Here is a 72,089-nt window from a genome sequence, read left to right on the forward strand (position 1 = left end):
AACTATAGCAATCACCGTACCCGCTACTGTTGCAATATAACGCTCTAACAAAAACTACAGCAATATCACAATTGTGGTTCTCTGTAATACTGTTATATACCACATTCAGAATGGTTTATCCGTATATTTGCAAATATAGCATCACGATTAAGAAATTACTCACTTTTGAGTATTGTACTCATTCCTCTCTTCCTATGCTTTTTTTAGAAAATGCTCTAGATAATCTATTTTTGTATGGGAAATTTGTCTCTAGAACATTAAAATATTGTGACTTTGCCTCTAGGACATCGTTACGATCGATTTTGTCTGTTCGACATTATGATTTTATGGTTTTGTCTTCAAAATACATAGAGGAAAAAAACCATTATGCACTTAGCTTCATAACTCCTGAAATTTTTTGTACATGCATAGGTTATATTCATCATGAAATTTTGTTGAATGGATCTATTCCCCATGCATGCGATTTTTTTTAGATTTTTCACGGAAAATTTGCAAAATGAAACTAGGGGTATAATGGTTTTTTCCTTCCTCCATTGTCCTTGAGACAAAACCATAAATTCACAATTTCCTACAGTGAAAATCGAATGAAACAGTGTCCTGAAAGAAAGCCATACTTTTTTTTAGTGTCCTAAGACAAATTTTCTTTTTTATCTAGCAAATAAAGTTGGAGTTTGGACTTGAAAATGTGTATGGGTTCCTAACTTAACCTTACTTATCGATTAAAAAAATCAGAATTTATTAAAACTTCTAGATATTATTTTCTATAAAATTTTCAAATTTCCAAATCTTAGCCCATTTGCACCGTAGATGCACCCATACATCGTTATAATCATTGTTAGTTGTTCAGATGATTAGGTAAGCATCCCCGAAATTTGGGCCGCGAGAGGTTTACGTCAAAACTGCTATATGGGCCTCTGGTAGTGGTCCAGCCATAGGAAACTTGCTTTATGGGTCGAGTTCGGTCCATTTCTCCATTAGAGAAGGCCCTTCTCTACATTTTACTAATAAGAAAATGTTTAATTTACCGTCATTTTGTCATCTTGTGCTGTAGCCACTTGACACTCTGGACTACAGACCTGGTAACCTAGCCATGAACCAACTGGTTTTGGAGGTGGTTTTGCCACTATGGATCCGTTTGGTACAGCTTCAACTTTAAGATTTATATTGGATCTAGAATTTATATAATAAAATAAAGTGGTTTAAATTTTTATTTTTAGTCTAAAATATAGATCATATGGCTTAACTAAATACCCACAATTCACTCACCGTTCCAAATTCAAGATTTCTTGAAACTAAGTTTAACCAGCTAAAAAAATTGAATTTAGAGTTATACCAACTGAGGCCTATATGTCCTACGGCCTCCCAACCCAAAATGTGGGACCATCCACTACTCAACTCAATACTCTGAAATTTCAAAAAAAAAAATCAAAAGTAAAGCCCACAAACAATCAAACGAAGTTATCAATTTCTTATCATAACATCCGAGGATGCGACAGAGATCCTTTACACAATCTCTACTGCTTAAAAAGAACAAAAAGAATTCTTTTGTCTACCACAATCGGACGATCGGACGCAGCATCGCTGTTCGGGCTCGCTAGGACGAGGCATCACCGTCCGATCGCACATAGTGTCTATGTCGTTCATTCGTCCCTCATCTCTTGACTCATCTCGTTCGGCCCCTATCGCCCGACCTCCCATGCTACTCTCGCTTCCTAACTCTAGGACGTCGAGTGCGTGGGCGGGGTTCCGTCTCACGATTGGTGTCTGGCGACTGGGCGATTCCCAGGCGACTCAGAACCGAACCTTCTCGCCTTCTCTCTTAGTCATCGTTTCCTCTTTTGCTTCTCGTTTTCTACTGTCCACCAAGCTCACTGCTCTGCTCACTTTCTTCTACCTCTGCTCCCACTGAGCGTTGTTGGCTGGAGGCTACCCACTACCTCCCGTTGTCCTCGCTTCTTTCACGTTCGGCGCCCTTGCTTCCATGCCGTCTGCTTAAGGGCTTCTTCCAGCGGGCCTGAAAAAAAAAAAAAAAACAAAAACAAAAAAAAAGAGAGAAAAAAGAGGACGAAGAGCTAAGGAAACTAATCAGGTTTTCTAAGGGATTCAGGTACATCTGTTAAGTGTGGTAATCACTTTCTCTGTTCTTTCCCAATGGGGGACAAGTCACGAAAGGATAAGATGGCAGGCATTAGTAGTCTGCTGGGCAGCCTTTGTCTATCGGAAGCAGAACGAAAGGAAATTAGAGTGGGGAAGAAACCTGAAGGGAGCAATAAGGCGCCTTTATTCCAGGTGGTTGGAAAACTATATGCTTCCAAACCAGGATTCGCAGACGGGATCGCTCAAGCGCTAAATGGAGTTTGGTGCCCGGGAAAGGAATTAATATGCAAAGACCTCGGCGACAATATTTTCCTTTTCACCTTTTCAAGTGTCGCAGGAATGAGGCGTGCCCTTGAGGACGGGCCTTGGGATTTTCGCTCTGATCTTCTTGTGATCACCAAATATGAGGGATCTAAGCGGGTGGAGGAATACGACTTTACGTCGACACCGGTTTGGCTTCGAGTTAATGGTTTGCCACTGGGTATGATGAACAAGACCACGGGACAGTATATAGGAGATCATGTAGGGAAAACAATAGAGGTGGATGTGGATGGGAATGATATGGCAGCTGGACGTTTCCTCAGAATCAAGATACGGCTAGATATCCGAGTTCCCTTGCTACGAGGAGTTACGATGGTTGTCGAAGGAGAGGATGGGGAAGATAGCAGGAACATCTGGTGTTCCCTCGTGTATGAGTTCCTTCCAAACTTCTGTCATGGCTGCGGAATTCTCGGCCATATTGTTCGTGACTGTGAATTGGAAAATTGGAAAGATAAAGAAAAACACTACAGCAATGAACTGCGTGTTATTCCTCCTCGTCGGCGAGCATTTGGTAGTTTTAATGGCCGAAGTGTACCAAAACCGAGGAACAGTGAAGGACAAACAAACTGGAGCGAAGGGCGAAGACCTTTGGTTGTTAGGGAGGATTATGACAGGAGTAAGATTGCGAGTATTTGGGAAAGGAACGATTTTAGCAAGACTACTGAAGAGAGAGTACAAAGGAGTTCCTTGCAACTCAACATGGGAAATGAGTACACTGTTACTGCCAGGGCTCAGCCATGTGAGAGAGATGATAATGAAAGGACAAATGGTGAGGATGACTCAAAACATGGTTCAAAGCAGAAAACAGGGGCCGATTTATACGAAGAAGAGAAAGAAGAGGAGATACATCGTACAAATGAAGCTCAACAAGATCTGGAAGACCAAAAATGGGTACTAGAACACAAACATAATAGGGCAAATCTCAATATGGCGCGTGATAATGTGCAGATGCAACCAATGGAAATAGAAAAGAGTAGCCTGGAGGAGAATATTGACAGTACCTTGCTTCTGATGGCGCAAGACATATACCCAAAAGAAAACAGCACCTTGAATTTTGAAAAGGAAAATGTATCGGTTCGAACATACAAGAAAATGAAGAGAGTACCCGCTACATCCACTCCTCCTATACAGATGTCTCTGGTAAGCGGGAAGAGGAAAATGGGACCTCTACAGGGAATAGAGGTTGGTATTCAAAAAAAGAAGAAAATAGGGATGCAGGTGGAAACATGTATGAACAATGACGCACAACAGGCGGGATTGCAGGAGCAGTCCCGCCAAACTAAATGAGGCTCATCGCTTGGAACTGTCGGGGTTTGGGGAATGGCCCGGCAGTTCGAGGTCTTCTGGATGTCCGGAAGAAGGAGGCCCCGGATGTGCTATTCTTGTCTGAGACAAAAATGGATGAAAAGAGTGTTGCAAGGTTCAAGTGGCAAATGAATATGACAAATATGGTGGGATGGAATGTTAAAGGAAAGAGTGGCGGCTTGGCTCTTTTCTGGAGAAAGGAGATAAACCTTACAGTTAAAAATAAATCAAAATACCATATTGATGCTGAAATTGTTGATGATGATGGCTTCTTATGGCGATTCACTGGCATTTATGGAGAACCGAAAAATGATGAAAAGGATAAAACGTGGAGACTTTTGCGCCTTTTACATAATCACCATAAGCGCCCTTGGATATGTATGGGAGATTTTAATGAAATCCTTTTTGGTTTCGAAAAGGAAGGAGGACGGATGCGACCCCAGGTGTGTATGGATAAATTCAGATCAGCCCTAGAAGATTGTCAAATGGAGGATTTGGGTTTCGTTGGGGACATGTTCACATGGAGAAATCATCAACATAATGCGGATGGTTACATCAGAGAAAGGCTTGACCGGGCGGTGGCTAACAACGAGTGGAGATTGCGTTTCCCATTGTACCGGGTGATTCATGCTGATCCGAGACACTCTGACCACCGTCCTATTATTGTTGATTGTGGTGAATGGGAAGATCAGACAAGTAGATCGGCATCAAACAATCAAATGAAGTTTGAGGCGAGATGGCTTGAGGAGGATGGGTGTATGGAGATGGTACAAAATAGTTGGGAGGCTGCTTTTTGTGCAGGGGCGCAGGGGGTACGGGAAGCACAAAGCAGAGTGCTAGGAGAACTCCGAGAGTGGGATAAAAATGTAGTAGGAGAGCTTGAGAATAGGATTAAAAGAATAAAGAGAGAATTGGAGAAATGTAGAAGAGGCAGCATTACTCAACAACGTGTTAACCGGGAACATGTATTGCGGTATAAGTTGGAGCGCTTGCAGGATCAAAAATATCTTCACTGGAAGCAGCGAGCTCATACCGCTTGGCTAACAAAGGGTGACCGTAACACGGATTTCTTCCATGCGTATGCCTCGGAGAGGAGAAAAACAAACAAAATCAAAAAGTTAAGAATGGAGAATGGTGAAGTAGTGGAGGGGGAGGAGCAGCTTAGAACTTTTATCACTAACCATTACAAGAGTTTGTTTTCTACACATGCAGGGACAAGAGCAAATGAACTGTTACAGAAAGTTCAGAGGAAGGTGTCCCAGGAGATGAATGATTTCTTATTAAAAACCTTTCAAAGAGAAGAAGTAAAGGAAGCTTTGGACAGTATTGGTGATCTAAAAGCCCCTGGACCGGACGGCATGCCATCAATTTTCTACAAAAGGTTTTGGTCTTTAATTAGTAGCCGGGTCCAAGATGAGGTGTTGACAGTTCTCAATGGTGGTGCAATGCCAGCGGGATGGAATTCTACAACGGTGGTACTTATTCCTAAAACCAAAAATCCTGATCGAATAAAAGATCTGAGGCCGATCAGTTTATGCAATGTGCTTTACAAGCTCATATCAAAAGTTTTGGCAAACCGGCTGAAGGTTATCCTGCCTAATATTATATCCCCTTACCAGAGTGCCTTTGTTCCAGGTAGACTTATCACAGACAATGTGTTGATAGCTTATGAAATGACACATTATATGAGAAATAAAAGAAGAGGGGTTCAAGGTCTGGCTGCAGTTAAATTGGACATGAGTAAAGCATATGATCGTGTCGAATGGGCTTTCCTAGAAGGTATGATGACGAAATTGGGTTTCTCTGCAACATGGGTCCAGCTACTTATGAAATGCGTCACCACAGTATCATATCAAATCAAAGTAAATGCAGAATTTACAGAGGTAATCACACCTTCTCGAGGATTGAGGCAGGGGGACCCTTTATCACCATACCTTTTCATTATTTGTGCAGAAGGCCTATCTACACTTTTAGATGAAGCTGATGAGAATGGTAGCATTCGAGGGGTTGAGCTTTGTCAAGGTGCTCCAAGAATTAATCACCTATTCTTCGCTGATGACTCACTTATTTTTATGAAGGCCACAGGAGAGGTTGCAAATAAACTGCAACAAACACTACAACTGTATGAGGAGTCATCCGGTCAAATGCTAAATATGGATAAAACAGTAGTAATGTTCAGTAATAATACGCCACAGAGCCATAAGACCCAGGTGTTGAACTGTTTGGGAGTTTCATCTGATGTACAAAATGATCGGTATTTGGGACTTCCCATTTTCATCAGCCGTTCCAAGAAAAGAGCTTTTGAATACATTAAGCAGAAGATCTGGGGTCGAATTCAAGGGTGGAAAGAAAAACTCTTATCTAAAGCTGGGAAAGAGATCCTCATCAAAGCAGTAGCACAAGCTATCCCAACCTTTGCAATGTCATATTTTGATCTTACTAAAGGTTTCTGTGAACAAGTCAATTCTCTTATTGCTCGTTTCTGGTGGTGCCAACAAGAGGAGGATAGAAAGATTCATTGGGTGAGCTGGGAAAAAATGACACGGTCTAAAAAGAAGGGAGGCTTGGGCTTTAGGGATTTGCACATTTTTAATCAAGCTATGCTGGCCAAACAGTTCTGGCGCCTTTTAGTTCATCCAGAATCCCTGTGTGCAAAAATTTTAAAGGCTCGGTATTTCCCAAATGAATGTGTCCTCAATGCGGTTTCAAGGCCAGGAATATCTTACACTTGGCGTAGTATCCTAAAGGCAGCTTTTCTGGTTAAAAAAGGCTTGATATGGCGAGTTGGAAATGGGGACAGTATTGATATTTGGAATGATCCATGGTTACCGAGAGGAACAACTCGAAGACCAGCAACACATAGAGGCCAATGTATCCTTCAGCGTGTTTCTGAACTTATCAATCCAGACACCATGGAATGGGATACAGACCTTGTTAACTTGATTTTCTGCCAAGAAGATGCACAATGTATCTTATCGATTCCACTAAATTTTTTTTTTGAAGATATGCCGGCTTGGCACTTTGATCACAAGGGGATCTTCTCTGTCAAATCTGCATACAAATTGGGTGTGCAATTAAGGGATCAAAATCTGACCAGAGATGCTGCAAATTCAGAGAATGGAGAGCCCATGAACCAAATTTGGGAGAAAATCTGGAAACTCCCAATACCAAATAAGATTAAAGTTTTTCTCTGGCGGCTAAGCCATAATAGCCTACCCTTCCGTACTAGTTTGGCTCGTAGAGGGGTTGATAATGAAACAAGTTGCCCAGTTTGCTGTAGAATGGATGAAGATGGGGGTCACCTCTTCCTAAAATGTAAATGGGTCAAGGAAATTTGGAGAAGAGCAGATATGGAAGCTATTCGACTGAGATTGATTGAATGCATATCGGCAAAAGACATTTTTAGAACTTTATGGACTTTGGAACCAGAAAAACAGATCAAGACGTGTGTGCTGCTATGGGTATGGTGGTCCACAAGAAATAAAATTAATGCAGGGGAGAGTAGCAGGAATCCTGATGATGTCTTTCATCGATTATCACTATGGTCGAACCTTGAACAGCTGAAAAAAGAGTCCCACAACCGAACTGACAGAGTTCAGGCAAAATGGAAACCTCCTCCAAGTGAAATTCTGAAAGTGAACATAGACGGTTCTTTTTCTGACACCAACAAAGCTGCCGGATGGGGTTTTGTAATTCGTGATAACTCAGGAGAACTTCTTGCTGCAGGAGCTGGACAGGTTGCAAGGGCAAATAATGCTTTCCATGCAGAACTGGAAGCAGCTGTGGCTGCCCTTAGCCAGGCAAGACAATGGGGCATGACAAGGATCATTATTGAAACAGATGCTTCAAACTTGGTGGCTGCCTTATCTGGAAAATCGTATGATCTCTCCCCACTTGGAGTGTTAGTAATGGAAGCTCGTAATCTGCTGTCGATGCATTTCAATGAAGCTGGGGTCGTCCACTGTCCCAGAGAATGTAATACGGCCGCAGATGTATTAGCAAATTATGGTTCTAAACTTGTTAGGGAAGCTTCTCAACTTTGGCTTGAGAATTTCCCGGTTGTTGTAACAGCTTGCGTGGCCAGCGACTCAGCTGTGCCTTTGTGTTAATGGAAGCTGTTTCCAATCAAAAAAAAAAAAAAAAAAAAAAAAAAAAAAAAAACTCTAGGACGTCGCCCACTCAATTCCAGCCGCCGAGACGAGCTGAGGTGCAACAAAATCAGTCACCAGAGGCCCCTGCATCATCTTCTCCAAGTGCGCCCAACATCCGGCAGTCCCTTTGGCATCAACCAAGAGCTTGCCCAGGCGCTGGACTCCGCCAAATCCAACATCGGTGCACAAAATCTGGTGATTCTCCACCAAATCTTATGACCCTAGCTCAGTTTTCCCCACCATGCCGTCCACACAAGAGGTCCCCCAACCTCGCCAGATTGTACGGGATCCGCGCGAGATCCAGCACCTTTGTATGGCAAGATTTCCATGTGATTCGTCTGTCCCTCTCCCCTCGCCCCTCTGAGATTTCTATGGGATCCGTTGCCGCCTGGCCATTGATATATATGGCAAAGGTGTTATGCACTCGCGGGGAAAAAACACCAAGCAAGAAGCAGGGAGAGGGAGGTTCCATCTGAGGAGGGGAGAAGACACATGAAGGTGAGGGAGGTTCGTTCCGAGGAGAGAAGTTTCTACATCTGGCGCCGAGGAGGGGACGACAAGCAGGGTATGTCCACTGCTATGCCGCACCAAATTTTATTGTTTGTTTCCTTTGCAAAACGAGCGTTTTTGCTACTTTTTTTTCTTTGCGCTGAGGAGGGTACGTTCCCTTTCCCAACTTTTTTTTTTGCTTTGCAATGAGTTTCTTAAATATTTGATTTAGCCTCTTAGGTTGGAGCAACTTGAGTACAGAGAACATGTTTCTTGTGTTGTGCTAATTCAGTCTGTAAATTAGCTTTCTTTAGCCTTCTTTAAGCAATAAGCAAAGTTTCACCAAGATACAATTGTAACAGTCAATTTTAAATTCTGGATGCATGATTATTGAGTTCTGTAAAAGTGCCAACAATCTAAAGTTGAGAAGTCAGTGATGGTCCTTGACAACTCTAAAATTCTGTCACCTCTGTATTTAGTTTCCAATGTCATATTTAGTTACTATGATCTAAAATGACTGTCGTTTGTTTCATTTTTATGTTAAAATCAAAAGTTGGATTTCGCTCAAATATCAATTCATAAGAAAACTGGTCAAAATGTACCCGCCGAAATAAAGAAGCTTCAAAAAATAATGTTTGTTTGTGGTGGAGATTATAATGATTGGAACCTAGACTTTTGTAATCCATAGCAAAGAATGGGCAGTGTTATTCACACGAAATTATTCAGATTTGGTGCAACGAAAGTGTTATGTTAATAGTACAGCTGCACTGGTCTTCCTCTCATTCTGGCTTTAGGCCCTGATATGCAATTCTAATAAGGAACTCATCGGAACTGTTGTATATTAGCTACCATTTCTTGGGACAAATGACGGGGTCAACTTCTTGTTGCATTGTTTTATATTAGTGATCTCTCTTGGTTTGTTCTTGACATCCTTCTGTCCTTTCAAATTTTTGTTTTGTGCAGAATTGTGGAAAGGAGAAGAAGAAACAAATTAGCAAGGAGAGTAGGACATCAAAGCAACCATTGAACTCGATTGGTGAGCAAAATTTGCTTCATGCATTGTTATTGTATTTTACCATGGATATCCAATAAAAATATTTATTAAAAAAACTTACATGTATGAACTGAAATCACACATTTTATCAAGTGCACAATCAGTTTGTTGAAAATGAGCCAACAATAACGTGATAGCAAATGGCAATTATGTATGATAATGAAAAAGCACAAAACACAAATTAAAGAGGATGGAATCAGGTAATGTATCACCAACAAGACCTGTAGAATGAACAAAAGGGCTATGGAGCAAAACTGGAAAACGTGGGAGCAAGCAAACATAATTGGGCAAGTCTGCATTTACTGCATTGATCTGCTTATATTTGCATCACAACTTTCAGAGAAAGAGACTAGAGATCTCAATATGGGACACAGGAAGAAATTAAGAAGTGGATAAACTTGGCTTTAAAGATAGAATCTACTCTAAACTTTTATAATCAAATTTCGTTTAGACATAAAGAACTATATGGGTTATAAAAGAACAGCTAAAACTCTTGCTCCTTCTACTATCTAATATATGAAAGTAGTAGATATCTCATGGCTTACTATATCTGCTACTGCATAATTTTTGGGAATGACTACACTACATCCTAAGCATCTGAAGCTGTATCTCCTCGTATGAATATCTAATGTTTTGAGGCTCTGAGCTTTGCTAGCGTCAACTGCATGTTGAGGTGTGGCTTATAAAGTTTTGTGTTGGCCTAATAGTACCCCTCCTGTAAGTGTAGATGTATGTGCAAATATATGTTGACAAGTGGTCTGATCTGAACCTTGATATGGTTCAATGCCTTTCCTTGCCTTGATAGAAATGTTCAGAGTTAAATTAGTTTGTGCACAGTCTTGATATGAGTATTAAAAGCTATCCTTTCTTGAGTCTGTGCAAATTGCTAAATAGCTTTGAGTCTTGTTCAGTTTTATGTCTTCAGTTTGACCATATCCATGTGAAATGATCCTTTACATACCTTCAGTTTCTTTTTTCGCTTATGCTTTCTTGTGCTGAAGCTATCTTGTAACAATTTGTTTTGCCATTTTTAACAGTTCCTTTTGTTGTTCTTTCAGTTGGTGAAAACATTTGGTCATATATTTTATTTATTCACTAATCTGAAGAACTACCTGAGTGTTTAGAAAGTTGAGTTCCTTTTGCTGTTTTTTCAGTTGGTGAAAACATTTTGTCATCTATTTTATTTATTCACCAATCTGAAGCACTACCTGGGTGTTTAGAAAGTTAAGGTAAGTTGTTTGGCTAAAACCCTATTTCTGGTGAAATTAGTAGCGCAATTATTTTTATGGTGAAATCAGTGGTTAAATGTTTATGTCAGATTGATTCTTATCTTCTTCAGAAACTGCTCATTGGTACCCGAAACACATCCTAAACTTTACTGTTGTCAATACTTTACTTGCCAAATATTTCCGCATAATGTCTGTGCATCATTGAATTCTCACTTTTTATTGCACACTGCACAAAAAGAGGAAAAGAGGAAAACTGAAAGACAACTGGGCTTTCTGCTCTTATTCCACTTTTTCTGCATAAAGGTATTCTCATTAAGAAATTAATAGAAAAATATTTTAGACAAATGCTAATTGAACATTCCTACTCAAAAAATGCAGTTGTATGACGGTCGATGATCACTAGAGCTATGGATCTTCGTTTCGTTAACAGATTTCTTGAAATAGATGAACGTACCTACAAACCGTGGTTTGAGTGTGATGGCTACAAATGATATGGGTTTTTAGAAGACTACTATGGCCAAACAATATTCAGGCATGCTAATGTTTTACATGTTTCAGAACAAGAAATAATCAAGATGATTGCAAAACCTAGAAGTATTTGGATCCAAATCCTTAAGGTTTAGTTAAAAAGTGAAATGAATTTCATAAATTCCTAGAGCAATCTCCCTCATTCAAATAGTGCCCGGCAAGAGAGCTCTAATTAATATTGTCTTTGTTCTTTGCGTACTAATTACAGTTTGAAAGTTGCCAGTTTGTTATAGCTGATTTTCAGCTAAAACTATATGTGAGCTAGCATGTGATGATTGAAATGAAATTTTTACAGCTACTAGAATGTACTTACTGCTCGTGATATTCTGTGTATTTTCTAGAAGGATTTGGACATGTGCTCGCAGACTTATATTTGTTTGAATGATTGTTGCTAGGAAAACAACATATCCAAAACAACATATCCATTTGTCGCTCTATAATGTAGGAAGCTGAATGCTATTGTAATAAGAGAGATGTATTGGCAAATATATCCGAATTTGTTTCCCAGATATGAATATGGATATATCTAAATCCGTTTTGACATAAATGGATATAGGTAGGATAATATCCAATCCAAATACGTAGAAATAATTCTATGAAATATAAATTTGAGTAACATAAAGTTTTATTCTTTTATTTTATTCTCTTACTTAATTCTTTCAATCCTATCTATTATTGTATTGTTTGATACTGTAGCACATATATTGTAGAGATAAATATAGTCATTTAATCTCCCATCCAACAGTCTAAAATCATCGAAAGTCATGTTATTATATTAAAAACGGCTATTTGCTTTAAGGTAGAGGATGAATCCACTAAAAATAAAATTCTTTATGTTGAATTAATATTATGCTGATACCATCTAAATTTATTATTTAACAATTTATCTTTAAAGTTGTAGATATTCCTATACACCTGAATCCAATACGTATTTAGATGCGGATTCGTATTCTGATAATCTAATTCGTATTCGCATTCAATAATATTCAAATTTATATTCATATTTATATTAAAATATAAATAATAATATAAAAATCAATTATTCAATTCGTATGCGTTTCCAAATTAAGCGGACACGCGGGGCCCATAAGAAGAGCCCGTACAAGGTCTCCGGAGCACGCATTAACTGGTCATTCAGCCGGACCAATAACGATGCTAGGGCCTGCGATTGCTGCTGCTCGTTCACTCCAGGTCACGAGCAGAGTGCCGTCACGTCACTCCAGGTCCTCGATCTGCTTCTAGACGCGACCGTGCCGGCTGCCACAGCCGGAGGTACAACACCAGGTACATGTCCCTGTCTCATGAAAGTTTCTGTTGTGGCCCAGATGTATCGAGGAAAAAGTGAGGGACAGGTTAAAAAGGAAATATGTACACTTCTGACTAGGTACTGCTTTGGACCTTCGTTAATTTCAGCCGTCTGATCTTGGCAGTCAGGATCTAACTCAGATTCACCCGAGTTGGTTCAGTTGTAGTTTAGTGTTTGATAACACATTTACGATTCAGTAAATAATTTGGGTTACCGCGAAAGCCTATTTTGGGTCTATATGTTTCAGCTGGAGATTCTAAAAAGCAGGTTATAGAAGCTGGATTGTGAAAAACTAGATTGTAAAAAGCTGGATTATAAAAAGCTTTTAGATTGTAGATCTTAAAAACTTTGATGAACAGTTTAGTAAAATGGACTTTTATAATCTATCAAAAACTGAGAAAAATCAGCTTCTCAGATTCGCACAATCCAATTTCTCAGATTCGCACAATCCAATTAACAGATTTTAAAAAACTATAACTAAAAGCTATCTGTTTGTTTCAGCTTCGGATTGTAAAAGCTGAAAACCACAATCCGAAGCTGAATCGGATTTCTGTCTACGATTTGTTTTAAGGCTCACAAAGTTCTTGCTCACGGGTGTATTAATGAAGCAAACCCCAAAAGTTGGACTTGTCTAGCTTGAGTGTGCATATCTATCCAGAGTTATTTTGGTGCATAAAAACTATTATTATACCAATCTCTAAATCAGTCGCTGGTAAATAAAAATCTTACAACATATGTTATTATAGTCATACAACACGTGGGGTGACGAATAAACTCCACCAACCTAATAAAACATAGAACACTAAGCAACAATGCATAAACAATAAAGTCCACGATATCAGAGTACACAACAGAGACATCATGAGGGATATACCACTCCACAGGTAACTTGGGTGCGGACGTGACCGATCCTACTCGTCTACCTCACCGTGTGGCTCGGTGAAGTCTGTATCATCCTTTGAAAAAGTAAGGGTGGGTACAAAAGTACTCAGTAAGCCTCAGCGCTTGCCCTACGGTAGTGGTATAAATACATGCATATGGATAGACAAGGAATGAGCTATAAGGTTATCTTTGCAGAAAAGCTAATTTTACTCATGTAAGGTTCATTTTTTATAAGACAAATTTTATGAAAACATTATATTAGCATCATTATATGAAGAGGTGGGTTTTTGGCCATGATGGAAAGTCACCAGGGCCCAACACTACTACAGAAACCTCCTTTATTGTCAGCTTCAAAACCCCCTTCACTACCAGTTTTGGAGCCAGTAGTGGATAATGTGCAGTGATAGTCGGGGACTTATCACTGCTGGCTCCGTGGATCGGCAGTGAAAGGGGTTATCACTGTCTGCTGAAGGATTCGACCGGCGGTTATACCTTGGGTATCACTGCCGGGTGGTGGTTTCAACCGGTAGTGTTGTGTCTCCCCCTTCTACTCCAGCCCTATCCTCTCTCTCTGTCCTCGATCTCTCCGTCTCTCTCCCACTCAATACACACATACAATGAGACATATGTAATGTAAATCAATAATAAAGACACATTCATGAATACATAGTAATTCATGTCACACATATATACATAATAGTTCTCACAGGTCACCTCCCGAAAAGTCGATCGAGTTGAGCTAGTTCAGTATCCCTCTATCTCTCTTGCGATGAGGACCGCGTCTCCGCGCGGACGGCGAATGGCATCTATACATGCGGGGAAGGGGGGTTGGTGGTGGTGGTGGAGCGGAGAACCCGGTCACGCCTGATCAATCGCAGCGTCGCCTAAGCTTCAGGCTCGCCAGTGTGTCAAAGACAAAAGTCTGACTCATGAACGTTAGTATGGTTTGAGCATTCGACCTCCTCCGCAGCGCACTGACAGGCTACCCTCTCGTCCTCCTCCTCCTGGGTACGTTTACAGGAGGCTGCTTCTTGCTCCTCCGCAATGCACAACTGATGGCCCAGCCTCTCATCCTCCTCCTCTTGGGCGCATTGATGGGCCACTACTTCTTGCTCCTCCTTCGTATCATCGTTGGAAGGCCATTATATCGAAGAGTCGTCTAACGGTACTAATTCCGAAAAACACCTTCATTAATACATACGTCTTATATTAATACATAGTAATTAATGTCCTTCATTAAAATGGTGTCATTTGGCGATATGTAAGCCGTCTAACCCTCTGTTAGACTTCCTCCTTGTCGCATACTTTGTACTAGAAGATACGGTGTAATCTGAAGGTTTGTCACTAGTCGACGGCATCGGTTCATGAAACTCGTCATTTAGGTTGATAACATGTTCCATGAAGAACTCGACAATCTGTTCTTGAAGGACATTTATTTCTACAGGTTGTAACTCTTTTGTGTGTAGTTTGGAGCGCTGTGTTTGAAGAATCAAAAAAATTAGTCCTTGAACACGTGTAGAAATTGAAAAGAAGACATTGATATGTTATTTCATACCTCTTAAGATCATTGAACCTAACAGCGTCTCTGTCCGGGCGGAATCCATGCATGAAAGTTAGAACATAAAATATGCAGAGATTTTTGTTGGGTGGTTGCCTCATACACTTCAAGATGAAATGATTCGTCAGTGGAATGAATTGAACATTTTTATTCAGTAGAAAATGCAAGACATGATTATTCTGTGGGTACTGGAAAGTCGGTTTTTACATTATACTTCTTCCTGAATGGAAAGTGAATAACACTCTTTTTACGGTATCTGTGTACACCATGTATGTGAATATGAATATCAATTAAACTTATATGCAATCGTTGAGATAATAAAATGATTGAGTTTACCTGTTTAGCATGTCGATGAGATTTTGGTAAGTCATCTAAGCTCTCTTTTATAAGTTCAAGATAATAATCTTGTTCAAGTCTGGGTGGATGACAAGGTGGATGACAGGAATATTATGTCACCATAGCAAATTAGTACTAGAATCGAGTTGCCCATAAAAGCAGAATGCCCAGGCGCGCAAGTGCATGCCCATAGCTATAGGGTAAGAGTACGAATTTCTTTTATTGGTGGTGAAGTAGACACTTCAATATGTAGTTCTTAATGAAGTCTGGACTTTCCCTTACAGGCTTCTAGTTCACAAGCCCAGGATCCATGACCTACTTTATGATCAACTTGTTGTTTGAATGCACGGTTCTCCATTCTATGAAATAGAGAAGTTAGCCATGCAATTTCAAGGTACAAGATCATATAACATGATTATATGCATAAGTCACTTACAAAGTTCACGCTTTGACTATAGCCACGTCGAGGGCATGTTCCTTGTATAGTTCATACAAGTCCTTGAAATACATCCAGAAGGAGCCGTCCCTGTTGAGGAAATATTCTTCTGTGTATCTTATGGGGAACGCCTGTAAACCCTACCTGAATTGATCCAAGTACTACTGATGTAATCGGTGCATTTGAGTTATAATGTTTCTTTTCTATATCTTGTTTGACCAAAGGTTTGGTCAACTCAAATAGCCATGTAACATCCAACTTTGCAATATTTGCTCCCATAATAAGTTATGCTAGTTCTTCTACTGATAGTCCAGAAGTAGCTAGGAAGCCTCCAATGCTTGGAGCATCCTGAATGATTGGAGCTGATTTGCTCTTAGTCTGCTTCTTACTGATACGTTCATAGTCACTTGACAGTTTACTTGAAGCCACCCCCGTCTGTTTAGATTTAGCCATATTCATGAAAACATTTATGGTATCTTCAGGCACAACATGCTTCGGTGGAGGTGGTGAAGGATGGAAATGAGTCGTGACACTAGCATCCATAATCTTTTTGGTTTCCTCATCAGTCAGTGAATAGACATCCTTGGGTTCCGCTAACTTCTTAGATGCCATTGGCTTCTTAGATAATGTTGTCTGCTTGGATGTTTTAGAACCTGATCTTGTTTTTCGAGCTGATAGCTTGCTTGTTGATGGTGCTGACTTCTTGAGCGGTGGACTTCTTCGAGGTGATGGTTGAGGAGGTGGAATTCTTTTGAGAGATGGTTGAGGAGAGGGAGATCTTCGAGGCGACGGCGGCTTGGGGCGTAGTGGAGTGTAGAGATTCCCGGTAGCACCAATGTGCAGTTCACACGGTGTTCGTGTTGTGATGAGGTCCACAGGATAAGTGATGGGTTTAGCTCCTAGAACTCCCGTGGACGCACAGCTACTCTAATGAGCACCGGGGCTGGAGCGTGCAACATTAGGAGACGTTGTAGACCGTTCTTGATCGCTCATAATGGTGCCCCGTTCACGCATGAGGGCTTGTTGTACCGCTTGTGCTATCTTTTTGTCTGTATGTTCTCTCTCACGTTGTAGCGCTTGTTCAAGCATATGTATCATTCTAGCTTGTTCTGCCTCTCGCTCTGCTTAGTATCTCTTTCGACTCTTATAGCTGTCAACATCGTCTGGGAATCCATATTTTCAACCCATCACCCCAATGCCTCAAGTGTGACCACCGTGCTCCTTGTTTCCCAGGGTCAATGTGAGCTCATCCCTATCCCCGTCTGGCTTGAAAGAGCCTTATGAGGACTGCTCGTGAGCTTCCACAAGCTTTTTTGTTAGATTTTGCGTCACTTCCTGGTCTTTGAAGGTTGTAAAGCATAAGATTTCATCAGACGAGTAAGAAGTACCCTTCCCAAGAAAGAAGTGTGTCGATCGACCGCTCCAACCCTCCATCTCAGGCATGACACCTCTCTCTCGCAGTTGATCTAGCTGTTGTTACCACTGCTGTTCTTTCCTCACATACATCTCGCAGTTGGTATAACCAGGCATAAAGCCTCTTGGTATCATGTGGGAATGTATCTGCTGAGTGGTGGAGAACTTTTTCTTATTCTCGCAATCGACGCATGGAAAGTACATGTATTGAGACTATGTATTTCACTTGTGCGTTGCCGTTGCTACCAGGAAACCCTCCACGCTGTTCTTGTACTCTACGCTCACACAGCTCGCATCATACATCTATCTTTTATCCATCTACAATTATATCATTATTGTAAATCCAAATTCATAATATCTAGAAGATTTTACGTTCACTAACAAATAAATTACCTCGCCATCTCCTACCGGCAATTGGCCTGGGTTGGAGGAGCCGCCTTTTGTATGCTTCAGCGTCCGCTTCTGATAAGTATTTATTGGTGCCATCCCTAGAAATTTTCTTTATTATTCAAGCCTTATCTAGGACTTATTAAGGAAAAATAAAAAAATAAATACGCTCATACCTAAAATTTCTATATTGGAGGTTGCTAATTAAATAAAATATAAAAAATACAGTTGGATCTTGCTACATACCTAAATATCATGACTAATTTTATAATTCATTAAAAATAAAAAATAAATATGCTCATACCTAAGTTTCTGTATTATAGACTTCTAATTTATTCATATGGTTCATTAGATCAACTTTGAAGCTTTGCCTAGGTCTCTATAGGGATAAGATTAACTTTGGTTTTTTGGTAATATTTTGAGTTAAAATGCTAAATACAAGATTAACCTTGGGGATTTCAACTTACTTGAGTTCAAGAGGCTCCTGCTAGAAGCTTACTTGTTGTTGGGGAAAAATCCAGAGTTCACTTGTCCTAAAAATGAAGAAAGGGCAAATGAACAAATGGAGAGAAAAGAAGGGATTTTGTTTGGATAGCTAGAGAGAGCTCATCTAGACCTTCTTCTTGACCAAAATTGAGCTTGAGTGGTGGAGGAATCAATGTGGGAGAAGGGATGAAGTGACTATTGCCATAGGAGATTTTCTGAGGGAGAGAGTACTAAAATGACTCTGTTAGCTCGAGATAGAAGAAGGTGGGGAAGAGGATGATATCACTGTCGGCTTATAGAATCCGCCAGCAGTGATGTAGAGATATCACTGCCGGTCAGGAGATTAAGTTGGCAGTGATGAGGTGTGGGTGCATCACTACCTGCTCAATCCGTCAGGTGACAGTGATGACCTTATCACTACCAGTTCATAAGCCATGATGGCTGATTCTTCCCACATGGCTAATGAACCGGCAGTGATGCCCCATCAACGCTAGCCTATGAGGATCCGGAAGTGATGTGCCGGTATATAAGCCTATTTCTATAGTAGTGCAAGTTTTATTGTTGCAGGACACTTTGTCCGTGGCAACCCACGGCACACGATCAGACCTAACTTTCCCAAAAACAGGCACGCCTTACCCACTCACACAACAAGGAAACACACACATCCCATGCTAGTTGTTGTGACCGAACTGTAGTTCATCCATGATCGTTAACATGACTATTTGAATAGTTTAACCTCTGCAGAGTGGTACACTTTACCGACAAGTTGAGTTTGGCAACATACTACCGTTGTGGTAGTGCGGCTCAATAAAGCCATTACCCACCATAACATCATCTCACTAGCTGCCTACGGGAGCTAACCAAAGGTTCATGACCTTAAACTAGGTCTCCAACCAGGTCGCTAAGCCTGCACCGTCTACAACTGTTCCATGGCCTCCCGTTGCACACCTGCCTCCAGACAACAGTAGACTAGCTGGTGGGGTTTAGGATAAACCCTGTCCATATAAGGTCGAGTGATTGTACTGTAAAGACTAGGTAGGATGTCACATAAACTCGGTCCTTAAGTGAGCCAAGGCAAACATCTCTATACTGAGCCTACCACATAGGCATCACTCCTCACAAAACCTGCCACATATGCAGCACTTCAACTACCAAGGCGTTCCCGATGGAACCTTTATTTGCCCCAGCTCTAACCCGCTCAGTTGTTATCATTATCCGACAAGGTCTTTCCCATCCCACAACTCATACATCAAGCACAAAGCTTGACACATTTTGAAAAGCTAAACATGATTAACTATGGAATACCAGTAAAGATTATCATCCTAAGCAAGTGGCAAGGTAATTATCTAGGCATAAGTAAAGTAGCTGAGACAAATGTCCAAGGTTTGCGAAGAGGGTATACAAGTTGATCAAAGAAAGGCTGGCTAATCTACAATAGGTCATAACCAGATCAATAGTTTAAAATATGCCAACACGTAATACTTCATGCATTTAATCGGTGGAAAACGACTGTTACGGGTTGTGGTGATAAAAACTAGGTTTAGTATGATCAAGGGTGTTGGAATATGTGTCGAATATGTGTACATGGTAGGTTACAGATAGACTTAAGTTGTAATTGGGTGGAATTAGGATTAGAGTTGTAGTCGAACTCTAATTCCAGACCTTTAAATAGAAGGCACCACCGTTGTAACCATGGAAAGACAAGAAACAGTTGGGGAGGAGCGCCCGTAGTCATGCCCCGAGGATGTAGGAAACTTGGCCGAACCTCGTTAAAAATATCGTGTCTTGTATGTTGATCTTGTGCTTGGCTTGATGATCTTGATGATACTTCCGCTAAATTCCTAACAAGTGGTACCAGAGCCATGTTGAAAGATCAAGGGAAGGCACGAGGATATGTTCCACATTGCGCAAGGCTTGCACGGGTCCGGGGAAGGACGGCGCAAGGTGGAGCATGGTGGCGATCGACGACTCGATCGGTGGATTCGGACACTTCGAGCGTGGCGGCTTGAACCGTCCGATGGGCTACATCAACGGGGATCCATCCAGACATGGAGATCGGGTTGATGGCGGCTGGGGGCTGCTGTTCAATAGTGGTCGGTCAGACGTGACGGCCAGTTTCGATGGTGTGGCTGGAAGACGTTGCGGACAAGGAGCGGCTTCGACTCATGGTCTGATTGACGGACGGTCAATCTAGATCGGAGCGGCTGTTGTTTGCTCAAGGTGGAGCAGTGACAGCGGTGACGAAAGTGCACGGTGGACTTCAGAGGTTGTGAAGGCCTTCTGGTGGTGTCGCGCACGGAGTTTGGAAGCGCTTGGTGTTGGCCTTGTGGAATCGGTTTCGGTCTGCTGGGCGTGTAGGCTGAGGAGACCTGGCTCAGCACGGCAGAGGAGACCCTGGTGCACAGGACACACGCGGAGCGTGGAAGTGAGTCGCACTCGGTTCGGTCAGGAGGTGGCGATGGTCTCGGTCCTGCTGTTGGATGGCTGATCTGGGCGCACGGTCTTGCAGGTGAGGCTCATCTGATGGCAAGATGCGTGAGCCAAAGTGCAGCATGACATGATTGCTACTTGATTAAAAGAATCATGCATGCATGCATGTGCCATGCGAGGAGGCTGCATGCAAGATTGGTATTAAAAAAAGGCGTCAGGCTGCATGCGTGATTGGGCAAGTCATGCACACTATTTGGATTAAAAAATTCACATGCATGCATGATTGGGTGCATGGGAGACATGCACACTACTTGGATTAAAAAATTCACATGCATGCTTTGGAGGCGTCGGACGCATGTGGCACTGGCTCGGACGCGTGCAGCTGGCAGGCCACGTGCGGTTTGGAGATCTTGCTGGTCGTGTGCGTGCTTTGCTGCTTTAGGGCTCGGAATGTGGTTGTTGGCTGCTGTTCGTGATGGACACGGGACCAGTGGCCAAGTCGTGAGCCCGGGTGAAGCGTACGCGTACATGAGTTGGACTCGGACAGGACGTGATGGCGCACAGGTTCTCCGTGGTGTAGTAGGACTCAGCATTGACTCGGATTTTTTTGCTCTCGAGGGGCTATAAATACGAGCAGGCGCAGCAATAGATTGCAGAACGCAGAGGCAACCGAAGTAGAAGTCCATAGGATTGCGGGAAAATTGCAATTGTGTTGTTCGTGAACTGTTGCTTGTGACGGTTGACGGCGAACGGCAGGCAGCAATCGAGCGGGTCGGCTTCGTCGTGTGCAAGCGGCGTGGTAGTCGACGGGGCTTGAGAGCGGCAGATTGTGCACGGGCGGTTTACGAGGCGGGCGTACACGTGGTTCGGCGTGTGCGTGGTGGTGCGTCCACGCGGGGCGCAGGTACGAGCGTGCGGAGGCGCATTCAGCACACGTGAGGTACACGTGAGCGGGATTCGGCGGTCTGCGGCAACAAGCAGATGGCGTCGATGGCTTCCAAATTCTAGGTGATGAGATTTGACGGGACTGGCAACTTCGGGCTTTGGCAGACAAGAGTCAAGGACTTGCTGGCGCAGCAGGGGATCCTGAAGGCTCTTAGCGACAAGAAGCCAATCACGGTAGATGATGACAAGTGGGAAGAGATGCAAGCACAAGCGGCGGCGACAATAAGGTTGTGTCTCTCCGATCAGATCATGTACCATGTCATGGATGAAACATCACCTAAGAAGATTTGGGATAAATTAGATGATCAATTCATGTCCAAGACATTGACTCGGAAGCTATATCTGAAGCAAAAATTGTATGGGCTGAAGATGCAGGAGGGGTCAGATCTTGCTGAGCACGTAAACGTCTTTAATCAAGTTGTCGCTGATCTTATGAAGGTGGAGGTGACAATTGATGATGAAGACAAGGTGATTATTCTTCTGTGTTCCTTGCCAAGGTCTTATGAGCACTTGGTCACAATATTGACGTATGGTAAAGAGGCAGTCAAAGTGGATGATATTCTTGCGGCGTTGTTTGCTCATGAACAAAGGAGGAAGAACAATGCTGGTGAGAGTTCATCTGGAGATGCTTTTTTCATCAAAGGTGATCGAGGTAGGGAGACTAACAAGAAAAAGAAGAAGAAGGGGCCACAGTGCTATAAATGCAAGGATTGGGGACATGTAAGGAAAGATTGTCCAGAACTGAAGAAGGGCGTGGCAAATATTGTGGTTTCTAAGATGACTCGGATAGCGATGGTGATCTTCTCGTACTATCAAGTGAAAAGTCTTGTGGTGAAGCATGGCTGTTAGATTCGGCGAGTTCATATCATGCAACATCAAACAAGGAGTGGTTCTCTTCATACTCTGAAGGTGATTTTGGTCTTGCTCGCTTGGGAGATGACACGGGTTACCGTGTTATGGGAGTCGGCAATATCAAACTGAAGATGTATGATGGACAAGAAGTGCTACTTGAGGGTGTGCGGCATGTGCCGGGACTTACGAAGAATCTAATATCGCTTGGATTTCTGCATGGAGAAGGTTGGCTATATCAGGCGATGTCAGATAAGAAGACCTTGAATGTGATGCAGGATGGCAAGACTGTGATGATAGGTGAGAAGATGAGAGGTCATCAATACAAGTTGAAAGGTGAAGTCATGAAGGTGGGAGCTGCAAATTTTGCGGAATACGTTCCTAGCGGCGAGGCATCCTCGTCGGACTGTTCAGGATGAGCAGCAGAGATAGACGGCTCAAGTCTAGGTACACGGAGGTTCACACATGGCAGACTCAAGTTAGCGTGCATATTCATCAAGGTGGAGTTTGTTGGAATATGTGTCGAATATGTGTACATGGTAGGTTACAGATAGACTTGAGTTGTAATTGGGTGGAATTGGGATTAGAGTTGTAGTCGAACTCTAATTCCAGACCTTTAAATAGAAGGCACCACCGTTGTAACCATGGAAAGACAAGAAACAGTTGGGGAGGAGCGCCCGTAGTCATGCCCCGAGGATGTAGGCAACTTAGCCGAACCTCGTTAAAAATATCGTGTCTTGTATGTTGATCTTGTGCTTGGCTTGATGATCTTGATGATGCTTCCGCTAAATTCCTAACAAAGGGAAACAAATTGAGACTTGCCTTCTGAAGTCCTCGACTGGCGATGGCTCTTGCTAGTGGATCGACGGAGAGCGCCATCAGCGGAAGGAGTGAGGTAGCAGGGAGAGCGAGGGAGAAAGAAGGAACATAGCACCTTAAGTTCGAGTGAACTGCGACGGAGCGTGGCGGAGCTCGACGTAGGCTTTTATAGGTGAAGGAGGACGGACATCGCCAATGTAGAGATGGGGTGATAAGGACGGTGAGGTATGGCGTGGCTTAGGCGGTATGAATGTGGGCTGCTGTATTTACTCTCCGTAGTGGCTTCGTACGCGGTGCGCAAGTACGGTGAACAGGAGAGAGAGAAGGGCAGAGAGAGGAGACCGGTTGGCCTTACCCTGAGCGGTCATCGCTGGTGTAGCATACGGTGACCCGCAGAGCAGGTAGGGCAAAGGAGACCGGGCGGTGAGGGTTGCACATCGTGTGGCAGAGGGGCGACAGAGGTGTGGGCTTGGTGGTATGGCTGTCGCGAGAGCTCGGGAGCACACGCGCATTCGTGAGGAGGAAGAAGAGGAGAAAGATGTGGGTTGTGCTGGCGTGCGGTGCATGAGAGAAAGAAAAGGTAGAGTGGGTTTGGGGGGGGGAGCAACCTAAAAAGAGAGAAAGGAACCGGGCCGAAGAAAAGAAGAAGAGAGGGCCGAGCAGGAAGGAAGAGAAAGAAGATTGAGCTCAAGAAGGAGAAAAAGATTTTAGGCTTCCGGAATTTAATTTTGAAAATACATTTGAGATAGTTTTGAACTGAATTTTGAAATTTAGTTTTTAGCTAAAAATTGGGATGTTACACTATGCCAGAATTTGACATTCAAAGAATTTACAAGACCGTAACCCATTTTCTTTTGTGAGAAAGAGTACAGTCACCTAAAATTAAGCTGAACGCCTGAATTTTCTTTCGTAACCATCAAACAATTGTCGCAGCACATCAATTTAAATGGTTCAAAAATTCAATCAAAACACTATAAATTGCTTACAACGCTTCGTGCACAAGGAAATACAACGAAAAAAACATATGCTGCAACAGTTGCACAACACTACTCCATCCAGTTTCATATTTCCTGTCATTTTAGACACAATCTCATATACCAAGAAGTGATTAGTTAGGGTGGTAATTGACTATTGTGCCCATATTTAATAGCTCGGAGTGCTAAATCTAGTTAATAAGTACTTGCAGTCCAAGTGGTTTGCTCCCAATTCTCAAAGCTAGGACTAGGATCCCCTGATTCAAATCTTGGTACTCACGGGTTTTTTTACCAGCTTTTTTTTGTTGTGTTATGCCACACTCGCTCGCTCGCGCTTGTGATTTTTTCGCTAGTACTGCACACGTGTTAGAATACATCATGCAATCAACATCTCGCAGGCACGATGGAGAGCTCAAGCACAGCAACCTCTCGCAACAATCAATCAAGCCCACGTGTCACGCCCGCTGTAGCTCCAACGCATTGCTAATATGGCACCATTAAGAGTACATGGGTAAAGTCATTCAAAACTACCTGCAAAATAGTACAGCGACAGAAAATTTTAAATTATGTGCAAAACACTCTAGCGACATGAATTATGAAACTGGAGGGAGTACAAACATCTAACTTGAAATAAATGCAATGTGAACAAAAATTAATTCTTCGAACCCAGAAGCTGAGAGTGATCCCTACTGCCCACAACTCCATCTATCGCCCGCCAGTCCCTCTATTTCACATTGTTGCTGTCACCATCCTTTAGTGGTGAAAGGCATGTTTATTTTCGAAAGAATCTTCCTATAGTTTAATACGTTTCATTTTCCACTACATCAGCTGTTCTAACTTTTTATTCTTCTCCTGTGAGTCCTCTTCCAAATGTACTTTACCTCAATGGATTTTGACTTCTTTTTGCTTGCTGGACTGACTAGCTGTGGATAAAGACGTTGATGGCTATGGCAGAGAACGAAACTAGTTGAGTACAAATATATCTCCCCTATCATTGGTTGGAACAATGATAGGCACAGATCCTATACACATAGGTGGAAATATCAACTTTGTAGCACCTACTTTAATGATTGTCGTCTAGAGTATAGGGCGAGGAAGATAAGGAAATCCATCACATTTATCGAACTCAAGGGTTTGACGGTAATTGGTTAATTTATATCTATTACCTTTAATTCAAAAGTGAAGTATTAACCTAATAAGGATGGATTCAGTACTTTTAGGAAAAAGAAAATACGATCCTTACATAAGTTATGTATATGTTACTAAGATGTTCCTAAAAAAGGGGAAAAAAAACTCCACAAGTGAAATGACTGCCAGAGTTAGTACTTTTATAACTTGTCCAAATTGAAATCTAGATGTTTATACTTTTAAAGGACACTATTGCTTCCCATCTACCTACCAATCATTTTTGCTCCCCTCCCCCTAACATACAATTTAAGGTATACCCCTAACATACAATTTAAGGTATACCTTGTCCCCATATATCAATTATATCTTACCAAATATTTTACAATAATAGATATAAAAACTCAGGATGTCACACCAGTCAAATATTTGTAAGAAAACTTTGTCCAAAGACTCTGGCATTCACTAAGGATATCGGCACCCATGACAGTCTTATGACTAGAATCCAAGTGGCTAAGAGCTAACTTACTCCCAATTGCGACTCCATGTTAGTATCGTACCACAAATTTAATCCGAGCTCACAGACAAGTGATTTTGGATTTAGCGTTATTCATAATTTTGAATCAGAAATGAATGATCGGTTTTCACCGTTACCTGCATCTCTGCATCTCGGCGGCCCTGCAAAACTCCTGCAGTACCTATCACGCCGTGAGAACAGTAGTGGCACCGGGCCAATGTAGAACACCGGAAGTCATAAAGGGACCCTTTTTTCAGGTCTGCAGTTTCTTTCAGCAGCGCACCAATAGCAAAAGGTCACATGTGTAGTACATGCCTTGCATACCCGAAAAAGGGGAAACTTCTTTCCCCCTGCCACTTACCGTCTGTTGTCTATAATTCTAAAACCTTCTGAAAACTTGATGTAATTTGAAGAATTCAGTGGAACGCACAATAGTATTTTTTAAAAGAGGATGTCACAGTTGTACACAAAAGACCTTACATGATGCTCGTCCGAAAAAAGAATGAATGAAACAGACATGTCGTTTACACTTCAAAGCTCTCTCAATTTCAAGTGGACCTCGTTATCATCATCCGAACTGTATCATGTGTTTTCATAGCTTAAAATGCCATCACCGGCCTTGAGAAAAAAAAAAGATCAATATGCACATACAACACCTATCATACTGGACTGATCAAAATCGAACAATCTCATCGTGGTTCGATCACGGTGATGGAGACATCATTGATCGACTGAGGAGACGCCGTCGACTCAGTCTTCGTCGTGAGTAGCTGTGCCGACAACGGGATGCTCCTCAGCCTTGAGAACAACGGTGGCCGGGCTGGTTCAGGGAGATTCATGTGGTCGCTGATGAGCATGAGCAGGACGTTGGACATGGTGGGCCGGACGTTGGGGTTCTCCTGCACGCAGAGCAGGCCGACATGGTAGCACCGCCACGCCTCCTCCTTGGAGTAGGATCGCCCAAGCGACGGGTCCATGAATTCGGCTGCGTGGTCTTCAGTCCACAGCTTCCATGCCTGTGAAAAGTTGAGTTAAATTCAGATCACTGATGTTGGTGATGGAACACTGTGTAACCGAAGATGCTTCGAGTATTGTACATCTTGGATGAGAGACTGCTGGTGCTCCTCAAGGTACAATGCGCCGTTTCGCTGCCCGCTTAGGATCTCAAGCAGGAGGACTCCGAAGCTGAACACGTCTGACTTCACCGAGAAGACGCCCTCCAACGCGAACTCTGGCGCCATGTACCCGCTGCATTGCAACATTGAGATGAACATTGTGGCCAATTCTTCTTGTCCTTGCACACACATAACTTCCAGTCATTCCAATGGGGATTTTGGGAGGGGGGGGGGGGGGGCTTACTAGGTCCCGACGACACGGCCCGTGTTGATCCCGTCGGACTCGTCCTCGAAGATCTTGGCCATGCCGAAGTCGGAGATCTTGGGGCTCATCTTGTCGTCGAGGAGCACGTTGCTGGCCTTGAGGTCCCGGTGGAACACCTTGAGCAGCGAGTCCTCGTGGAGGTAGAGCATGCCGCGGGCGATGCCCAAGATGATGTTGTGCCGGGTGCTCCAGCCCAGCTGCGCGCTCTTGCTCGGATCTGCAAATATTTCCAGTAACCACCACCACCACCAAACAAAACAGTTCGGTAAATTGGATCAAATCTATCAATTCTCAGTAATCACTCGCAAAGCTAGCACAATTAAGGGTGTCGTTGCCCAGTGCGCATCGAGATAATTACTAGCTAGTACTAACACAGTACAGTCAATTAAACTCTAATTAGTTAGTCGATGAGTTCGTAACCAAACATGGAATTTATGAGCACAACTACCGTGAGAGCTACCTGCCCACGGCGTCAGAATGGAGGAGGAGCGGAGAGCTTGGTTACCAACCGAAGAGGAAGGCGTCGAGGCTGCGGTTGGGGAGGTACTCGTAGACGAGCAGCTTCTCGTCGCGCTCGGCGCACCAGCCCTGCAGGCGCACCAGGTTGCGGTGCTGCAGCTTGGCGATCAGCTCCACCTCGTTCCGGAACTCCGCCGCGCCCTGCCGCGACCGCGCAGACAGCCGCTTCACCGCGATCTCCGCGCCGCCGCTCAGCACGCCCTGCGACCGCCCAGGCACGGCATTAATTCCACAACGAAATCACAGATTCGCAAGAGTAGGCGGCGTGGTGGTTGTTGGTTTACTTACTCTATAGACCGGACCGAAGCCGCCCACGCCGAGCATGTTGGACTTGGAGAAGTTGTCGGTGGCGGCGAGGATGGAGGCGAGGTCCATGAGCGGCAGGTCCGAGCTGGACCGCGGCCACAGGCTCTCGATCAGGGACCTCCGGATGGCTGAATCCAGCCACCAAAATATAAACAACACGCAATACGCTCTTAGGCTCTTAGCACAAGCAAAGCAAGAAAGAAGACCAGGCAAGAAACACTTGGCGCCATTGAAAGCAGAGCAGAGGCAGAGCTCACCGTTGCGCTTCCGCCACCTCCAGCAGTAGACGCAGTAGAGCAGCGTGCAGAAGATGACCGTCACCAGCACGCCCACCATGATCCGCATCGCGTCCGGGCTCGAGCCGTGCCCCGCCGCGTCCGGGCTCGCCGGGGGCGTGTCCATCAGCCGGCGGTGGCCGGCCGCCGTGCTCCCCAGTCACAACCTTCTCGCGCGTGCTCGTGGATGAAACCACTGGGTTTCTGGGTGCGTGATCCTTGCAAGAAATCCGAGTTGACGGGGCAGGTCAGGAGAGAGGACGTGTGGAAAGGATTGAGAATGCGGAGGGGAGTGAGCCGATGATGGCTGCGTTGCGGTCTGTTATTAAAAAGCAGCGGCAGCAGCCAAGTGTTTCACCTGCCACGATGGCTTTTTATCCTGTCACCACCGGCAGTCGGCAGATACATTGGACCCAGCGATGACAGATGATGAGCGCTTGTACACTTAACCAGCCCGCTACCAATAGGAAAAAAAAAAAACATGACTGTGGTTTTCCCTTCTCTTTCCGACGGAGGCAGGGCAGAAAAATTCCCGTGAGTTTCTAGGACTTTAAATATTATTTGAAGCTTTTTCCTTTTCTCAAGATATTTGAATCCGTTATTAACAATTTTTAACAATAAACCCGTGAGAAGAAATATTCAAATCTGAATCTTTTGCCCGTACGGCCGTACCATCACCGCTGGCACTACAAGAAGTTGCTTTTGCTATGCTGCATGCCACAGCATGCCTCTTGCTTGCCACATCGCCACAACGACGTCTTCTTACGGGGCCAATAGAAATACGTGCCCAAGAGATCCAGTCTTAAAAAATTCCTGATGGTTTGGCTGGATGAGTAAATCATAAATCATTTTACCCAGCATGCTGGAGAGAAGAAATGACGTCAACCAAAAGCTCCCGTAGCGTAGGATCTCCATGACAATGGGCCACGATCTTATTTCTTCCGCGGGGACTCTCATTGAGGGCTTGTTTGGGAGCCCATTTCCATGCGCCGTTTTCCCTGGACGGAAGACCATGGAGCAAGCTCCCCTGGCCAAATAGCGGCTACATTTGGAAGCCCGCCACTCAAGGTTCGATAGTCTGATCCAGCTTATTTCTATAGGGAGAATATGCCACACCTTGATAGCTTGGGAACCTTTCCCCATCGCTCGCTCAGGACGCCGCCCCGGCTTCCTCCTTTGCCTCCCTCGGTCGCTACCCCGTGGTTCTCTCCTCACTCTAGCTCTGGTGAGTCTACTCTTCTTCCTCCCCTACGAGGATCAATCTCCTCCTCATCCCATGTTTTTCCTGTCTTTAGAGCTCCGCACCTAACAATCCTTCTTAAATCTAGGGGACACTACGAGGATCCGCACAGAGAGAACCAATGGCATAAGGATCCACACGGGGAGGACCAACGGCATGAGGATCCGCACGGGGAGGACCAACGATGCGAGGATCCACACGGGGAGGACCAACTACACAAGGATCGTTGGGGGCTGCAGCTGGGGGAGCTTCTTCCGAAGGTAACATGGTAGTTCATTTCTCTGAGTCCCTCATTGAACATGATATTGGTCTGTGAAGGATTTATTTCCGCTTGGTTGGTTGAATTAGAAGTATTTCAGAGGTAACTCGGTAGTTCAAGTGTTCCTTTTGATAGTAAAATAGATACTAGTGGATCTTTTAGGATTTTGCTGAAGATCTAAGCAAGATTCAAAGGATACTTGCACCTTATTTGTTACTTTGTTTAACATGCGTAATGGTACTCATAATTATAGTAGCTAACTTCCACTGCAACAAATGGCATGCTATGTTTGGAATTCTGCTTCTTGGTTGGTGTTTGATAGAATAAAAGATGAGTGAGTGATGATCAATTAGGCTTTACATCTTGAGTAACACACATATTATTGTATCTGCTAGGGGGCTATTTCGTTCACTTTGGATCCTTGACATTTTGTAGACAGTTTGAGCTATTTGTATGATGGTACTCTGAGCAAAGTTGTATTTTGAACTATAGTGATTTGTCCTGGTGTGTAGAATTTATTCAGGGCGTTGGGTATCTGCAAAACTTGAAGTTACACTGCGAGTCCTTATCCAAATCATTGTGAGGAAGAGAGAACCTATTGTTTGCGTGTTGTAAGTCGTAACCGGTAATAATTGCAGGTTTAAGCATCCAAGAGATTCAATTATCAAGCTAGAAACCTCTTGCAGTGGCAGGAATGTTTTAGCTAGTATAGTATCTATTTCTAGGTACCTTGTTAATTGAAAATTTGGAATATAGTGTTGGAACTTGGAAGTAATGTGCTGGCCTATGAAGCTGTGGTGTGATGATAGTTCTTGTTGTAGATGTTACCTAACTGTACTGTTACTTGACTTTTGATAAATTCGCTCGATGGAGCCTGCATAGCATCTTTGGTGCAAAGTTTTTCAATATTAATTGATATTGCAATGAGTTTGTCATTTTTTTATTCTTTCTTATTTTTTAGACTACTTTTGTTCCTTGGGATTTTCATCCCCTTAGTTCTCAAACAGCTACAGCGAAAAAAATTCGGACAGAAAAATCCCCCTAGAGAAATGACTTGCCCTCAAAAACCCAAAGATCTCCTTCCCTAGGATTCTCTTCCCCTTGCTTCCAAATATAGCCTGATTAGTGGACTGGGATGGAGAATTCTTATCCCTTCTTTAGGAACAATCTCGCCTATTCACTTCGATTGTCAATAAAAAAAGAGAGCCTAATCCACTACCACGGTACGCCAGCCTTAATTCCTTAACTACCATACCTAGCACAACTTAGTATTCGATAGCTACTGCCCCTCAATCTAAAGGAGCAGGATTTCACATTAAACTAAGACTCATCCTTCGATATTCAGGCATATTGAAAGAATATATTTATGGCGATACTGTAAATACAAAAAGAAATATGAATAGTCCAGATATCGAACGGCAAAACTCAATACCACATCCATATTTTGTAAAAGAATTCGAATGCAAATACGACTAGTGAGAAATTTAAATTGGTAAGACTCAAGGTGCATCCTTACCGGTCAGGAATTACAACTCCGGGCTTGCACCCATTAAAAGGTCTTCAATAAAAGCTCTGGAGAAGGGAATCTAGTGTTATTTTTTTTTAAATTAGATGGGAAAATCTATACCACATTCTCGTTTGGTCTGGCATGAATATCAGATAATACATATTATTCGTATCTGTTTTCCATTTGTACCCGTTGGAGATTCTTTTTTTCTTTGTCTTCTTGGAGATTGTATCATAATTTGAACTATTATGTTTTACCATAAAAAATCAAGAAAGTGTTATATGGAGTGGCCACATAATGTTTCCTTGATCAAGTCCCCTTAGAATTTTTACTGGTAAAATATACTTCCATAATTTATAGCAACACTTTTACCTAGGAAAGAAAAGCCCATTACCGTTTCTTTGAGAAATCATAAAAGAACCTAGCTGACATATGTCTGCAACCTCCCGGCTGCATGTCGGCCAATTACAACTTTTTTCAACTATCAACAATTTTCTTAAATGATGACATTGGAAAAAAAAATTAGTTGAGCAAAAGGTAAAGTAAACGTTTAAATATCGCTGCCACAGCGAAAGGTGAAGAGTACGTAAAGAAGAAAACTAAAATGGTAACAAGTCATGTACTCATGTCAAAATCGTAGAACTATATGTATTAGCCAGAAAGCAACATTTTCGATTTCTCCTTCTGGAATGTTAAGGGTACAATTACTATGTGGAAGATCGTGCTGGTGCAGTAGTAAATTTGTTTTGCATCAGGTCATCCATACTTTTCCATCCACCTCTAGGGATAAGCGTGGAGCTTATATGGATTATCCTAGTTTAATTTAATTAACTAACTAGTTATTTTAATCTAGTTATGAGCGTTGTGGATCCAGTTTAATTAAATCATGAGCATGAGGTTGCGCTCACTAGCTGACCACTTACCCACTTTTCCTCCATCATGAGCGTGAGGTGCAGCTTAAATATGCTGTTGATACTACTTACCCACTTTTCCAGTAGGCCAGTACAGCGAAAACTTGCCTGATTGGAATGTGAGAATTTTACATGAATTATGTACGAACTTCGTAAGGGACAGTTTGATTGTCGGGGAATAAGAAAAGTTCACCTTTGGAAGTAAAAGTCGTGCGTGACCTAATATGAATGTGCATCGAACAAAAGTACAGAAGAACCGAGCAATTGAAGAAGGGAAAGGAACACTAAATTACAACAGTGAGAGGAAAAGTGGGTAAAAGCAAGAAGAAGCAAGAAGAAAAAGAGAGGAGTGGGAGAGAAAGAGGAAGAACTCCTAATGATTTTTAGTTGTACTGTCACGAGCTATATATATTAGAATATATATATTTTATACATAAAGATAATTGTTTGCATAACATTATATGTTTGCTATATTTTATTAATGTATTACAATACAAATTAGTGCTCAACCTTGTGCTGTATCGGCAAAGCAGGAAAAAGCCGGAAATCACAAATGCGACAGTAACCACCCAAAAATCGTGGTTACCGTCCTTCTCGGTCCGGTCCGGTTTCAGAAACCGAACGGTAACTGAATTTGAATTCAAAAAATTCGAAAAAATAAAAAAAATAAAAAACAAAAAAAATCTTAAAAAAAAACTAGGCACAATTCTTAAGACCTTCTGTGAAATTTGTTTTAAAAAATAATGTCGTTTGCATCATATTCTATATGGAGGAAGTTTGAAAAAAATGAAAAAAATTGAAGCGTGCGGCTCAGTTATTAACTCATGTTAAGAAAAAGTGTAACATGCAAACACATATTTTTCTTGTGTAAAACATATTTTAAGAGAATTTTTAAAATTGATTTCACTTTATGTAGATTTTTATTAATTTCTCTATGATTTTTACAAAGTTCACAAGCATAAAGTGAATATGTTAAGAAACAGCACTGTGATTAACTTTTTCATGTCTACTATTATTTTTCCTACGTAAATCATAGTACAAATAAGCTGATGAAAGTGGCTTCACTAATTTTTGAGGTGTGATAGGTCAGTTATGAATTAATCTAGTCGTAACATATTTACACAATCATGCATGTTATAATAACTAATTCATGAGTTCATGTATTTTTAAAAAACATAGGATCATGTAAGAAGACTAACAAAATTAGTTTCATGATTTTGGATTAGCAAAGAGTAAACTATGCATTTAACTTGGTTTAACAAATACAATTTCTCACAGAAAATTGTGAACTTTTTTATGAGTATAAATACTTTTATCATGTAGATAATGTCACAAGGAAACCAACAAAATTTGTTTCACTTGATTTGCAGCTCAGATGAATTAGTTATTGATTTTAGAAGATTGAGATAATTTTTGGGGTTTTTTAACTTCACTGAAAATTGAGAAAACCGCTCGATAAATCGAGAAAACCGAGCGGTTACCGAAAATACGGAAAATTTAAAAAAATCGCTCGATAAATCACAAAAACCGCTCGGTAACCGGTCTAAACCGATCGGTTACTGAACGGCTAAAATCGTAATTTTTTTTTCAAATTTTAAATTTTGCCAAATAAATTTTCTTCAAATTTTTTAAATTTTTAACAAATAACCACGATTATCACGAATTTTCGGTAACCACTGAAACTCATAACCACACTCCAGTCGGTAACTTTAACTCTAATCAGGGGGCGCTCGCGTGCGCTCGCCCACAGCATGCTCTCTGGGAGTACTATTGCGGTACGTACCGTGTAGGACAGACATGTCTTCAGGTAATGGATCAGGTCAAAAGTAACATGTATGACTACTTTTTTTTTCCGAATGATATATGGCTACCTTTTGACACAAGCTATAGTAAAGGTCACTGGACTCTAAAGATGATTAAATGGATCAATCGAATCGGTCCGGTAGGGGTCCAACTCTGTACAGTTCAAAATCGGCACGGTCTGATTGGCCCATTTACTGTTACGGGTCGTGCCGTGCCGGCCCACGTGCCGAGCCGTCGGCTCACGGCACGGCCTAACTGTCACCGTGCCGTGCCGGGCCGGTCCACGGCACAGTCGGCACGATGGGCCCGGCCGGCACGATGGGCTCGTTCGGCACGGTGGAGGCACGACAAACCCGTTTGGCACGACGGGTCCGACCGGCACGGTGGAGGCACGACAGGCCAGGTCGGCACGACGGGCCTGGCCGGCACAGTGGAGGCACGTTGGGCCCGTCAGCATAAAAAATAGGAAAAAATCAAAAATAATCGTTAAAAAAATCTAAAAAAATAATAAAAAATATAGAAAATAAATACATAACATCTTTATTGATTTGTTGCCTCGTTAAAAACCTTTCTCCTAGAAGGAAAAAAGAGTACAACCTATGATTATGCTCCGAAAATTACATAATTTCATTAGAAACCCCAGAATTTTACTTGCAATTTTTAATATGCTTCCTCAAGTGTCCCGTTCTATTTGGAGATCTGGCACCTATTTCTATGCTGCATATATTACACTTAGCAAATCTTACCTGTTCCCCATTAATTTCTTTGAAGACCTTTTCAAAATGTTGCCACACCCATGACCATGCACGCGAGTTCTCGGCGTCTTGATCCATGAATTGAAATATGGAATTGGTTTCTTGATGTGAAGTGACTACTGGCTACTTGGCTAGTAAATAGGAAAAGAGAGATGGGTGGGTAGGGTGGGCAATGAGAATACATGGAGTTTGAGATGGAGTAGATGGTATTTATAGGTCACGATGAGAGGAGAGGTAGGTGGGGGTGAGGCCGCGGGGGGTATTTTAAAAAAATAAAAAAAACATGAATAAAATAAAAAAAACTTAGAAATAATAGGGGCACATGATTAATTCTAAAAATGAGCTTTATTGATAGGTTGCCTCATTAAAAATCTTTCTAGCAAAGGAAAAAAGAGTACAACCTAGCTCAAAAAGTTTGAAATTACACGTTCTCATCAGCATCTAGATACAAATTTTGGAATGATTCTTCAAGCTCAGTATTTTCTGCAGTGTGTTGCATTCGTGCTTCAGCTTGTTCCCAATCCTTTACTATGGTGAGTATTTCAACCATCTCACTTGACAGATTTGTTCTTCTCTCTTCGATTATCCTTCCTGTAAGACTGAAGGCAACCTCAGAAGAAACTGTAGATACAGGAACCGTTAACAAATCTCGCGCTAACAGTGAAAGCACTGGATAATTCGTCTTGTGCTCATGCCACCATTGCAGTATGTTGAAGTTTTCTTGTTCGTGGCTGATAATGTCACTGTCGATGAAGGTAGTTAGCTCCCCTCCGGATGTTGAAATTCCGGTGCCCATAGACGATCGTGACGAATATAACACCTAGCATACCTGACACTTACCCCATCTTCCTCTTTGTAGATCCTTTCAAAGTCTTGCCAAACTTCGGAAGTACCGGCTCTTGATCTTTTAGACCCACTGCTTGCTAATGTGTGCGCACTTGTAGAGCCTGACGATGGAACTGCTGCTGCATCACCTGGATCTGGATGTGAACCAACGGGAGGTTCACCGTCGGGTCCATCATCACCTGCAGCACTGGTATCAAAGGGGCCGTAGTCCCCTGTGAGTCCTTGGAGAAAAAAAATCATGATCTATGGATGTATCATGATCACCGGCATCCATGATCAATGTCGAATGACACTACAAAAATTGAAAATATTCAGAGTTAGAAATAATCAAGTAATAAAACTAATAATAAAATAAGACTCAACAACGATGCAAAAAAATCACCAAGATTTCTTCAACTTCAAGATAGCAAGTCAGCAGGATGACGATTTTGGAATTGCTCGGATTGTTTTGCAACAATTCAAACTAATTTTGTCAAATTATTGCTAATTCTCACGAACTTTGAGACAAGAATAAGAGAAGAAAACAAGAGAGAAAATGGTGTTGCTGGTGTGGAATGGAAGGGCAAGGTGATCCTCTATTTATAGGTGAAAATGGTGATTTTTGCAATTTTTTTCGAAGTTTTTGGAGCTCAAACGGTCACAAAACGACTATAAAATTCAAAAATATCGGGTTAACGGGTTAAACGGAACGGGCCGGGCCGTGCCGACCCGACCGTGCCGTGGGCTGCCGCGTGCCGAGTCGGCACGGTGGGTCGTGCCTCCTGGGCCACTCGTGCCTGAGCCGGGCCGTGATGGGCCGCCGCGTTCCCGGGCCGTGCCTCCTGGGCCACTCGTGCCTGAGCCGGGCCGTGCCGGGCCGTGCCCGTGCCGGCCGTGGGCCGGGCCGTGCCCATGTCGGCCCGACTCGGCCGGACCGTGCCGTGCCGGCCCGCCGTGCCGCGCGCTCGGCCCAGGCACGGCCCGTGGCCTCGTGCCTACAGTTCCGTGCCTCGGGCCAGCCCAGTAAGCACGGTCCATTTGGACATCTTTAGTGGACTCCAGCTAGATTACCTTGAGATCTGACCATTTTCCAGGTATGAACAACAAAATTAGCAGTTTTGAGATCTGACCATTTTCCAATACATTTCTGTAGTAAACTAGAACAATGACAAAAATTCAAAAGTAGACAACTTACTTAACTGTATTTATCGAAATAGATAATATGTTGTCATATTTGTAAATTTAGCATACGTATTCGGTATCTTATTTATCAAAAATTGTTGAATATATCACTGTTCACCATTTTTAGCACTAAAGTACCGAATATCAACTATATTCGACATCTCAGATACCGAATATATGTCATATTCAGCATGCGAGGTACCGAATATAACCAGCCAGGTCAACCCCCGTTTGCCATGAACAGTACCCACGTTTATTAAATTTAGTTTTCCCTCTCTTTCAAAATGGTGGTCCTCTGTTACTCCAAAAATTTTAAAACTTTTTTTACTTGTTTCATAATCCATGTGCAACCCATTTTAATTAGATTCACCCAAAAATCATTTGTATATTTTAAACTAAAATTCTCCAAAAAAAAAGCTACTTTTATAACATCTAACAATTGTTAGTGCCTCAAGTAAATTCCCAAAAATCTGGAAAAATTCACTAATATTCTTCTTATATGATGGAATAATTTCTAAAATTATTTCTAGCCCTAGGTTATATGATGAAAAAGTGAGTTCCTTTGTAATGCTCTATTTGTATGCATTTTTATCATTTCATGTGATATTCTTCTTTTAATTCAATTTGAATTTAAACAAAATTTAACTATCTCATTATTTTTATCCCATTGATATGCTAACATTTTAACTACATGTCTGAAGAATGGTGGGCGAGCTGGCGCGTCTCTTGAACGGTGCAAGCAATAGTTGCTTAAAGTATGATTATATTATATTTTAAACAGTAACATGGTTTTCCAAATACAATTTAACTACTATTTTTAGTATAATATATTCATAAAAATATAATCATATCAGTTACGAAAGCAAAATTAATGCCGCATCTATGCATAAGTTGTCGTGTTTCCATCTGAATATTTATAAATATAACAATATATAGTAAGTTTTAAATGTTTGACTACATACACATACGTCTAAAATGACACTGGAAGTAGTCAAAACAAACAGCTCTTCCTCCTTACGTAGTCTATAGAAATACCACAACTGTATTTCTTAGCCGCTTAGGCAAACATCAGGTGTGTAGTGACCACGACTATGAGCACCACCTCTGCAGCAATGTCCATGGAGACGCTCCAAATTCATGACCTCTTTGCACACCTCCTCCTCGTCCTTATTAACATTCTCCTCTTCAAGCAACTACTGCTTGCACCGTTCAAGAGACGCGCTAGCTCGCCCACCGTTCTTCAGAAATATAGTTAAAAGGTTAGCATGTCAACGGGATAAAATAATAAGATAGTTGAATTTTATTTGAATTCAAATTGAATTAAAAGAAGAATATCATATGAAATGATAAAAATGCATACAAATGGAGCATTACAAAAGAACTCACTTTTTCATCATATAACCTAGGGCTGAAAATAATTTTAGAAATTATTCCATCACATAAGAAGAATATTAGTGAATTTTCCCAGATTTTTGGGAATTTATTTGAGGCACTAACAATTGTTAGAAGTTATAAAAGTAGCTTTTTTGGAGAATTTTAGTTTAAATATACAAAGGATTTTTGGATGAATCTAATTAAAATGGGTTGCACATGGATTATGGAACATGTAAAAAAAGTTTTAAAAATTTTGGAGTAACAGAAGATCACCGTTTTGAAGGAGAGGAAAAACGAAATTTAATAAATGTGGGTACTGTTCATGGTGAACGGGAGTTGACAGGGCTGGTTGTATTCGGCACTTTAGTGCCGAATATGATATTGTTCATCATATTCGGTACTAAGGTGCCGAATACAGTTGATATTTAGTATTTTAGATACTGAAAATAATGAATAGTGTCATATTCGGTATATGAGGTGTCGAATATGTCACTGTTCACTATTTTCGGTAAATGAGGTATCGAATACGCATGTTAAATTTGTAAATACGAAAATATGTTATCTATTTTGGTAAATACGATCGAGTATGTTTTCTACTTTTAGATTTTTGCTCTAGTACAACAAATGTTTTTTATGGTCGGTTATAAAAATGTGATCACAGTTCGATAAAAAAACCAATTGTACTAACGGTTATCATAGTTGGTTCTTTCCTTAGACAGTTAGATATGACTATGAAGCTAAGAATCAATTATGATAAGATATTACTATCATCGATTTATAGCTAGAACTAACCGTGATACATCATAGTTGATTCATAGGTAGAATCGATTATAATTACAGTCCGTTCAAGATTCAAACTGACTGTAATGTACTATAGTCGATTTATGACTAGAATCGACTATAATAGTGCTTTATTACAGTTTGTTTCACTAATAAACCATTAGTAATAATATTTTTACAATTAATAATGGAGACGAAAGATGTTTTTACAATTAATAATCGGTATGCTTATGGCTTGAAAATAAAGAAAACATCTAATATCCATCATAAGGGTTTATGATACATAGTGAAATCATAATATCTGAAGTGGTTTGATGAGCATGTTATCCCAGGGCACAGGGTAGGACCTTATCCAAGTCCAAACAATAGCTAGACCGGTCAAAGTCCACATCGAACAAACTATTGCGATTGGTGTTCAATCATCTATGTGCGAAAGTGCAAGAGAAACGTGCTTGACACGATAAAGGATTAGCAGTACACCTCAGATTGGTGGATTTTTTTAATATTAATTTTTTACATATATTACAGAAATAGTACCAAAAATGAGAAAAATTCAAAAATAATATCTATTCACCCTATCGTATGGCGAATCTTGTTCTCGTCATACCGTATGGAGAAAATAGTGTTTTTGCCGTACGGTATAGCGAAAATTGCTAACGTGACGCTGGCGGCAACACGGGGTGCAGGACTGCAATTACGGACGGAAATATCGCCAAATGGGAGGACGAAAAATCCCACAGCGTGGACCCTCCCTCCTGCGTGGGTTCGTGAGCCCTATCTCATGCGTTAGAATGGCCGGATTTTTTTTCTTCTATTGACAAAATATTGTATCACTTTTTTATTTTGAGATTGAACTTATTTCTGAAACGAAATGGAAAGATGTTAAATAAATCGTAGAATCGCTTGTCGACAATAGGAGGTAGCTGATAGAGATTACATGGTAGGCTACAATAGTATTTGTAAAACATAAGTAGCATAGAACCCGGTACAGAGGTTACATAAGCTGATGAGCATTACATGTAACATGGGGTTTTTCATCGTAATGTGAATAGACCTTAACCATAAAGAGGTGTTGACAAGAAATATTGGCACGTACGGTACGCCTAAAGAATAACCTAATAGCGTGCCACTGCTAAACCAAACATACCTTAGGGAATAGAAATAGGCCGGGGTATAATAGATTCTCTCTACTGAGTGCACCTAAGATATTTGCCATTTCTTTGGCATCGGTTCCTGCCGCCTTAGCGCGATGGGCCCTTTCCCACTTCCTTTTCCTCTCTGTTTCGCTTGCTTGAGCCGCAACGTGCTCCTTCGTGGTATTCCTGATGCGCTCCTCCTCATGCTGTTTCATCCGTAGTTCATCCTAATGTCGCTCGTACTCTCGGCGTTGGTAAGCTTCCCTCCTCCACCGCATCTGCATATCCACTCATCGCTTTTGGTTCTCATTTTGCTCTATGTCGAGCCATTTCCTGAATTCGCAGAGAGGTGGAGGAGACTGGACAAAAGAAACAATAGGAGGGATTAGTAAGAGAGTGTATGAAACCATATGGAAAGATCCACATGAGTGATCTATGTCGCTATACCGGTGGGTACTCATATGGTCCATGTCGAGGCTTGTTGTACTTGTAGTTGGCACATATGAACAAGCGTAGACCGTAGGTGTAGGGTATGTCCTGGGACTCGCGAAGCCTACAAGGGTCGCCATAGAAGCATATCGGTGATTCGACCCCATGGAGGATGGAAATTCCCCAATGTTTCTTGGGTGGACTTGGTGGAGCTGAGGAAGAAATTTTAGTTGAGGGAGCTGAGGAATGAGTGGTCTACCCACGGATGATGGAGGTGTTATTTATAATGGATGGGGGCTGGTGCATGGATTGAGTGAAACGGCTTGGCTGGAGGGTGGAGCATAGGATGCCCTGTGAAACCTAGAAAAGTTGTGGCACTGATGCGTGGTAGAGATTCTCTTTGGTAGCTCTTGCTTGGTGTGATCATTTCATTTTGCAAAAGTTGGGCAAGTAGTTATTGTTGTCTCTACAAGCAAGGCAGGGAATCCAATGACATCATTGTCCTTAGAAATAACGTCTTGGTAGATTGGTAAATCCCTACTATTTTATTGAAGAAAGTAAAGTACATCAAATCAAGGGCCATCGTAAGCATTTGTTTCTTGTTTGTGGCTCCAATACCTAAGGAAATATGCACCTTCTCGTACCCTACTCGTAAACTGGCGAGCTCATCAATGTTGCAGTGTGCTGGGGTGACCCCACGTTGTCAACATTTCAGAATGACGTAACCTATCATTGCCACCTTTTTAGAGCAATGTAACCGCACGGTGCTGAATTCACAGAGTTGTTAAAGTAGTGCATCCAATGTATGCACTTTCTCCAAATTATATGCCTGCACTTGGTCCATACACCATAGGGACTTGTTGTATATAAACAGAACACAATCGATTCTCAACTCAAACATCTCGTGACCGCGACCCACATTGAGACAATGGCATATCCTCATCCTCTTGATGGCCCCATTGATCCACCACCTCCACACCCCCATTTAGATGTCCATGGTAGAGATTTCTACGGAAACTACAATGCTCTTCCTTGCTCGTTTTGGCTACCATGTAGACATGTAGATGATGTTGCTGTCCAGGTTTATGAGCATTTCGGTGACGCATGCCATCTCTTCTTCCGTTGTGCACATTTCAGAGTACGAAGAAATAATACTCACATTATTTCCTATTTTCTCAAAACCATTTACTTATCTCATTTTTTATTTTTTCTAGATGAATGATTGTGGGTTTCAGTACTGGATTGACCCGCTAATAGATTCACACATTCAAGAATACATCCGTCACCAGCACGTCTTTATCGAGGAACTACATGAACAATTGCGCCAAGAGAGATGCAGCAACGTCAAAAGACGTTATATCCCACCTCGCATGGCAGGTTGGAGGAACAACTGGGAGTAATTAGGATGTGTTCTGACCGAGGATTTGATTTCGTATTTGATCTGTACCGTGTTGTTTATAATTGAATAAATTGTATCCCCGTGCTGTGTTATCATCACATGGTTTATGCTAGAGCTGCAATTAATATTAGTCTCCTACCTGCATTGTTGTTTCAAGAATACATAAGACTTGGTACAAATATGCATCATGAAAGAAACATGTAAGTTACATATGCAATGATAAAATCCACCATACTAAGACAGTAGAATACGTTAGCAGAATAAGGTAGTAGCATCAAAGTAACTAAACTACTCCGTAAACTAGTAGTCTGAACTAATGAAATAGAAAGCTGAACAAATGACAATTATTAATCATAAAAGTAACACAAACTACTCCCGACCCCTACCTCGACCCCTTCCCTGCACCCCTTCCCTGCACCCTGCCTCTGGCATGCTTTCTCCTACATGCTGGCGCTGGAACGTCAGTCTCGTCCTCCTCCCGAGGATGCTTGTAGGCGGAATGTGTGTACCAATCTGGCACGTGGTGCTCACGGCTAGGCAACTAGGGCTCATAGATGCCTTCTATCTCCTGCTGCGTAATCTGAGTAGGAGGTGGTGCACCGTACAATTGTGATGAGGCCAACACTTCCGAGGCCCCTACATATTCAAAGATGGGGTTCTCGTTAGAGTGCGGCTATCGGTGGATGAACATCGCAAGCGGGGATCCCGAGGGACCCCCTTTGAGATTCAGCCAGGGGGCTGATTATGGATCTACCTCGTACGTGGGGTTAATGCGAATGTGTGGGATCTAGGTGGGACGGATGATCGTCGGCTAGTAGGAGTAAATGCACAAGGGATTTAGACAGGTTCGGGCCGCACGGAACGTAATACCCTACTCCTGTGTGTTTGGTGTGTTATTAATGCTCTTGGAATGCCTTTCTCTGGATATCTGTGTTACAAGGTTTTTTGGTCTATCTATCAAGTATTGAGCTCCGGTCTTCAAGTGCCGGTCTCTCTGAACTTGTGCGAAGGTGAGCTCTGATTAGCCTTAGCTTCTAACTTCCTAAACTTGCTAAAACCCGTCTTTCTACGAAGTGCTCCCCCCCTTTTATCCTATCAGGGGGAGGCTCGGCGTGCCCAAATGGGGGGCACAAGTTTCCGTAAGCCATAAATGGAAAGCAACCATTATGAGTCTACAGTTTGATGTTACACGGGTTGAAAATGTGCCCTTCGGTCGGTCCCGTCGGTCATTGCGCCCCAACTTTAGCAGGTGCAGGGGGGCCCCACCGGCCAGCCGCTGAATATCCCCACATGCCCGTCCGGTCAGAGTGGGTCTGACATGGTCTGATGTGGCAGGGCGATAGGTGATACGCCTCGAGCCCATCGATGATATCCTCAAGCCGTCTTCCTTTATGGGCCCCGTAGGGTGACGTGCGATGGTTCCCATTGCATTAATTGTCCCCAAGCCTTCCTGCCAGGCGGTGGTAGGGACTGACGTACTCAGTACGACAGGCGTGGGGGGAGTGGTTGAATGTGACCGGCCACGCTCCCCTCGGGCTTCCCACCAATTGACACCTCACCGTGGAGGCCTTACGGGGTCCACCGGCAAGGGGTTTCTTAGGTCCTCAGGGAACTCTAGGTACTCGGGGACTAACTGTTCTTGGCCCCGAGCACCCCCTCTCGGGCCTAGCTCTTCTCGGGTCCTCGAGGAACTCTGGGTACTCGGGGACCAATTGTTCTTGGCCCCGAGCACCCCCTCCCGGACTTGGCTCTTCTCGGGTCCTCGGGGAACTCTGGGTACTCGGGGACCAACTGTTCTTGACCCCGACCACCCCCTCCAGGGTCTGGCTTTTCTCGGGCCCTCAGGGAGATGGTCCCCAAGGGATGGCGCCATGTGGCACTGTGCTCTCCTGGCCTCGGGACTCGGGAACCCCCGGTTCCCATATCACCGACAGCAGCCCACAGGCCCATCGGTAGGCGATGGTCCAGAGACTGCAGGTGGGGCCCTATTTCTTCGAGGCCGATCACAGCAGTGGTGGCACGTGGCTTTCTGTTGCCCGGTGCTGAAATCTTTGCGGGCCTTGCAGTTTTTAGGCCCAAGCTCTTTGGGTAACCCAAGGAAGAGCCAAAAAGGGCGCACGTCATTTCGAGGAAGGCGATGATGAAGGACGTCTTCCAATAGGCGCGGGGCTCCGTGGAAGCGAAGAAGCCGTAGCCCGGGCAACCGTCCGCAACGTCGCCACCGAAGTGGCGGAATTTTTGTGCGGGAGCCGGGCCTAGGCGGTGATAATGGCGACGACGCGTGACCCCCAAAGTGGTGGAATTTTTTGAGGGTATCTTGTCTTGGTATCTCGGAGGACGTCAACGACGAGGTACGCTGGTCGCTGTATCTGGTGGGCCCCGACTGTGGCCTCGCCTGAGGCCTCGCCACAGCCCCTGAGCCCGCGTGTAGAATCCTGTGCTCGGGGCACGCAGCCCCCGGGCACTCGCGGGTACGCTGCTGCTGAGTCAAATAAACACAGACAGACATAGACTTCTTTGCTCGGGAAGCGAGTCCACCTGGCACGGTACACGCCATGACTCGTGAACGCTTTTTGCCCCGTGACCTCTCAAACAAATACACCGTAGACGCGCGCAGGCGGAAATGCAACCAAGAGTCCCCACGGTTCGGCGGTGTTCGGGGTAGGACTATCCAGACCGAGCACTGACAGCCCGCCCCCGGGGTCTAGGCGGTCCCGACCACTCATGTTCGAGCGGTAGGATTACCCGAGAACCTAGAGGCTCGGTAGTGCTCAGGGTACTGCCATGCCGGCCGGGCACCACAGCCCACCATAAAGGACCTAGGTCAGCGATCGCCGCCTGTGCGGTACACCGACTACTGTTTGTCTTTGTCGTTTCGGAAAAGCGAACACGAGGGCAGGATTTTGCGCGCGAGGAGATTGCCTCGCCGAACAGATTAGCATACGAGGGTTCCGAGATTAACTCGGGAACAATAGTTTATTATGAATGTATGATTGGAAATTCATATGACTCTAGTGACTCACCGAGTTGGTGTCAGCCTTCCAGCTGACCAGGCCGAGAAAAGGTGGATGCCCCGACGCTCGGGGCGCCGGGAACATGGACTCCCTTGCGCAGAGCGCTTTAGCCCCCAGGTCGTCCTTTTAGCGTCCGAGCACTTCTCGGGGGCTAGGCGGTCCCGACCACTCATGTCCGAGTGGTAGGATTACCCGAGGACCCCAAAGGCTCGGCATTTCCTTGCAAGCTCAAATAGGCAAGGTTTCTTTGCTTGGTGCGCTCTGTCAGTGCGGTACTCATTATAGCTTGATCTCATTTTTGACCCGCGACCTCTCGAATGCGCGGACCGACTAAGTGTATAGACAGAGATATGACCAAGAGGTCCCATGGTTCGGTGGTGCCTGGGGTAAGACTGACCAGGCCGAGGATCGACAGCCCGACTCTGGGGACTAGGCGGTCCCGACAACTCATGTTCGAGCGATAGGATTACCAGAGAACCCCAGAGTCTCAGTAGTGCTCGGGGTACTGCCATGCAGCCGGGAACCATAGCCTACCACAACAAACTTAGGTCAGCGATCATTGCCTGCGCCGCATACCGACCGTCATCCGTTTTTATTGGCCAGAAAATGAGAGAGAGCGTGTTTTTCTCACATGAGTCGAGCATCTCACCAAGCAGATTAACATATGGTTCTAGAGGAAAACTTGGAACAAGAGCAATATAGACGTATATTTAACGATTCATACTGCTGTGATGAATTTATATAGCGAGTGATAACTTACAGGGTTGGTATCAGCCGACGACCCTCTGGCGTTTTCTCCCGCTACCTGGATAGGCGGGTACCTAAGGAGTGCTTGCGCTGCAAGCAAGGCACTCCCAGGGCTGGCATCACCAAAGTTGAGTTTGCGCTGTATCGGCGCTCGGCATTGTCCGGATGCCGATCTTGCGGTAGGGACGATTGCTCCTTGCTGCGGGTTTGGCGACCCGCCCGTGGTGGTCACGGCCCTACTGGGCCCAGCGCCATTGTCCCCAACACGAGGAGGCGCTGTATGAGCCGACTGTTGACGCCGTTGAGGATGAGCCGGAGCTGGGGCCCCCTGGGCCCCATTCTCCATTTCCTCGCTTGAGTCCGAAGTAGTGCGCTGAAGACGATGTCCGCCCGCCATTTTTTCTGCAAAAAACGAGGTGGATTCAGGGATGCAACCCCCTACCTGGTGCGCCAGCTGTCAGTGGATGAATACCGCAAGCGGGGATCCTGAGGGACCCCCTTTAAGATTCGGCCGGGGGGCTGATTCTGGATCTACCTCGTACATGGGGTTAATGCGAATGTATGGGATCTAGGCGGGACAGATGATTGTCGGCTAGTAGAAGTAAATGCACAAGGGATTTAGACAGGTTCGGGCCGCACGGAGCGTAATACCCTACTTCTGTGTGTCTGGTGTGTTATTAATGCTTTTAGAATGCCTTTCTCTGGATCTCTGTGTTACAAGGTTTTTTGTCTATCTATCAAGTCTTGAGCTCCGGTCTTCAAGTGCCGGTCTCTCTGAACTTGTGCGAAGGTGAGCTCAGATTAGCCTTAGCTTCTAACTTCCTGAACTTGCTAAAACCCGTCTTTCTACGAAGTGCTCCCCCCTTTTATCCTATCGGGGGAGGCTCGGTGTGCCCAGATCGGGGGCACAAGTTTTTGTAAGTCATAAATGGAAAGCAATCATTATGGGTCTACAGTTTGATGTTACAGGCGTTAAAAATGTACCCTTCGGTCGGTCCCATCGGTCATTGCGCCCCAACTTTAGCAGGTGTAGGGGGTTCACCGGCCAGCCGCTGAATATCCCTGCATGCCTGTCCGGTCAGAGTGGGTCTGACACGGTCTGACGCGGCAGGGCGACAGGTGATACGCCTCGAGCCCATCGACGATATTCTCAAGGCGTCTTCCTTTATGGGCCCCGCAGGGTGACGTGCTATGGGACCCGTCACATTAATTGTCCCCACGCCTTCCTGCCAGGCGGTGGCAGGGACTGACGTACTCAGTACGACAGGCGTGGGGGGGGGGAGTGGTTGGATGTGACCGGCCACGCTCCCCTTTAAATGCAGCATCGGGCTTCCCACTGATTGACACCTGACTGTGGAGCCCTTGCGGGGTCCACCGGCAAGGGGCTTCTTAGGTCCTCAGGAAACTCTGAGTACTCGGGGACCAACTGTTCTCGACCCCGAGCACCCCCTCCCGGACCTGGCTCTTCTCGGGTCCTCGGGGAACTCTGGGTACTCGAGGACCCACTATTCTTGACCCCGAGCACCCCCTTCCGGGTCTGGCTTTTGTTGGGCCCTTGGGAAGATGATCCCCGAGGGATGGCGCCATGTGGCTCTGTGCTGTCCTGGCCTCGGGACTCGGGAACCCCCGGTTCCCATATCACCGACAGCGGTGTACCTGCATTTATATCGTGCACAAACACCTAAGTATTAACGGAGAATGAGTAATGAATCTAATATTATGGAAAAAAGAGCCGTGACATACCTGGCGTGGGAATACACACAGGCTCATGCACAGGATGCTGAGGTTGAGGAATATTGTAGCTACGTCTGGTCCAGCCAGGGCCCCCTATGAACTAGGGGGCGGCTCATCTAGAGCCTCCTGCGAAGTGGGGGCTAGCCCATCAAGATCCACCTGTAAACTAGGGGCCGGCCCATCTAGAGCCTCCTACCTGCAAAATTAGTCAAATCGACACCATATAGACCGTTACACATTTAACCATTTCCATAGGAAACTATAATATTTCTAGCGTAAATGTGCAACAATATTACGAAGAAAAATTACATACAAAATATTTAATTTTTAACAAAATAAAATATTCTTAGACTAAATAATTTTTTTTATAGTAATAAAATTACCTGATCCGGGGGCGGAGGCTGAGGACTAGCATATTGCTGGTGGACAAAGGCGTAGGAAGGTCGTGGGGGCCGCTAAGTGGGACGCGCGGCCGAAGGGTCGCAGACAACAATATTGGGCTGCCGGCAAGATGTGTACTCCACGATATGTTGGGCCTTCGTGGAAAGGCGAGAGAACGCTTCAATGATATCATCGATCGCCATTCCACATGTGCCTTGTTCGCGCAACCTTGTAGCTGAACTCATCACCTCCTCGTGAATCTCTCTCGCGACATCGGACTGCGGTACACGACTAATCATTAGCAATAGCCGTAATGTGAATGTTGAAAGCCCTAATGTAACATCCTGAGTTTGAGCATATTTATTTAGTTGCAAAATTAGCTCCAAATTAAAACTTTTTAGGGTTCATTAGGCTAATTAAGGTTAAGAAGATAAGTATGTGGATGTATATATACATTCATGTATATTAGATGTGCAAAGTTGAATAAGTGTTCCAAATAGCACTAGAGTCAATTTCAAAGTAATCTCTGCATTAGGTTAGTTCATGTGCTTTGGTTTGAGATTCTTATGGTCCTTCGTGTGGTGGTTTGAAATTTAATGTCTCTCAATTTCTAAACTTACTCTTAGATTCTGTTCAGCTCAAATCCAATTCAAATTCAAATTCTTGGATTCAAATCGTCTTCAAAATTTCTCAAGATCCAAAGATCAGATATTCTAAGTGAAGTTGATCTAAATTCAAATACCTCAATTTGAATTTAAACCTTACCCTTATCCTAATCAACTTTTTCCTCTTCTCCGGCCGAATTCATTTCCTTCTCTCTTTCGGCCCAGCTCCTTCTCTCTTCCTCCTCCCACATGCAGCCCAGCTAGGCGGCCCGCCCAGCCGTCCCCTTTGTTCCTCCCACGCGTGTCGCGCCTGACCCGCAGCAACGCCGAGCGGCCCAGCTTGCTCGCCCGCCCCGAGCGCCGCTCTGTCGTCTGCGAACCACGCGTCGTCAATCCAAGCGTCGTGCCATTCTCCTTTCTCTTCCCTCCAGCGCGCGCTCGTCACCGACCGCCGTCTTCCCTCTCCGGGAAATATCCCACACGCACCCGACCGGCCTCCGCTTCTCCGCTCTCTCTTTTCTCTCACGCGTACCCTCTCTCTTCCCATGCCCTGCACACGCGACTTCCGCAACCCCCACCCATGCTTGGCCGGTGCAGATGGCCCATGCCTCAGATAAAAAGGTGGGCGCCGGCCACCACCTCATTGCCGACGTCCCCATGACGCCAGCCCACATGTACCGCCACTCCCTTCCCTCTATAAATAGCATGCCCGGTCTCTCTCTTAACCCTTCCCCATTTTGCCATCCACGCCACTGCCGCCGTCGCCATTACCGCCGTCGTGACCTCGCTATCATCAATCCGATGACCTTATGCTGCTGAGGAGCTTCAGGACCTTGCTGTCGTCTAATTGCTGGAAGGTCAACGGGAGCCCACCCGAGCCAGTAGTCGAGCGGCGCCGCCACTGCCCCTTCGACAAATCGCCAGCGTCGCCCCGCCCGTCACCATTCCTATGGTCGGTGAGCCTCCCAGTTCCCTCTTGCGTCCACGTAGGTAGCGTGTAGGTGTCCCCGGGGCTCCCTCATAGCTTATCGCCGTGCGCCTCCGTGTTTTGAATTCCGCCGCCGTAGTTATGCTCGCCGTCGGCTTGTTTCTGCCCTGTGCTGTGGCCTGGCCGATGTGCCATGATGACAAGAGGCACTAGGCCTCTCTTCTGTGCAGGTTGGCCCCTCCCCGTGTAGGGGAGGTGCTGCCCAGTTCTGGCCGCACCGTTGCCTCTCTTCGACCGTCGTCTGGTAGCGTTCTCGCCACCAGCCGCTATTGACGTACTCCCCGCTGCATCCACCGTACCGCGTACAAGCCCGGCGTCAACTTCCCATCACGAAACCACGTCAGAATTCCAACATGGCGAGCTTCCCTGTGCGCGCCACTGTGAATTTCTTGCCACCGGCCGTTCCCTCCCCTCTGCCGCTCACGCTGCGCCAGCGCGCCCACGTGCTCGCGTACCTCGGCCTGGCTCGGCCCAGTGGCCGGCTGGCCGGCCCAACCGCTAACAGGGCGTGCCCTATGGGCCGGCCCAACTCCCTTAGCCCAGTAACCACTAGCCTAAGACCCGAGTGGGCTAGCACTATGCAGCCCAGTATTGTGTATACTAAGCATAGCCCATTTAGGCCATCCAGGCCCAGATCTGGCCCATCCAGCCCATCCAGGCCCATTTAGGCTCAGATCTGGCCCATCCAAGCCCATTCGACCCAAGCCCATACTGTTCACATGGGTCCCACTGATCACGGTTCATGTGGGGCCAGGGTATTGTTTAGTGGGCCCCACCCGTGAGCCCCACCTATAAACAGTGCTATTTCTTAATTTCCTAATTTAAATTCTGATTAAATCTTCCGGGAGCTATAACTTCTCTGTTTTGGCTCCGATTTTGGCTATTCTTTCGTCAAAATTCATCTAAAATCGAGATCTACTCATCTATCATGGTATGATATTCATTAGGGCTCATTTGGATTTCCATTTGGTGTTAATTGATTCTTCATTGGTATCATCGTTATCAGTCGTAGTCGTGATTTTAGGGCAACCAGAGTTTTGCTAGTGCTGCACCATAAGCATCAGGAGTGAGGAGGATCCCGATTACAATCAAGACTTCGAAGAAAATTCCGGAGAAGGAAAGTTCTATTTCCTTGATCATATTGAACATATGTTTTTCAAATAATATACATGATCAACTAAAAACCGGATTTATTATCACCTGTGCTATGTATTACGTTTTTACAAACTACTGGTAATAGTTAATCCTATCAAACACATGTCATGTCTTGAATATTATTATCGAGAATACATATCACCCTAGGTTTACCTGTCGTTATCTATATTAATGTCGGACGACGCCATGATATCTAGCATGCTTAGGATTGAATACGTCTGCTCAGAGATGTCGCTTTTAAAACACTTCTCCTCGGATACAAGATTTACTGTTATCAATGAAATCTCATATACCATGAATCCTTGATGGCTGTGAATTCCGTGATGGCTGTGAAATCCTTGATGTCATGTGGGATATGGATGGTGATGTGTAAAAATGAGTGAAAACTGTTTTGGCGCGGGCAGGTAGAGTGGTCCTCCGGGGAGGATGCTCTTGGGGGTTTGAGTTACATGATGGTATTTATTGCCCATGAAGATGTCTGGCTCGGCCATTTAAGGACTGAGTCATTTCGCCGCCATGCCTTAGCGACCCCGTGCAACCATGCGTCTTGTATGGGCAGGACTTGACTTTTCCTTCACCAGACTGAGTTGAGCATCATACCAGGAGGCTGAGAGCAATGAGTAGCCAAGGGTCCATCTGTCCCGCTGTTTGGAGGTTTCAAGGATCAGCTTAGGCTTAAAAAGGGATGCTGGCCTTCGGAACATGCAGCTCTGGGACTTAGCGTGTCTCGTGGAAAAGCCTGACAGGAAAGGTGTTGGGAGAGTCTCGGTATGATTCGCTCCTCCGTTTGCAACGGTTGGAGGCTGAGCATATCGTGTGGGTAAAGCTGCATAAACTATACAGAGTGTAAATCTATTCAAATAGTCATGTCCATGGTCATAGACATGCGAAGGCAGAACCTTTTTGACTAGACTTTGGGTGCGTACGTCTTGATTATTGAGTGTGTAGACTAGATGTCCGTGTGATGAGGTTCCTGGCTCAATCCGCTAGAAGTTGTGTGGTACTAGAGGTACACCAGATGTGATTAAAAGGGACTGTGAAGTGAGGTGTAACCCCTCTCAAGACTGAAAAACCCTTGATACAGCTTATTACTGATTTTTAAACTACTTAAAATATTTTGAAGTCAATCATAATTGATACAACTTACAATATCTGGTTTGCTTGGTGAATGGTTCACTATTTTTATGTAAGTACTTTTGGGTCAGTTGGTGGAGTTTCCAGCAGGGCTATGTTCTGGTTGCCCATCTTAATGCACCTAAGTAGAAAGTGAGTGAATGCATTAGATGACACTGCTTCCCCGTGGTGCTAACGATGCATTCATGAGTTTCCGGTTCAAAATCCCACGTGTACACATCCTTTTTTTGTTTTGCTTCAAATATGTTCTGACTTATGGGTCCCGTAGGTAGAAAGGGTAAAAACTGGAGAAGAAAAAAATATATGGGTGGGCACTGGACTCAAACCGACTTGTGCTACGTGAGTTTGGCAGCCAATCACTTGTACAACTATGGCTTATTGTTCAAGGTATGGTTTGATGTTCTTCGTTTTATTCTTGTACTTTAGATGTAAAATTTAAACTCATTTTTTTTAAATTTCTGGTGGTAACCAAAGTGGTAGGCCCTTAACCAGCCAAACCGGGACTACCGGCCACCTCACGTGTTTTTTCACTTCTTCAGTTCTTCAAAACAGGCAATTTTCCCTGATTGTGATATACTAATAACTATTTTGTCATCCTTTTTTATTTCCTTGATCCTTCTAGTTGTTCTTGAGTTGGTATAGCCTTCTTGAGTTGGTACTTGTGCAGATCGTGCAAATATGTAAAATTCCTGCCTTCATATATTATTTTAGCTATTTCAATTTGCGGTGGAGTAATTGAAGTCTAGGAGCACTCAATTAACATGGAAGGCATAACTAAACGAGTTTTTTCCCTTCATTTCTTAATTTTTTTTCCATAAAACTGCAGCTCGACTCTAAGACTTGTATCCTGTGTTGTTAGTATGTCACATTTTTGCTTCTATTTTCCTTGTTCATTGTTAGTAACTTAAAATGGGAGGTGAACAAACCATGGCACCTGTAGTCCAAACACCTCATATGAGGTAAATTCGTGACATGGAAGCTGAAACTAAGGACGAATTATGAATACCACAGCGACTTTGTGGAGCAACTACAAGAACCTTACTGAACATATTTGTCCAGACAGTTGGTCAAGTATTACATTATTTTCCTAGATCATCGAGGTTGTGGAGGATTCCCAAGCAAGGCATGGTGGCCAATGATGATTTTATCAATCACCCAAAGACTTCGTTGCATATAGTGGCCTCTGCTTTGTTATCATTATTTGACCGAAAAAACTGTGTGGGAGTTCCCACAGTGAGAACAGTGTATTTACATGCTAAAAACATAAAAGTTGCATGCTTTATTTTGCGGGAAAGGGTGATAAATTTTAATCTCGCGTGTTTTTTTAAATGAACCGGCAGTGTCTATTGTATTGAAAAGAGGAAAACTGCCCGACGGGCAACGGAAACAAGGCAAAGGATGACCCAAGCAAAACAGGAAAAACCAACCAAAAAACCTATTCTCTTCTGATTAGGCAGTCTAGGCACTGCGCTCCAACAAAAGCCCACAGAACAGCTTCATCTCTAATTTTTTTGGATGATCCTACTTGTTGGCCGCTCCTTGCGATTAAACGCTCTGGCTTTTCTCTCCTTACAGATTTTCCAGCTGGCCAAGATAATGAGCGATTTCAGTCCCTGTTTGGGGGCCATAGTTGTTCACCATTTGTGGACCATAGTTGTAAGCGGCCAGGAATTTGGCTATAGGGCCGGTTTCCCCACCGACTGCGCCAGGTGTAGCCAGATGCGTTCGTTGAATCTGCATTCAACGAAAAGTTGATGGCCAGTCTCTGCCGCTGCTCTGCTTAACACGCACTTTGGGCTGGAAGGCCACGAGGTCCGCAGTCTCTTCTGGTTGACAAATCAAGCAAAGAATTTACATTTCAGCAGTCTTCCAAAACAACGATTGGAAGTCCACCTCTGTTGAGCCAAGCAATTGCACTTTGTTGTCTTGACTATGGTTCTGTAGTTCTACCTGTTGGACTGTTGTCCATAGTCGCACGAATTCCGCGATGTGCTGGCCTGTGATGCCTGTAGGGATTATGCATGAGGTCTTGCACCGAGGAGTTGTTTGTGAAAGCTTCCCACAATGTTCGACTTTTCGCTCTAGATGCTAAGAATATCCTATCGCTACTTCCAACCACTGCTATACAATAGATCATCTATGCCCAACTTTAACTATCGGTTTTTAAATAAACTAGCTGATTCTAACCATAAACTGATAATGATAATAGAGATATTACTATTGTCAGTTCGTTATATTAACAGAAAGTAACAATAAAATATGACATATCTTTAACAATTCATAACTTTTTAATACAGAGTCGGATAAGATAAATTTTATTAAAAATATAGCTCTCAAAATCTATAACTTTATAGTTGATAACTTTTTTATTTGATACAATATAGATGCTTAAATAATTATCTAAAGATTTGTGTAGGAAAAGTCAGGAGAATAAATTATCTCATAGCCATCAACTAAAACTATAAGGTGAGATGGTTAGAAAGCCTCGTGCGAGGGGTGATGTCATGTTTCCATTGTAAAAAAGCTCTTTTTTTACCTCAGAATCTAAATCTACAAAACTGTTGAAGGAAAAACCACATACTAGACTAGAAAGTAAACTGTCAGATCTAGTGTAATACTAGTAGTCAGGATTGAAAAAACTATACACAGAATCACAAAGTTAAAAACTACAACTTAAAAGGTTTTTATTGCATGTTTGATAACTCTAATTAATGAAACATCTATGTAATAATGACTTTTAGATGCATTATGCCTAAAAGAAATTTCAATTTAATTGGAGAAGGTCAATTTTCGATAAAAACTTCAGGGTCCTATCGACAGTCTTCTTATCTTTTTTGGGGGTCAAGAAAGGTACCGATAGAAACACTAGTATTCTTTTAAATGTGTCTCCTCGTTAGCTTTGAAAGTAGAGGTTGAACGTTAAAATCGAACTCTATATGCAAAAGTTATAGCTGTTTTACAAATAGTGTATGGATTGAGCTTCAAAAATTTATAACTTTTTCATACGGAGTCAGATAGAGACAAAGTTTATATGAAAATTATATCTCTTAAAGATATGTATAACTTTATAGTTGACAACGTTTTCATTTGAAGAAATTTATAAGCCCAAATAATCATCCAAATATTTGAGAAGGAAAAATCAAAAGAATAAATTACACCACAGGCTTCTGTTAAATCTATGAGGTGAGATGGTAATGAAGCTTTGCGCAAGAGGTGAGGATGTAGATTTGACAACCATAAACTACTCGGATGCATAATTTGCTACATTCAATTAGTTGACTCTCGCAGAAGGTGTGGGGGTTCATCACAAGTCAGAAAAGTCACAGGGTTTGTTCGACGAGTGAAAATAGAATAAGCTCAAAAACATCAGATTTAGAGACAACTATCACTATCAATTCATAATACAAATCAGCAGTGATAACTCTAATACTATTTGTTCAAAAATTGGTAATAATACTTCCTAGTATCATTGCCGCTTAATCACTGCTAGTTCTAACATCGGTAATGACGACCGCTTTTAAATCAGCAGTGATAATTTTGTTTAGTAATAAATGTTCTTTAGCTGTTGTCCTTAGAACCATACAGAGTGCCAAAATTATATCCGATCGGAGTCAAAAAGTAGCCTATCTAAATCCTCACATGGAATTTCCGATCCCACACAAGGCTTGTGCTGGCCTTCCATTCTTACCGTAGCTAAAGCAGTCATAGGACTGTAGCGAAGGTGGCATGGTGGTAAAGACGTTTAAATGGGTCGTGCCTACTGGGCCGGCCCGAGGCACGGTACTGTAGGCACGGCTCAGGCACGGCACGGCCCGATCACCGACGGGCTGGGCCGGTATGTGTCGGAGGATGAACTCCTGTCGTAGGGATCCCGAGAGACTCTTTTTTAAAGATTCGACCGGGGGATGATCCTGAACGAGTTTGTCGGGGGAATAAATGGAAACGGAAATAAATGCAACGGTCGGTGGTGGGGGAATGATCGACCTAGTGCAAAAAGAAATAAATGCACCGGGGTTTAGACAGGTTCGGGCCGCTCGGGGGCGTAATACCCTACTCTTGTGTGGATGCAATATACTTCTTTGAATGGAATCCTTCAAGGATGTGCCTGGTTACAAGGGTGTATGGCTAACAGAGAGCTTGGGGCTCCCTTGCTCTAGCTCTACCCGAGCTTGCTTGTGGTGTTCTTCGAGAGTGTCGGGTTGGTTTTTGGGCTTGTCTTCTTGTGGTTCTATCTCGGTTTCTTAGGTCTGTCTTCCTATGTTATCCATCTCTTCCTTTTATACACACGCCGACCTCGACTTACCCCAAATGGGAAAGTGGGGGCACGAGTTCCAATACGCCACGGAGAAAGGCGTCATCATTCCGTCCGGGTGAAGTGACAGGGGCAGTGGAAAAACGCGGTACGTATCCGACCACCCGTTACTGTGGACGTCTTGGCGCCGTTGAGAGGGCCCATCGGGCGGCCACAGAGGCACCCGGCGCGCCCACCCTGTCTTGTTCTTCTGCCAGGGCAGGGTGGCAGGCGGAACACTTTGATCCTGGCAACGTTATCCCGAGATACCCCGGATGATACGGGACGGGACCCGTGCAATTAATGGACCCACGCCCCTTTGCCAAAGCATGGCAGGGACTGACACTGCGGCGTGGGCAGTTGGGAATGTCAGGATGTCAGGCCGCGCATGCCCATTAAATGCAGCTTCAGCTGGTTTGCGAGCGCCTCGAGGCCTTGCCCTGGGCCGTCCAGGAACTCGCCGCCCGGGAGGGATGCGGTTTGGCCCATGCGGTGGCCGAGCATGTCCTAGCCTGCTACCGAAGCAGAGACCCGAACTTCCCGCTGGAGCCCGCGATTGCTCGGGGGAATGGACCCAGAATGTCCAACCCCCAGACCGCGAAAGGCCATGACAGGGGGATGGTATGAAGAGCCTGAGCTGGCTGGTGAATCTGCTTTGCGTGGAACTGGCACGCCCTGCAGCGCCGAACTAGCTCAGAAGCATCCTGGAGAGCTGTAGGCCAGTAGAAACCTTGCCGGAAGGCCTTCCCGACCAGCGTGCGGAACGATGAATGGCCACCGCACTCGCCCTCGTGGATCTCAGCGAGAAGATCGCCGCCTTCTGCCCGGGAGATGCATTTCAGGAGGACACCTCCTGCGCTACGCCGGTAGAGATCCCCATCTACTATGGCATAGCATCTGGACTGCCGAGCAACTCTTTCGACAGACGCCTCATCCCCGGGAAGGAACTTTTCCTTCAAGTACCTTCGGATGTCAGACATCCACAAGGCATCTTGAGAACATTCGGCGAGTGCAGCGCACTCGCCGGACGGCGGCGCCCTAATGGGGCTTCCCACTGAGGGCACCGCCGGGGTCCCCTGAATTGAGTTCGAGGTTTCCACTTCGTCCTGTTCGGCAGGCAGGATGGAAGGCCGTGCGAGTCTTTCTTCAAAGACTCCGGCAGGGACGCGCGCACGGGAGGAGGCCAGGCGGGAGAGCTCATCGGCTAGAGTATTATCGCGACGAGGGATGTGCCGCAACTCCAGGCCATCGAAACACCTTTCCAACTTCCTGACCGCTGCCATGTACGCCGCCATTTGAGGATCCGTGCACTGGTACTCCTTGGATACCTGGTTGACCACCAGTTGGGAGTCCCCTTTGACCAGGAGGCGACGAATCCCGAGCCCCACCGTAGCTCGAAGGCCGGCGATGAGACCTTCATATTCCGCCATGTTGTTAGACGCATGGAACTGCAACTGTATGACGTACCGGAGCTCTTCACCCGTTGGGGAGGTGAGAACCACTCCGGCCCCTGCGCCTTTCAGCGAGAGGGAGCCGTCGAAGTGCATGACCCAGTACCCGGGTGCGTCATGCCCGGGATAGGCAGAGATCTCTTCTGGAATGATGTTGGGGACCGGTGTCCACTCTGCCACGAAGTCGGAGAGCGCCTGGCTTTTGATCGCCTGGCGACTGACGAAGTGCAGGTCGAATTCCACTAGCTCCACTGCCCACTTGACAACACGCCCGGTGCCTTCCCGGTTCCGGAGAATGGGTCCCAGTGGATACGTGGTAACCACCGAGACCTTGTGCGCCTGGAAGTAGTGGCGCAACTTTCGGGAAGCGACGAGCACGGCGTAGAGCAGCTTCTGAGCCTGGGATATCTTGTCTTGGCTTCCCGGAGGACCTCGCTGACGAAGTACACCGGTCGCTGTACTCGGCGGGCCCGGACGGCGGCTTTACCCGGGGGGCTGCTGCAGCCCCCAGGCTCGGCGGCATGGTCGGGGCTGGCCGGATACTCGGGCTCGACTCCCTGATTGGGAGGAGCAGTGTGCTCGGGCTCGACCCCTCGCTCAGGGGGAGCCGCGAGGACGGGTGAGTGCTCGGGGGCCTCTGGGAGCTGGGACCCAGCACCTGGCCCCAGGCACTCGTCGCGCTCTACCACCGGCACCATGTTCATGACCTGAGGAGTGGCCGAAACGTAGAGCAGCAGGGGCTCACCTTCGGAGGGAGCCACCAGCACGGGTGGCGAGGTGAGGTACTTCTTTAGATCGCGGAAGGCCTGCTCGGCCTCCGGCGTCCAGTCGAAACGACCGGACTTCTTCAGGAGCTTGAAGAGGGGGAGCCCTCGCTCCCCGAGCTTGGAGATGAAGCATCCGAGGGCCGCCATGCAGCCGGCGAGACGCTGGACCTCTTTGAGTTGAGCTGGGGGTCGCATCTGCTCGATGGCCCGGATCTTCTCTGGATTGGCCTCGATTCCTCGGTCAGAAACCAAGAAACCGAGGAGCTTGCCCGCCGGCACCCCGAAGACACACTTCTCCGGGTTGTGCTTGAGGCGGGTAGTGCGGAGACTGTTGAAAGTCTCGGCAAGGTCCTCGAGCAGGGTGGCGCGGTCTCGGGTTTTGACCACGAGATCGTCGATGTAAGCTTCGACGTTGCGGCCAACCTGTGAATCAAGGGTAATACGAATAGCGCGTTGGAAAGAGGATCCAGCGTTGCGTAGGCCAAAAGGCATTGACATGTAGCAATAAGTCCCCACCGGAGTGGTAAAAGAAGTTTTTTCCTCATCCCCTATGGCCATGCGAATCTGGTGATATCCAGAGTTTGCATCTAAAAAGCATAAAAAATCGCATCCCGCAGTTGCATCTACAATTTGATCAATGCGAGGTAAGGGGAAGGGATCTTTAGGGCAAGCCTTATTTAGGTCGGTGTAGTCCACGCACATGCGGAGCTTGCCGTTGGCCTTCGGGATGATGACTGGGTTTGCCAACCAGTCGGGGTGGAGGACTTCTCGGATAAATCCGGCGTCGAGGAGCTTGCTGACCTCCTAGCGGATAAACTCTTGGCGCTCAGGCGCCTGACGCCGGACCTTCTGCTTCACCGGGCGGGCGTCCGGACGCACCGCCAAGTGATGCTCGATCACCTCCCTAGGGATCCCGGGTATGTCGGACGGTTGCCAGGCAAACACGTCTGCGTTAGCCCGGAGGAAGGTGACGAGCGCGCTTTCCTATTTGCTGCCCAGGTCACCGCCGATCCGGACGACCTGGGTAGCACCTTCGCCCACCACGACCTCCTTCGTCGGAACAGAGGCGTCGGCGGCGAGTCAGGGTTTGGATGAAGAGGGTCCCGGGCCCCCTGTAGAACCTTCGACCTCGGCCCGCGCGGAAACCAGAGCCATGTATGACTTCTCAGCACAGGAGACGGCGCCGCCGGAGTCGGTGATCACGGAGATGGGGCCCGCGGGGCCCGGCATCTTAACCGTGAGATATGCATAGTGCACGGCCATCATGAACTTGGCGAGCGCCGGACGTCCGAGGATGGCGTTGTATGGGAGAGGGAGCTCCGCGACGTCGAAGAGGACGCACTCCGTGCGGAAGTTGTCCCGACTCCCGAAGGTCATGGGTAACTCGACCTGCCCGAGGGGCAGGGAGTGCCCGGGGGTCACTCCGCAGAAGGGGAGTGACGGCCTTAGGCGCCTGAAGGACACCTGCAGCTTCTCAAAAGCCTCCTTGGAGAGGAGGTTGAGGCCTGCACCACCGTCGATCAGCACTCTTCCGACCTTAATGTTGCAGACAGTGGGGGACACCACCAGGGGTAGTCGCCCCACGGCTGCAGTACTCGCGAGGTGATCGGCCATGCTGAACGTGATCGGGGCGTCCGACCACCTCAGGGGCCTAGCGGCCTCCTCGCTCGGGGTTGCCGAGCACACCTCGCGCCGCATGACCTTAATGCCACGGCGCGAGGAAGGCGTGTAGGCGCCTCCGTCGATGAAGGCGACGGCATGCTTGGGCTCCTGGAAACCGAGCTCGGCTTTGTCGGGGGCGACCTCAGCATCGCCTCCCCCGCGGGACTCATCGCGCTCCCTCTGGCGCTGTTCGACGAGTCCTTTGACCGTATGACACTCTGTGAGGTCGTGCCATCTGGTCTGGTGTATGAGGCACCATTTGCCTGGCTCGGGACCCGCGGGAGCGGGGACCCTCGCTGGAGCAGGAGCCCGGCCGGAGGCCGGGGCTCTTGCGGGAGCCGGTGCCCTAGCTGGTGCCGGGGCCCTTGCGGGCACGGGGGCTCGAGGAGGGGCCCTGGCAGGGGCCCTTGCGGGTGTGGGCCGTCTGTCGGTGCCCGCCTGGCGCTCTTGCCGGCGGTCGGGCTCTTGAGCCGGCCTATGGGCGGGGCCCTGGGCCGGCTCGACGGGAGCGGCCTCGCGCTTCCTTCTCTTTTTCTTTTCCTGCTTGTCGGAGCGGGAAGAACTTGGCTGGTCGGTGGCGGGGCGGGGAGCATGCCACGCCCTGGCCTCCGCAGCCTTGGCACACTTATCGGCTGGTGCGAAGAGCTCCGCAGTGGTCTCGATCTCGTGCGTACCTAGCTTTTCGAGCATCCGCTCGTCGCGGACGCCCTGCCGGAAAGCGACGATAACAGCGTGGGGGGCCTCCCGCGGGATGGTGTTGCGGACCTGGCTGAAACGCTGTATAAAACGCCGCAACGTCTCCCCCTCCTGCTGCTTGACGGCGTGGAGGTCGCACTCCAAGCCGGGGCGCGTGAATGTGCCCTGAAAGTTGGCCTCAAACTGGTGGCAGAGGTCATCCCAGGAGCTAATAGACCCTGGGGGTAAGTTCATAAGCCAGGAGCGGGCAGAACCCCTCAAGGCAACATGAAAATAATTTGCCATCACCTTTTCGCTCCATCCGGTCGCTTGAACGGCTGTTGTGTAGATCTGGAGGAACTCGACGGGATCGATGGACCCGTCGTACTTCTCCGGCAGCTCGGGGCGGAACTTGGAGGGCCACTTGACCCGACGGAGCTCAGCGGCAAAGGCACGGCAACCGGTGCCGTACCTCGCGGCGCGAGCGGGTGTCCTTGGCGGTGAATGCCTGTGCGCTAGGGATTCTCGGTGATCGTGGGCCGGGAAAGAGGAAGCGTGGCCCTCTGCCTCGGCCTCCTGCCGGGTTTCCTGCTGGCGCTCGAGAGTGACACGAGCGTCCTCGTGGCCCCTCCGCTCGATAAGACGCAAGCGAAGGTCCCGGGCTTCGGACACGGTCAGGGGGACGGCACTCCGCCTGGAGGCCCCCCGACCCGTGCGAACGTTGCCCGTTGAGGAGCTAGTTCTGGCAGCGCCACGCTGGGTGGTGGTGCGAGGACTCCCGGCCAGTACCTGGCGGCGAGCAGTGCCAACCAAGGCGACAACATCTTGGATCCACCGGCCTTTCGGAGTGTTCGGCGTGGCCTGGACGGGCTGGTGCCTGAGGAGAGCATGCGCTGCAAGCAGCGCGCTCCCCGGGCTGGCCTCGCTGAACCCGAGTCTGCGCCGAAGTGGCACCCGGCGCTGTCCAGAGGCAGACCTAGCGGCCGGGGTCTCGACCTCCTGCTGGGGGTCGGAAAGTGCATCAGCGGGGCGGCGGCGGCCCTGCTGGGCCCAGCGCCTTGGTCCCCTTGGGAGGGAAAAACCGCGCGCGTGGATAGCGGCTGCTGTTGGAACGCAGCAGCGACTGGGGCCTCTTGGGCGTCGGGTAGCGCTCCGTCACTGGAAGTGGAGCCGGAACGCTGGAGACGGTGCCCACCGGCCTTCTTTTCCTGTGGAAGGAAGCAAACGAACAAATTCAGGGATATTCCCCCCTACCTGGCGCGCCAACTGTCGGAGGATGAACTCCTATCGCAGGGATCCCGAGAGACCCCTTTTTAAAGATTCGGCCGGGGGGATGATCCTAAACGAGTTCGTCGGGGGAATAAATGGAAACGGAAATAAATGCAACGGTCGGAGGTGGGGGAATGATCGACCTAGTGCAAAAAGAAATAAATGCACCGGGGTTTAGACAGGTTCGGGCCACTCGGGGGCGTAATACCCTACTCCTGTGTGGATGCAATATACTTCTTTGAAGGGAATCCTTCAAGGATGTGCCTGGTTACAAGGGTGTATGGCTAACAGAGAGCTTGGGGCTCCCTTGCTCTAGCTCTACCCGAGCTTGCTTGTGGTGTTCTTCGAGAGTGTCGGGTTGGTTTTTGGGCTTGTCTTCCTGTGGTTCTATCTCGGTTTCTTAGGTCTGTCTTCCTGTGTTATCTATGCCTTCCTTTTATACACACGCCGACCTTGACTTACCCCAAATGGGAAAGTGGGGGCACGAGTTCCAATACGCCACGGAGAAAGGCGTCATCATTTCGTCCGGGCGAAGTGACAGGGGCGGTGGAAAAACGCGGTGCGTATCCGACCACCCGTTACTGTGGACGTCTTGGCGCCGTTGAGAGGGCCCACCGGGCGGCCACAGAGGCACCCGGCGCGCCCACCCTGTCTTGTTCTTCTGCCAGGGCAGGGTGGCAGGCGGAACGCTTTGATCCTGGCAACGTTATCCCGAGATACCCCGGATGATACGGGACGGGACCCGTGCAATTAATGGACCCACGCCCCTTTGCCAAAGCATGGCAGGGACTGACACTGCGGCGTGGGTAGTTGGGAATGTCAAGATGTCAGGCCGCGCATGCCCATTAAATGCAGCTTCAGACCTTTGACTGGCTGACACCTCGCCGACGGGTCCTTCCGGGTCGTCGGGGCGTCGGGTGATCTTGCGCGAACCTTCGGGGAACCGAGTGCTCGGGGGCTGCCACGTGCAGCCCCGAGCACTCTCTCCCGAGCACTTCCTGTAGAACCTTCGGGGAACCGAGTCCTCAGGGGCTGCCATGTGCAGCCCCGAGCACTCTCTCCCGAGCCCTTCTGTGGATCCTTCGGGGAACCGAGTCCTCGGGGGCTGCCATGTGCAGCCCCGAGCACTCTCTCCCGAGCCCTTCTGTGGATCCTTCGGGGAACCGAGTCCTCGGGGGCTGCCACGTGCAGCCCCGAGCACTCTCTCCCGAGCCCTGCTGTAGATCCTTCGGGGAACCGAGTGCTCGGGGGCTGCCACGTGCAGCCCCGAGCACTCTCTCCCGAGCCCTCCTGTAGAACCTTCGGGGAACCGAGTCCTCGGGGGCTGCCACGTGCAGCCCCGAGCACTCTCTCCCGACTACTTGGTTGTTTGGCCCATCGGGGGACTATGGTACTCGGGGGCGAGCGGGCACCCTCTCGAGCACTTTCTTCCTGGTACTTGGACTCTGCGGGTCATCGGGGAACTGGGGTGCTCGGGAACCAGAGGCTGTGGTCCCGAGCACCTTCTCCCGGAACTTAGATTTTCCTCATCTTGCAGGAGGGACTTCACGAGATAGTGACACGTGGCGGACGGCCGGCCTGGTCTCGGGACTCAGGGACCCCCAGTTCCTGGTACACCGACAGCATGGCACGAGGCTACGGACCGTGCCTGGGCCGAGCGCGCGGCACGACGGGCCGGCACGGCACGGCCCGGCCGAGTTATTTTTTATTTTTTATATATATTTTTAATTTTGTAGCTATTTTTTTTTATCTATTTTTTATATTTTTATCTATTTTTATCTATTTTTTATATATTTTATCTATTTTTTTTTATATATATATACTTTTATTTTCTATATATATTTTTTTATCTATTTCGGCCCGTTGGGCTGATCGGGCCGTCGGGCCGAAATCGTGCCCGGGCCGGCCCGGCACGGCACGGTCACCGACGGGCCGTGCCGTGGGCCGAGGGGGAGGCACGTGGGCGGGCATGGCACGGCCCGCTATAGTAGATGGGCCGTTCGGGCTGTGCCGAGCCGGGCCTGTGCCGGGCCGTCCCGAATGGCCCATTTGGCCATGTTTACATGGTGGAGAATACCTAAGCTGCCATTGTTTGTTGGCTCCGCACTTTGCTCCAACTGACCTTGCACTTCCTTCTGCTAGTTCTAGCCCAAAGGAATTGCATTTGCCTACTATTGACAGTCTTGACGACGATTTTTGGAGCTTTACGAGGGAGGTAAAGACATCCAAATGGGCCGTGCCTATTGGGTCGGCCCGAGGCACGGCACTGTAGGCACGGCCCAGGCACGGCACGGCACGAGACCACGGGTCGTGCCTAGGCCGAGCGCACGGCACGACGGGCCGGCACGGCACAGCCCGGCCGAGTCGGGCCGGCACGGGCACGGTCCAGCCCAGGACGGCACTGCCTGGCACGATCCGGCCCGGCACGCAAATACCCGATTATTTTCTATTATATATATATATAATTTTGTAGCTATTTTTATCTATTTTTTTATATTTTTATCTATTTTTTTTTATCTATTTTCTATATATTTTTTCTATATATTTTATATATATATTTTTATTTTCTATATATTTTTTTTATCTATTTTGGCCCGTCGGGCCGACCGGGCCGCCGGGTCGAAATCGTGCTCGGGCCAGCCCGGTATGGCACGGTCACCGACGGGCCGTACCGTAGGCCGAGAGAAAGGCACGCGAGCCGGCACGGCACGGCCCGCTACAGTAGATGGGTTGTTCGGTCCATGCTGTAGTCGGGCCGTGCCGAGCCGGGCTCGTGCCGGGCCGGCCCGAATGACCCATTTAGCCATGTTTAGAGAGAGGTAAGCACTTACTTGATGAGGGTGAGACGTCCGCTAGGGTCAGTGATTTTCCCCGTTCATGCTGCAAACTTGACAAGTGCTTTGTCTATTACTTGTTGGAAATCCGCTCGTCTCAACCATTGAAAGGAAAGGGGAAAGGAGTGCGCTTGGCTGGCAGATCGACGAGTATGTTGTCTGTATTGAGATGTGCACATCTGATCTGTGCCACCGTTGATTTGTGCTAATTTGTCCATAGACCTATTGCTTCACCAAAGTGGATTAAGATTTGTACTAGAGCCAAAACATCCTCCCTTTTTGGAGAGACAAAAACTACCGTATCGTCAGTGAACAATGAGGTACGCGATCGCTTGGAGCGTCCTTGAAGGCAGCTCAGTAGGCCTTTCTGAACCGCAAGGTCAAGGATGCGTTGTAACGGATCATTTTCCAGGACAAAAAGAAGCAGTAGAGAAGGTCCCTCTACCTGAGCCCCCGACCATTCCTAATTGGGGGGTTAGGAGTGCCATTCAAAATGATTCTGGATGAGGAGGTGGCGAGGAACATTGTGACCCAGTCTCACCAACGTGTTAGGAAGCCCAGGTGCTGCAATAGAGTGAGGAGGTATTCCCATCGTACTAAATTAAAAGCATTGGCAATGTCGAGTTTGAGAAGCAAGACGGGTGTTCTATTTCGGTGCAAATGTCTAGAGAGTTCATGTGCGGTGCAAGCCGTAGAGCAAGACTTTTGGAGATGATCTTTGCTATCAAATGGATTAAACTAATTGGTATGGAGTCCAAAATTTTATCTGCCCCTTCTTTCTTTAGTAGAAGATTAATATTGGTTGTGTTTAATAGTCTAATACTGGAACTACACAAATCATAAAAGGCCTTGACGGCAGCCACGATGTCCACTTTGACGAGATGTTCAAACATGTTTTGAAAAAAAATCCTAGTGAAACCATATAGTCTGAGGGCTCGTTACTACAGAATAGGCCTTATATGCTAGTCTATTACTGTCGATTCCTATTGGACCGGTAGTGATGGGGACCCACAATCGATTCATAAGGTGTGCTAGAAGATTCAGTCATTATGGCTTAGAAACCAGCAGTGATAAGGGGCGTCATTGCCGGTTGATAGCTTGAGTATGTAGTGATGCTCAAATCCATTATCACTGTCGGCTGAAGCTACTGATTGGCAGTAATAGCATGACATCACTGTCGGCTGGTGATATGAGCCGGAGTGATGTCTTCGCTATATAACAGTGTCCCTTCTCTTCCCTAAGCCCGAGCACAACAGAGAGAAGCTCTGTTCTTCCTCGGTGGCGACCATTTTTAGTCACCTAATACTTAGGGGCTTCAAAATTTTGAGGAATCATCATGCCATAGTTTTTCCAAGGTATGTAACTTTATCTCTAATTCATTTGTAGTTGAATTTTATTTGCTAAATTGTTCTTGATTTTGAAATAATGGAGATGAACCTATGGCCATAATGTTTTAAGACTTTATAGATGCAATTATACCTTATTTATGATATGGAAGATTCATTTAGTAGCTTATGGTGGTAAGTGTCTTTATTATTGATTTACATTAGTTATATGTAAAAGCATATTTATTTTTGATTTTTAATTAATTAGAAAAATTAGCCATAAAAGTAGGGTAGGTAGCAAGCTCTAATTGTATTTTTTATATTTTAATTAATTAGCAAGCTCCAATATAGAAACTTTAGGCATGAGCATATTTATTTTTGATTTTTAATAAATTAGAAAAATTAGCCATGATATTTAGGTATGTAGCAAGCTCTAATTATATTTTTATATTTTAATTAATTAACATGCTCCAATATGGAAAGATTAGTTATGATCATATTTATTTTTTATTTTTAATAAATTAGAAAATTTAGCCATGATATTTAGGTATGTAGCCACATCCAATTATATTTTTGTATATTTTATTTAATAGCAAGCTCCAATATAGAATCTTCATGAATGGGCATATTTATTTTTCATTTTTACTTAATGAGTCCTACATAAAGGTTGAATAATAATGAAAATTTCTAGGGATAGAACCACCAAAGACTCATCAGAAGTGAGCAGGAAAGCATAGAAAGGCGGCTCCTCCAACCCGGGCTAATTGCCGTAGGAGATGGCGATGTAATTTATTTGTTGGTGATTGTAAAATCTTCTAGATACTATGAATATGGATTTACTCTTCACAGTTATATTTTCAGGTTGTTTGAATTAGTAGCAATGTGAATAAAATTCCATAGTACTCTTCGCAGTTGCTGGCCCAAACACGTTCCTAGAACTAGTTCAAACAAGCTGAAAATAATAGCATAGACACAAGCACAATAGAACAAAATTCGCAATGTAATTTGAAATTTTCTTCTCTCTTTTTTTGACTCTCTTTTATTTTTTGCAATCTCTTTTTTTTAATTGTGACACAAATTCAAAACTCTTCGACTAACTTTTCTAAGTCCAAAGAGGTATGTGGGTCACAAACTTTTTTAGAGAGCAAGGGTATAAAGGTAATAAAAAGATATGCACTTTTTCTTCGATTAATTCTTCTCTCTCTCTCTTTCTCAACTTTGGCTTCTTATGTTTTGGCTCCTGAGTTGCTACTCGAACATTGTCAGAAAGTACTCGATATGATGAGTTTGTGGGGGGTGTCTGAGAATAACCAAAAATAGAGAAACTTCGAGTAGATTGTGGAGGTGAATCCGAGTAGGAGGTTAAATCCGACTAGGTGGTCTAATCAGAATAGAAGTTTGAATCTGACTAGTGGTCAAAGCGAAAGATGCTCGAACCCGACAAGTGGTCGAAGTGACTAGTGGTCAAACCCGAATAGATCGTCGACATGACTAGTGGTTGAACCTAAGGAGGTAGTTGAAATGACTAGTGGTTGAAACAACTAGTGATCGACCCTGAGTAGGTGTTCGAAGAGACTAGTGATCAAACCCGACTAGTGATCGAAATGTCTAGTTGTCAAACCCGAGTAGATGGTTGAAGCAATTAGTGATCAAACCAGAGTAGGCGGTTAAAATGACTAGTGATCGATCTCGAAATACTCAACAACTTAAACAGCAAAGACTCGACACTAAGAACTAGAACATGATGACTCGACCAACAACAAAAACATTGACGATGGACACAAACTCAACAATGCTAAAACTGAAATCAAAATTGCAAAAGGTACAAAGTGGTTTGGATAGCGAAAAAACTAAGATCTAAATCTTTTTGTGGGTTAATTTTATGGACTCTTGTTAATGGAACATGACGAAACAAAGGGGATAAATAAGATCACCTAATGGGCAACCGAGGCTCCTATACCAGTTGATGGGGGCGGGGTGCCCAATCTTCCGAAGGGTAATATGATAAATCAATTTAGTGGAGCTTTGATCTTGATAATCCAAAGGTTCTAACCAGAACAGATCAGAAACCTTCGCAACCACTACACTACTACTCCGTGGTTGTTAACCATGTCAAGATGTGGTTGACCTCGCCAAAAAGGCTTTTTTTTCAAGAGAATCGAGAACACAAGCAACAATAGGTAGCTGCAATATGAATATTGCTGATTACCAATAAAGTAGTCGAGTTGGGGTTCCATAAACTGATATACGGTAAAACTGTCTAAAACAAAATAATCTAAGCAAAACTTGAGCCTAAACTATGATAACTACTATGTATATATAGGGGGGAATATGAGGATGTTGACCTAGAGTTCTGCTACTGTGGTGTTATGGGACATGTACACAACCTGGACTTTGACCTTGACTCGATGACAAGACCGGATAAGGCATAAAATAGTGATGTAACACCTTATTTCATTGACCCTGACTAAATTATAAGGAAGATTTAGTCGAGGCTAGATCCATTGGAAAGGGCTCGTCATATGCTTTCCAATGAATCCAAGATCGCCTCAATCAGACTTCATATGAGGGAGTTATGGCCGTTATACTGTCGTGTTGTCCTGAGACTCCGAGTAGAATTTGGAGTTTGACTAAGACTTGACTTTAACTCCGAATAGATTTGGCTTTCAAGTGATGATGTTCCGGTGAACTTGTGATGCTTCTCCCATATTCCTAAGCATTAAAACATTACAGGAATTTAGTAGTAATCCATCCAAAAAAGCATTAACAGCGAGGAATAAGTTCACCTGGTGATTTACTTGTTGGGCACGGGCTCTTGTAATTGATCCTTGTATAATTTGAGGATTATTAATAGTGTTTCTTTTATCCAAAGGAGCCATGTCCTCATCATGCATGGTCTTTAGGGCTAAGGGGCGGTGGAGGAGGGGACGGTGGGCTCGGGCTTGAGCTCATCAATGTGAATGACGATGGTTGGCTTGTCGGTGCGGGCTCCTAGTCCTCCGGTGGCATGGGCAAGGACAAGACGTGGATGGGCCACCTAGTACTTCTCCTCTGGGGTAGGGACAGTGGAGTCGACGGCTCTAGAGGACGGTGCGCGGGAGGTGATTCGGTGGAAGAAATAGAGAGAAAGCCTGAAAGGGGGAAAAATTCTAAGTCCTCGAGGGTGCAAGTGGCGGTTTGGTTTTATAGGGGAGGACCTTCACTGCTAGCTTAAGAGTACAACCTCCAGTGAAATGGGACCTTCACTGCCAGCTCATGACTTAGGTCTATAGTGAAATGTTCCACTACCAGCCCTAGAGGTCCACTGGCACTGAAACCCTGTTCACTGTTGAGTAGTCGACCACGGTTCATCGGCCCTCTACTCGTGGCAACCGACCACTTGCTAATTAATTGGAGCTTCCTATATACCTCTACTGACCACTTGCTATTGAATTAAAAAATAAAATTGGAGCTTCGTATATACCTTAATTTCATGGATAAAATTTTTAAATCAATAAAAGTTAAAAATAAATATGCTCATACCTATTGCTAATGTAAATCAATAATAAAGACACCTTCATTAATACATAGTAAGAAATGTCCTGCATTAACACATACTAATTCATGTCCTTCATTAATATGCACATAAAGCTACTTAATCTAGCTTAACGATTTGCCCTTTATTATGATCACAGCGTACATAGGGAGGTTCGTCGGTGTCTTCCATGCGATATAAGTCGACGCCCTCCCTGAAAGGAGGTAGTGCATCAAATTGATTGTAATCTTCCTCATCGACGACATTCTCCACTCTGACAATCCTTCTTTTTCCTTGAAGAACCCGAGGTGCTCCTCCTTGTTAGTAAAGTCAGGGTTCGTTACATAGAAGACATACATAACATCTTTCGCAAGTATGAATGATTTGTCTATGTATTCGACAAGTTTTTGGTCCACTGCAGTCATATAATACTTTTCGATCTTCACGCCCCCTAAGAGTCTGACCCATTGGCACTAGAAAAGAGTAACCTTTAACACTCCATAGTTGAGCTCCCAGATCTTCTCTATGAATTCATAGTAGGTCTCCCTATTGCCATTATAGTTGTAGGCATATATACAAACACCGCAATTTTGGTTGGCGCTCTTATCATCTTGGGATCTCGTATAAAATGTAAAGCCGTTTATATCATATCCATTTGGAATGTGAGGATTGTAGTTGATGGTCTGTGAGCCAACACATTCAACTAAGCACAATGTAACTTCTTATCCATCACCTTTCGACGTAACAAGGCGCCAAAATGATCTCGGTATTCTCACGCAATCCAAATATTAGACTTCCTGAGTTTTTTGGTAAATAGCATCTTCTGGTGTTCTTTGACATACAAGTCCACTACAACCGATTGTCGCAGAAATACAAACTGTGCTTGCGTGAATGAAACAGGGTCGTTAGAGAGAAATGAGTTTGCACCTATTGTCCCTTTCCCTTGTAGCCTCCTCTCATGGCAAGATGCAGACACACCAATCAATTTCAGATTAATGTAGTCAACACAAAAATCAATGACCTCCTCAGTTCCCAAGCCCTCTGCCATGCAGCCTTCCGATCGATTTTTGTTATGAACATATTTATTTAAAACTCCAATGAATCTCTCAAAAGGGTACATCTGATGCAAAAACACAGGGCCAAAAATCTATATCAGTTTCACAATGTGAACAATTAAATACACCATGATACCAAAAAATGATGAAGAGAAACACCTCTCAAGCTGGGATAGAGTCTTGACCATGTCTCCCTGCAGCTTATCTAGCTTGGTCAGATTGATGACCTTCTGTGGTATCACGTTAAAGAATGAACACAGCTTTATGACTGGGTTTCAGACCTTCGGTGACAGAATACCTCTAATTGCAATTGGAAGGATCTGTGCCATCAGCACATGACAATCATGAATCTTCATGCCAGTTAATTTCACATATTTCATGTTCACTAGTCTCTTTATGTTGTCGGAGTAAGCAGATGGAACTTTGATTCCATTCAAGCACTGGCATATTGTAATTTTCTCTGCCTTGCTCAAACTGTAGTTAGCGGGACCAAGATATTTGTCGCCTTCTTTCATATCTTTGGGATGTAGATCCTGTCCGAGGGTCAAACATTTCAAGTCCTTCCGTGCTTGGCGTGTATCCTTTTTTTTGCCAGGTATCACACATATTTTTCTCAATGTGCATGACATCGGTTGCGTGTCAAACCACCAAATCCGACCAATAAGCTAAGTCATAAAAGCTAGATTTCTTTTTGACTATAGGAGCTCTAAGATTAGATTTTGGAACTGGTGTACTCCCAGTGCGATGCTTAGGAGGTGGTCGAGTCTCAACTTTCCCATCAAAAACTCCCCTTTCGCTACGGTACGAGTGATCCTTGCAAAGAAATTTACGATGGCCTAGTGTCGGTGATACAGGAACCAGGGGTCCCTGAGTCCCGAGGCCAAACCAGCAGGTTGCCACGTGGTGACCTCCCGCGGGGATCATCTCCCCGAAGCGCGAAAAGACTAAGTCCCGGGAGAGGGTGCTCGGGGCCATGAACAGTGGTTCCCGGGTACCCGGGTTCCCCGATGATCCGAGAAGACCAAGTGCCGGGAAGAGAGTGCTCGGGGTTGCGGGCAGTGGCCCCCGAGCACTCGAGTCCCCCGATGACCAAGGAAAGCCGAGTACCGGGAAGGGGGTGCTCGGGGCCGCGAGCAGCGGCCCCCGAGCGCCCAGTACCCCGAAGACCCCAAGGAAGCTTAGTTCCGGGAGAGAGTGCTCGGGGTCGCGAGCTGTGGCCCCCGAGCACTTGGTCCCCCGAGGACCCGATCAGCCAGATTCCGGGAGAGAGTGCTCGGGGTCTCAAGCAGTGGCCCCTGAGCACTCGGTTCCCCGAGGACCAAGAAAGGGCATATCCGGGAGAGAGTGCTCAGGGCTGTGAACAGCGGCCCCCGAGCACTCGGTGCCCCGGGGACCTCAGAAGTCCTTCGCCGGTGGCCCCCACAGAGGTCCAGCGGTGAGGTGTCTGCCAGTGAAAAGCCCGATACCGCATTTAAGAGGGCGCGTGGCCTGTCACTTCCAACTGCTCCTGCCATGCTCGGTGTCAGTCCCTGCCACTTTCTGGCAGGAGAGCGTGGGGACATTTAATGCACGGGTCCCCTCCCGCGTCATCCGGCGCACCTCGGGATAGCATCGCGAGGCCCAAGGCGCCCCGCCTGCCGGCCTGCTGTGTTAGGCGTACAAGACCGGGCGGGCACGCCGGGCTGCTCTGTGGCTGCCCGGTGGGCCCTCTCCGCGGCGACCGTTGCCAAACGCCATCATGACGATCGAGACCGAGCGGGGGGCGCGTTTT

The 72,089-nt window shown here is 45.6% G+C and overlaps 2 protein-coding genes across 3 annotated transcripts; one reads left to right on the top strand and one right to left on the bottom strand.

Moving 5' to 3' along the window:
- Positions 1 to 26,175: 26,175 nt before the first annotated feature.
- On the bottom strand, positions 26,176 to 28,465 carry LOC133926730 (cysteine-rich receptor-like protein kinase 10). The gene is made up of 6 exons (XM_062372783.1): positions 28,100 to 28,465; positions 27,825 to 27,970; positions 27,527 to 27,737; positions 26,997 to 27,234; positions 26,735 to 26,885; positions 26,176 to 26,653 (listed from the first exon to the last, which is right to left on the bottom strand). Exons 1-6 carry the CDS (start codon positions 28,242 to 28,244, stop codon positions 26,327 to 26,329), a joined length of 1,218 nt encoding a protein of 405 aa, XP_062228767.1. The 5' UTR covers positions 28,245 to 28,465; the 3' UTR covers positions 26,176 to 26,326.
- A 734-nt stretch (positions 28,466 to 29,199) lies between these two features.
- LOC133925872 (uncharacterized) lies at positions 29,200 to 51,794 on the top strand. Of its 2 annotated transcripts, none has more exons than XR_009911029.1 (3): positions 29,200 to 29,342; positions 29,446 to 29,617; positions 51,744 to 51,794. XR_009911029.1 is itself a non-coding variant. In XM_062371614.1 (3 exons), the coding sequence occupies exons 1-3, from the start codon at positions 29,225 to 29,227 to the stop codon at positions 30,049 to 30,051; spliced, it is 330 nt and encodes a 109-aa protein (XP_062227598.1). In that variant the 5' UTR covers positions 29,200 to 29,224; the 3' UTR covers positions 30,052 to 30,086. The 2 variants fall into 2 exon arrangements, 1 of the variants encoding a protein (XP_062227598.1); XM_062371614.1 differs by lacking the exon at positions 51,744 to 51,794 and adding an exon at positions 30,012 to 30,086.
- Positions 51,795 to 72,089: the final 20,295 nt, after the last annotated feature.

This window comes from Phragmites australis, chromosome 8, assembly GCF_958298935.1.
Source record: "Phragmites australis chromosome 8, lpPhrAust1.1, whole genome shotgun sequence".
NCBI classification, from domain to species: domain Eukaryota; kingdom Viridiplantae; phylum Streptophyta; class Magnoliopsida; order Poales; family Poaceae; genus Phragmites; species Phragmites australis.

Bases quoted from the DNA above. Each gene is read 5' to 3' on its own strand.
- LOC133926730 (XM_062372783.1), bottom strand. From the start codon at position 28,244: ATGGACACGCCCCCGGCGAGCCCGGACGCGGCGGGGCACGGCTCGAGC. The intron at 26,886-26,996 runs GTAAGCCCCCCC...GTTGCAATGCAG, and splicing joins GGCCGTGTCGTCGGGACCTA to CGGGTACATGGCGCCAGAGT. The intron at 26,654-26,734 runs GTACAATACTCG...AACTTTTCACAG, and splicing joins AGCAGTCTCTCATCCAAGAT to GCATGGAAGCTGTGGACTGA.
- LOC133925872 (XM_062371614.1), top strand. From the start codon at position 29,225: ATGCCACACCTTGATAGCTTGGGAACCTTTCCCCATCGCTCGCTCAGG. The intron at 29,343-29,445 runs GTGAGTCTACTC...TCTTAAATCTAG, and splicing joins CTCTCCTCACTCTAGCTCTG to GGGACACTACGAGGATCCGC. The intron at 29,618-30,011 runs GTAACATGGTAG...TGTATCTGCTAG, and splicing joins TGGGGGAGCTTCTTCCGAAG to GGGGCTATTTCGTTCACTTT.